At 44.7% G+C, this 56,518-nt stretch overlaps 1 protein-coding gene across 2 annotated transcripts; it reads right to left on the minus strand.

The window, feature by feature from the left end:
- Window positions 1-368: 368 nt before the first annotated feature.
- On the minus strand, window positions 369-40,665 carry PPP2R2A (protein phosphatase 2 regulatory subunit Balpha). 2 transcript variants are annotated; one of them, XM_032712443.1, is made up of 10 exons: window positions 40,557-40,665; window positions 37,939-38,013; window positions 11,870-11,967; window positions 8,767-8,932; window positions 8,167-8,279; window positions 7,193-7,370; window positions 6,404-6,568; window positions 5,208-5,377; window positions 3,901-3,992; window positions 369-1,369 (listed from the first exon to the last, which is right to left on the minus strand). In XM_032712443.1, the coding sequence occupies exons 1-10, from the start codon at window positions 40,561-40,563 to the stop codon at window positions 1,090-1,092; spliced, it is 1,344 nt and encodes a 447-aa protein (XP_032568334.1). In that variant the 5' UTR covers window positions 40,564-40,665; the 3' UTR covers window positions 369-1,089. The 2 variants fall into 2 exon arrangements, with proteins under 2 accessions (XP_032568334.1, XP_032568333.1); XM_032712442.1 differs by lacking the exon at window positions 40,557-40,665 and adding an exon at window positions 38,670-38,754.
- Window positions 40,666-56,518: the final 15,853 nt, after the last annotated feature.

Raw genomic sequence — 56,518 nt, forward strand, 5'->3', positions numbered from 1 at the left:
AAGACATCGGGCCCGTAACACAACGGATTTTGAAACCTGAAGGTTCTATTCCCGTTCTGATTTGAGCAACAGTTTGAAAAAAGAGCCTTCAAGGGACAACTGGAAGAGGAGGTGAGTGCTCAGCTCAAACAGCAGCTGGTGGTGCTGGGATGGAAGTGCTCACACACGGGCTGGTGGTGTCCTGGTCACTCAGGAGTGAATGCAGGTACCTGTGAAATCCCTCCCTCTCTTCATTCCCAGGAAAAAGAATTAATACTGGTTAAAATCATTACAAAAAACATCATTTTATTTTCATGCATCTAAGGTAAAACACAGAGTATTTGTATAAAGAGGTAGATTAAAAAAAAAAAAAAAAAGAAAACAGATTCTCCATTCTTTGTCACTTTTATTCAGTAGTTTTTTTTTTTTTTTTCCTTATTTTCTCTTTTTTTTTTTTTTGGTGCCAGACATGGCAAGGAGTGATTACAGTCAACTGTTTATTAAAACATTTGTTGCAACACAGACCCCCTTTACCACTGACCCCAAACGGACCCATTTTATGTGCTTTATTTTGTTTTTGTTTTTTTTTTTCTATACACCACCACCAAGGCGAGGTGGAGGGGGACGAGGGGGAAGGGGGGAGTCCAGGAGGCCAGAAGGAGGAGGAATGCTACAAGCCACAGCAAGAATGAGCTGTATTTAATAAAAAAAGGGGGCCACGAATGATACAGTAATGAGGTTACACAATTAAATCCCATAGCATGATTGAAGGCTTTCCCTGTGTCTGACGTCATCACAATGGAAGGCATAAAAAGTGGAGTAAACCGATGTTGATACAGTCCAGTCTAGTCCATTAGGCAAGATGGTGCAAGTAGTCATTTAAATTAAAAAGTGCCCTATCCTCACCTAAATGGCTAGCAGGCATGGAGACAACAGAGCCACAGAGCCTTCTCCATGGAGCTATAAAAGTGTGTTGTCATATGGCACGTTTTTAAACACTGGAAAGGGGTGCCATAATGGACCTCACTCGCTTTTCCTTACAGGTACAAATGCTAGAATTCAACTATTTCAACTATGCAGGAAGTGACTCTTCGGTTAGGAATGCCAACCCTAATTCAGCTTGTCTTGAAATATATACAAGTTGTTTGTGGTGGCCACGGCGATGATGTTCTCCTTGGGGTGCCAGGCCGTGTGCAGGATCTTCTTGTTGAAGTCCAAGCTGTCGACGCTGATCTCGTCCTTCTTCCTCTTGCCGCTGGCGCAGACCTTGCGCGGCTTCAGCACCGTGCGGGGCTTGTTGTTCTCCCGGGAGGCCTCCAGGGTGACGTCCCGCTTCGTGTTCCTGTCAAACATCCTGAAGAAGTTGTTGTAGGAGCCTGTCATGACAATGCTGCACGGGGGAGGGAGGGAGGAAGAAGGGAAAAGTCAGTGGGAATTCCTGCTTCCAGCGAGCCCGAGGGGCCCCGCTCGGATCAGGCCTTGGGACACGCGGGGCAGAGGAGGCACAGCCTCACCCACACCTGCTCCAGCCACAGGGGATGTTCATATATCATTTTATACAGATATTTTACAGTTATTTCACATATAATATATTGTTTTAATTTATTATATATCACACTATATATTATATGTTATATATATAAATTCCTGCTTTCATAGAGCCTGAGGGTCCCCACTCAAATCACACCTTGTTACACACGGGCAGAGGAGGCACAGCCTCACCCACACCTGCTCCAGCCACAGGGGATGTTCATATATCATTTTATACAGATATTTTACATTTATTTCACATATAAGATATTGTTTTAATTTATTATATATCACACTATATATTATACTATATATATTATACTATATATATTATATTTTATATATAGAAATTCCTGCTTTCATGGAGCCTGAGGGTCTCCACTCAAATCACACCTTGTTACACACATGGAAAGGAGGCACAGCCTCACCCACACCTGCTCCAGCCACAGGGAATGCTTAATATATAATTTAATATATATATTTTATTTCATTTATTATTTTATTATCCTACGTATCATATAATATATCATATAATTATGTTACATATAATATATAATATATAACATAAGTATATATAAAATTATATATAACTATAGTTATCTTACATTATATACTAATATATTGTTTTAATTTACTACATATTACACTATATATTATATTATATATCAAATATATATAGTATATATATTACACTATATATTATACTGTATATTATAAAATTATAATAAATATTTTATATATTTTATATATAGAAATTCCTGCTTTTATGGAGCCTGAGGGTCTCCACTCAAATCACACCTTGTTACACACGTGCAGAGGAGACACAGCCTCACCCCCACCTGCTCCAGCCACAGGGGATGTTTAATATATCAGTTAATATATATATTTTACATGTATTTCACATATTATTGTATTATTCCACATATCATATAATATACAAAATAAATATATTAAAATTATATATAACTATAATTATCTTACATTATATTTATATATTGTTTTAATTTATTATATATTACACTATATTTTATACTATATATTATATAATTGTAATCATTATTTTATATTATTTTACATTTTATATATAGAAATTCCTGCTTTCATGGAGCCTGAGGGTCCCCACTCAAATCACACCTTGTTACACACGTGCAGAGGAGACACAGCCTCACCCACACCTGCTCCAGCCACAGGGAATGTTTAATATATAATTTAATATATATATTTTATATTTATTTCATATATTATTTTATTATCCTACATATCATATAATATATCATATAATTATGTTATATATAACATATATAACATAAATATATATATAAAATTATATATAACTATAATTATCTTACATTATATACTAATATATTGTTTTAATTTATTATATATTATACTATATATTGTATAATTATAATAATTATTTTATATATTTTATATATAGAAATTCCTGCTTTCATTGAGCTTGAGGATCCCCATTTGGATCACACCTTGTTATACACATGGAAAGGAGGCACAGCCTCACCCACACCTGCTCCAGCCACAGGGAATGTCTTCATATATAATTCTTATATATATAATTTATATATATAAAATATTATTTTACCATTCTATATATTATGTATAATTAAAAATTATATATAACTATAAAATATTTTACATTCTATATATTTATATATTGCTTTAATTTTATTATACATTACACTATACATTATACTATATATTATATTATATATAATTATAATAATTACTTTATATATTTTATATTTTATATATAGAAATGTCTGCTTTTATGGAGCCTGAGGGTCCCCACTCAAATCACACCTTGTTACCCAAGTGGAAAGGAGGCACAGCCCCTCCCACACCTGCTACAGCCACAGGAATGTTTTAATATATAATGTATTACATAGATTTTATATTTTATACTCATTTTCATATATTATTGTGTATATTTTACATGTAATATAGATAATTTTTATTATATAGATTTTATACTTTACATTGATTTTTATATATTATTCTATATATACACTATATTATATATAATTTAAAAATTATATTAAAATCATCTATAACTCTATATAAATTAAAATAGTTTATATTATATATAAATTATATATTATATATAATGTATATATAGATTATAATTATATATAAATACATATTATAGGGTTTTGACAAGGCAGCTTAGAGGGGACACACACACCTGGATTCCCCACCAGGTCTGGGGCAGCTCCTTCCAGAGCTAATGCACTGCTCAAATCCACTGGAGGACTAAAACATTGTCCAGGCCAGTCCATGAATAAAAGCAGCTATTCAGGGTCATGCTTCACGTTGCCTGTTTTCAGAATAACCTGGGAAGAGCTGAAGTGGAAGAGAGAGCAGAACTGCACTTGCCTGTCCAAGCCGTTCCAGCAGCACTCGAACTTGTCGAAGATGCAATCGTTCTCATAGAGCGAGCACAGTTTACTCCTGAGGTATTCGTGCACCTGGGGAGAGCAGGACACAGCTGAGCCACTGCAGAACAAGCCCTGCAGTGCTCCAGGCTGGGCCAGAGGGGCTGGAGAGCAGCCAGGCAGGAAGGGAGCTGGGAGTGGGGATGGACAGGGAGCTGAACAGGAGCCAGAGTGTGCCCAGGGGGACAAGAAGGCCAATGGATCCTGGCCTGGCTCAGGAACAGTGTGGCCAACAGGTCCAAGGAAGTGATTCTTGCCCTGGACTCAGCGCTGGTGAGGCCACCCCTGGAGTGCTGTGTCCAGCTCTGGGCCCTCAGCTCAGGAAGGACATTGAGGGGCTGGAGCAGGTCCAGAGAAGAGCAACGAGGCTGGGGAAGGGACTGGAGCACAAGTGCTGTGAGGAGAGGCTGAGGGAGCTGGGGCTGTTCAGCCTGGAGAAGAGGAGGCTCAGGGGAGACCTCCTCACTCTCTGCAACTCCCTGACAGGAGGGGGGAGCCAGCTGGGGGTTGGTCTCTTTGCCCAGGCAACCATCAGCAAGACAAGAGGGCTCAGGCTTCAGCTGTGCCAGGGGAGGCTTAGGTTGGAGATTGGGAAGAATTTCTTTGCAGAGAGGGTGCTCAGCCCTTGGAATAGGCTGCCCAGGGAAGGGGGGGATTCTCCATCCCTGGAGGTTTTTAAGCAGAGCCTGGATGTGGCATCAGTGCCATGGGCTGGGAACCACAGCGGGGTTGGATCAAGGGTTGGACTTGATGATCTCTGAGGTCCCTTCCAACCCAGCTGATTCTGTGATTCTATGAACACACCAGGAAAACAACTGCCCAGGGACTGTGCCAAGAGCAAGGAAGGGCCTGGGACTGCTCCCGAGAGCTCTTTCTAACAAATGGAACAGCCCAGCACCTCTCAGGGGCAGCTCAAAACATTCTCTGCCAAGGAAATGTTTCACCTCCTGTTTCCTCCAGGAAATAAAGTCAACTGAAGGCCTGTCCTGGCCCCCACATTGCTGGAGATCCCCCTTCCACATTCCCACTGCGTGAGGGGGAGGCTTTCCCAGCCCCAGCCATGGGTTTGGGCTCTGCCATCGCCCTGTGAGAACCCAGATCCTCCAGCAGGAGCGTGGGACCCCCAAATCCCACGGATGCTCTGCCTGCACCTACAGACAAAAATGGAACTTTGCCACCCCAAGACCACCAGCAAGACTCAGCCTCTGAAGGTTTTCATTTCCAGCCTCCATGATCATCACCCAATACCTGGTATGTTTCCACAGGTCTGTTTTCCATATTTAAATCCCAGATCTTCACTGACAGATAATCTCTAGTCATCATATATCGACCACTATGGCTAAATTTGACATCAGATATGGAAGAGATGATTTCAGAGAAGAACGATCTGTTGCTAGGATCTTCTGGCTCTTCAAACACTGTGTAAAAACGAGACAGGCATTTCAAGAGTAAATTTGTGTCTCCTCAATTCAAGATACACCCAAATTAGATTAACGTTTTCTCAACAAGCTTTCCACACTGGGCTACTCCGTGTTATATAAAGTAGCTTTAAGGAGAAACCCCTATAATACAGTTGCCATACTCTGAAATTCATTTCACATATCAAGGTCAGGTTCTAAACAAGTGAATTACTTGCTAATATGTGAAATCTTCACTTATTTGTGCAAGATTTCCAGCATCAAGTGGTATTTGACTCTGAAGTCTGCAGTGTCTACACTGACTCCCCAGCTGAAGCTGCTACTCATCTTATTTGAGTGCTGTGTCCAGCTCTGGGCCCTCAGCTCAGGAAGGACATTGAGGGGCTGGAGCAGGGCCAGAGAAGAGCAACGAGGCTGGGGAAGGGACTGGAGCACAAGTGCTGTGAGGAGAGGCTGAGGGAGCTGGGGCTGTTCAGCCTGGAGAAGAGGAGGCTCAGGGGAGACCTCCTCACTCTCTGCAACTCCCTGACAGGAGGGGGGAGCCAGCTGGGGGTTGGTCTCTTTGCCCACCCAACCATCAGCAAGACAAGAGGGCTCGGGCTTCAGCTGTGCCAGGGGAGGGTTAGGTTGGAGATTAGGAAGAATTTCTTTGCAGAGAGGGTGCTCAGCCCTTGGAATGGGCTGCCCAGGGAAGGGGTGGATTCTCCATCCCTGGAGGTTTTTAAGGTGAGCCTGGATGTGGCATCAGTGCCATGGGCTGGGAACCACGGCGGGGTTGGATCAAGGGTTGGACTGGATGATCTCTGAGGTCCCTTCCAATCCAGCTGGTTCTGTGATTCTGTGATTCACTACTTTGGCCAAATATGAACCTAAATTTCAGATTTATTTAAATTTTGTACAGCACAGAAATCCAGTACGAACACACCCCCACCCTCCAGCGTTTAACATCTCACTGAACGCTAGGTCTGAGCCAACAGCCAGATGTCCCACTGCCCATGAGACACTGCAAAGGGGGGGACAACTCACACTTTGAGTGTCTGTCACAGAGAGCTGACGCCCTCATGTCGCAGAGGCGGATGGTGCCTTTACTGCTGCTGTACACGAAGGTGCTGCAGCTGTTGGGGTGGAACTCGGCGGCCGTGATCACCTCCGTCAGCTCCTCCATGTTGGCAGGCTTGATATCTACAATGTCTGCAGCACCCTGATAAGGAATCTGCTCTGCTCTGCACAGGGGATTTGGGATTTTTCAGCTTGAAATGTATTCAGCAAAGCTCTGCCGGGCCTGAGGAACTTGGTCATAAACCAGGTAAAAGTTAAAATCGATTTGCCTGGAAAGCAAAATGGTGACATCACATTCTCCATCAGTTTGAAGTTAATTCTTCTAACAGCAAAACCTCCTTCGTTTCTGCCCCACTGCAGCAGTAATTAGTTCTGTGCTATGGATTATCACCCAAGTTTTTAATATTTAATATGCTTAAATTCTAAGTACACTATTACATTATAGTTAAAAACATAGCACAGGTTGTCCAAAGAAGCTGTGGCTGCTCCATCCCTGGAAGTGTCCAGGGCCAGGCTGGAGCAACCTGGGCTAGTGGAAGGTGTCCCTGCCCATGGCAGGGGGTGGAACAAGGTGATCCCTAAGCTCCCTTCCAACTCAAACCATTCCATGATTTCCCTGTGCTCTCCAGAAGCCCTTACAATTACTAAGGAGAAATAACACTGACAAAACATGCCACACAAAACATTTCTCATGAAAGCAAATAAAATCCAACAGTTTCCTTGTTCCCATCCCACCAAACAATGGCAAAAGGATACTAAAACTCCTGTCTGTGATTTCTAGGTGCCACAGGTTGATCCGCAGGTCGTCTGCAGACAAATACGTTTCATAATCACTATTGATGGAGATGGAATTGATGTGATACGTGTGAGCATTGGCAAATATCCTCCGGGGACTGGCTTCCACCATGAGGTCCATGGGCCTGAACACTGGCACCTGCAACACACACAGCAAGGCAGGTGGGAGGGGTGAACACACCACCAACACCAGCACCTAAAATCACAGTCCTCTGACACACCGAGCTGGCTGAAATATCTCAAATATCAGCATTAAAATCACAGTCCTCTGACACACCGAGCTGGCTGAAATATCTCAAATATCAGCATTAAAATCACAGTCCTTCGACACACTGAGCTGGCTGAAATATCTCAAATATCAGCATTAAAATCACAGTCCTCTGACACACCGAGCTGGCTGAAATATCTCAAATATCAGCATTAAAATCACAGTCCTTCGACACACCGAGCTGGCTGAAATATCTCAAATATCAGCATTAAAATCACAGTCCTCTGACACACCGAGCTGGCTGAAATATCTCAAATATCAGCATTAAAATCACAGTCCTTCGACACACCGAGCTGGCTGAAATATCTCAAATATCAGCATTAAAATCACAGTCCTCTGACACACCGAGCTGGCTGAAATATCTCAAATATCAGCATTAAAATCACAGTCCTCTGACACACCGAGCTGGCTGAAATATCTCAAATATCAGCATTAAAATCACAGTCCTTCGACACACCGAGCTGGCTGAAATATCTCAAATATCAGCATTAAAATCACAGTCCTCTGACACACCGAGCTGGCTGAAATATCTCAAAAGCACCTCAGACTTAAATATTTCTGTGGTATCACAGAAAAATTAAGGATCTGATGGGGCAGTTACTCCCTGGTCTGTGCTGAGGGAGGGAGAGAGGAATGACCTGAATGTGGTCCTGAGTGAGCTACTCACCCGTAGTGTTGTAACTGTAGTAGGATCCCTATACCGTCCATCTTCCTCCTTTAAATTATAACCCTCTGGTCTTTTGTCCCTTTCACTGATTTTCCATAACTTTATTGTTTTATCTGAAATGAAAACAGCCACAGTTTCAAAATGGGAGCTGTGGCAGAGACACCAGTTGTCAGCGCTGATGCCTTCGAACAAGACAAGGCCGCCCACGAGCACCAAAAAAGACAAAAATGCTGCTTGGGGAAAACAAGGCAAGAGAAAAAGCATTAAAAAACCTCCTCCACGGTTTGTTCTTTTTATAAAAGAAGTTGGAGCCAAGTTTCAGTTAGGACAGGGATTGTCATGAATAATGTAAGCTCTGGCACAGGGACTCACACCCATGAAGGTGCTGAGCGCTGCTGGGTGAAGGCCCTGGGCTATAAAGCAACCAAATCCCAAATCCCCCACCCCGTGCCCAGGGAAGCCAGAAGAGCCACAACTCCAGATACTTGCATTTAAACCCAGCTTGATTCCAGCCTTTGGGCAGTGGAGAGGGTTAGACCCAATCCTAACAGCAAACCTATGTAATAACACACGACCACGACAAATGAAGTCACAACTTACCATTTGTAGACAATAAAAACTGAGCAGCATTTTTCTGGGGTAACCACCTAATTTTGTTGATCTTCTCTTCAATTTCTAAACTTTTCAAGTAGTCAAACTCTGGTTCATGGCTTTGAAAGGTACTGTAAACATTGTATTCTCCCCTACTGTGAGACTGGGTTTTGTTCTAAAAAGAGAATTAAATGATCAAGTTACATATGCAATGGACAGAATATGCTTTGCAAGGCTGGTTTATTTTAACAAGTCTGTAGAATAGACAAATACAGGATTATCTCTCTTGCAAGAACGTGGTTAGAGTTTCTACTATTTTGACTAAGAAAACATCAGAGAAGAAACAGTTATTGCAGCAACTTGTGATTCCTAAAGTTCCCAGAAATTCCCCTGGGCCATGTGAATATCCAGCAAGTTCTCATATTAATTCCAAGAAGCTGAATATAAAAACTGCTTTGCCTAAACATTTTCTTTAAAAAACAAACAAACAAAAATCCTCATCATTCTCTCACCTTTAATTTTTCCACCTTTGGTTTTTTAGGGAGAATATTCCTTCCCCTACTACCCAGACACACATATGGCAGATCTACTCAGTGAGTACGTTCCAGCTCTCCAGGCACATTATGGAAATCCCACATGTCACCTCTAAATTTGTACCAGCAGCTCCACTATCCTGGTTTATAATCCCCACGTTCCCTGAGAGCTTCTAAACTGCTTAAGAAGCTTTTTTTCTTCCTCATTCTAGAAGGGGAAAAAAAACCAACCTTAACACCTCTGCTGAATACATCTCTGACACTGGAGTCACCCCTGGAAGGTGGAAATGCTTGGAAAACTGAAACCCACCCGGATTTGCATGATCCCCTCTCCAAAAGCTGTGGTTTAGGTTGCACTGCATGGACTGAACCTTCAAGTCCCTGCCATGGATGATGGAAAACTGGAGCCATTTGTGCCCCAGCGCTCCCCAGGGACACCTGAGCTGGGCTCAAGATGAATTCAGTGATTTATTCCTGTCCCACCCACTGCAGGGATTGCACCATCAGATGCCTTTGCTGTGATATCTCCTCTTGACTGGGGACTTTGCTCCTTCCTCCTCCTGTGTCTCACGTCCTCTGCTCCTTTCATCCCTCAGGACCTCCCCCAAACACACATCTGTCACATTCCTCCCATCGTTTTCTGCTGCTTCATCCCCTCACACTGAGAGCTGTCAGGAATTCTGACACTTCAAAATAAGCTGAGGGGGGAAGGGAAAAAGTGGACAAAATGCTTCGAAATCAAATTTGGCACTGGAATTCTGTACCACACCTCTCCCTTCCAGGCTTTCCCACCCTGGAGAACGGAAGGGACTTTGTTCCAAGTCTCAGTTAGAACTAACAAGTGGAGCTGGGTCGCTGCAGGGAAAGGAAATCCATTGTGCTGTAGGAAATGCCTTAGGAAATTCAGGCAACTTTCCTTCAATTCCATGCTTACCATAATGATGGAGGCTTAAACAGTCTGTGTGTGTATGCTAGTAAAACTCCACAGGAGCAGAGTAATACCTAAAGCCAATAATATATGAAATCCATCCTGGGGAGAAAAGCAAAATCTAAAAACTATCTCATGGGGCTCAAAGCAAAAAAAAAAAAATCAATCAAACCAAGGAGAGGTGCTGGCCCCAGTGCCTGATGTTAAAATGCAGTTGAGGTAATTACAGGCTGCCCACACAAATTCCTGCCCAGTTTCTGTGAGATCCACACTCATTTCCTGCCTGGTGCTGCTCTGATGTCACTGCCTGCCACATTCCAGCCCGGAGGTGGCACCACTTTTGGCAGTGGGTAAAGTCCCACAGGTTTGTACAGCTCTGTGCTCTGTTAAGTGTTGCAGGTGTGGCCTGCAAAGCTCTGGAATGCAGCAGCACAGAAGGGGGCACAGAAATCCAAGTTAAATACTCGTATTTTAGGTACTTTCACACATAAAACCTGCTCCAGACAGCTGTGTGTATGGCAGAACTAACTACCAAGTCCTCGCTGTCCGTTCCCTAAAAGTCCAGCAGTCAAATTATGCCAAAAATAATCCTGTGCAACTTAATGTGCCAGCCCAGGGGGTTCTTCCCACAGCTGGATCCCAGATCAGAAGGATTTACACACCAAAAAACAAGGAGTGCCTCAAGCACAGCTCACGGGAACAGGCAATGAGCTCTGAGTTACATTAAAGCACCCTTACAGGAATCAAGGTAAAACCCAAAAGAGTTGAAAAATAATTAAAAAACAATAGAAAGAAAACAACAAAAAGCCACCAAACACCTCAGGAATTGGTGCCAGAGGAGCTGGGCAGGGCAGGGCAGCCCCCACTAGATGTCAGCACTGACCGAGGGGATTTACCGGGACAGGGAAGGTGCCATTCCCACGTGCCGGCACAGAGCAACTTGGGCTGGGAATTCCTGCGGTTTGGGATTTTTGGGATTGAATTTGAATGAAACACTAAGGAAAAAGCAACAGCCTGACGTTTCTGGGCAGGGAGGTGACATCTCCCTGGAATATCCTGGATTATCCTCTCCCTGGAATACATTCTAAGCAAAACAACTTCCAACCTCAGCCTTAGTTTAAAAAAAAATCAGGCACTCCAGCTCATAGCTTCCCACCTCCAACATGGGATTAGAGCCCAAAGACCAAAGGAACAAGGGTTAAATGAGAAGATCCCTTTGCTGTTATGGTTGTGTGATTTTACCTGACTGATATCAGAATGGAAAAGGACATCTGAGGTCACAGGCACACATTTGCTTAAGGGTTACTTTTAATTTCCCCAGCTCCAGGGAAATCTGAAATCATCATCCCAGCCAGGCAGAGTCATTGGAAGAACCAACTTCAGCTCCCTCAAGGCCTTTCCTGTCCTACCCCCACTTTCTGCTTTTCACTTCAAACATTCTTTAGACCACATTAAGAGTGCATAAAATAATTCCTATCGGTGTCACAAAGTTCTCATTAATTTCTTTACTCTTAAATGGCATTATTTTTATCACTCCTAACACAGACATTCACTTTGTCTTACAGTTTTTTTATAAAAGCATGCTCCCTTTCCTTAAAAAGGGAATGGATAAGAACAGAACATTTAATATGGTGTAATTAGACAGACTCACCTCCTGCTCCTGCTGAAAGATGACAACTCTCCCTCCCTTGTCTCCTGTTGCTAACAACTCTCCAGAATGGTTAAATTCTACTGTAGAAATTATATCAGCTGCAGAAAAACAGAAATAACCCCCCCCAGTTCATAATTGTTCTCATTACCAAGTGACCAAGAAAACTATGATAAGTGTAAAAGAAAATCCATACTTTGATTTAAGGATATTTGTATCATAAAATGCAAATAATTTCTTTTAAAATACAGCAGTCATTTTTTAAACTTCACATTTGAAAAGCAGTTAAGAGTTCACCATGCCAGAGTTAAAGGCTCACTGTTCTGCATTGCTTGGTTTTTAAAGGTTTTATATCTTGTTATATTTTCTGCTATGACTCTACTTCAGCTGTACCAGCACAGAAAAATTGTGTACATAAATATTCCTACCTTTATCTTCCCAGTTATTCCTGATAGAGGATTTAAATACAATCATTACCCACATGAGCTTAAAGCATCTTTTTTTTTTTTTAAGGATTCTGTACACATTTGACAACTTAAGGGCAAAAGGTATCAGGGTAGAGAAGTTCAGACATCAGTGCCCAAGGAATGCAAGGAACAAACAGGTACAGAAAATCAGGAAATAAACTCATCAGTCTCTGAAAAATTTAAGTATTTCTTCTGGATGAGGAAGGTTTGCATGACCACGAGTATTTTTATCAGTGCTAAAATTAAATAGTGATATACACAGACAAGAAGAGCAATCCCTAGTATCAAAGTGAGCTGCTCACACAGCAAAAAGGACAAGTTACAACCACAATTCCCATTTCCAGGTGCACACCTTGCCCCTCGTACTCTCCAATACAGAATCAGAAGCCAAACCATTTTTCAAACACTAGAATTGCAACACAACGACATAAACCTCATTTCCTGCAGGAGAAAGTACCTGAGAGTTTTTCCACACACAAAAGTCTTCAGGGGACTTTACTCCCACAGCAGTCAAACGGGGATAAACAGTATTTCCTACAGGGTGGTTTCCTTATTCTCCATCTCAGAACATTTCATTCACAGCATTTTAGAGTTACAAAAGGTTGGTATCTGCTCGACTTGGAGCTAAAGCACAGCTCCTCTGTGCCCTGTTATGTCCCATTAAAGCTTAAACTGCCCCATCCACCCCCTGCCGTGGTTATCTGCTCAAAAACACGGATTTAAACTCCCCAAGAACACGGAGTTAAGGATAAAAACATGCTGTCACCTTGCACACAGATAAACCAGGGTCAAGATCTCACACAGAAAAACTGGGATTTGGGGGCACATCCTTTCCCCCCTGGAAGGCAGTGGTTACCTCAGCCAGCCCTTCCTTTTTGTCATGTATTTGTGCCCCAGATGAAGTGATTTCCCTCCCATCTGTGAGGCTGCAAAGCACTCAGCTGAAGAGCTGCCATTAAATATGGACCTTTCACAGGTGAAAGGGGCATAAAGAATTAATCAAAGCCAGCAAAAAGAGTGAAGTGCAAACCAAAAAATCTCATTTAGACTATGCCCCACAATGCAAACCACATCACTGATGGGAAGAGACCTTAAGGAAGTTATCAATTAATTGGAGAAGAACAAGGCAACTGAGCTGTCAGCAGTGAGAAGTACACAGAATAATTACCACTGTGAAAAACACAGACACTGAACAGGCTATGACAGTCTTGGTAAGATGATACAGCAAGTTATCAACAGATCCAATGTGTCCATGGGAGAAAAGAGCAAAGGGAAAATTGCCTTAAAAATCTTATATATCTATCTAGGAATAGATGGATAAATTCATCCTTGCACTTATTTGGTGAAAGTTTCACAAAGTCAAAAGTCTTATAATTGGAACAGGCAGGAACAACAGCCACAAAAGCCTTAAATTAAGGATGAAATCTCCATTTTCTTAGGTCTAGTCATATATGTTCTGTATTTACTAATAATACAAGTCTCATATATAGCAGTTATTTGTAGTTATCCCAGCCATTAATGCCTTTTACATTTATTTTAACTTTCAGGATCATCCAAGCTTTCCCCCAGTGACCTCCAAGTTACAGGTCCTGCTCTGTCACAGACTCAACTGCACAAATGAATTTTCAGCATCTCCAAAGAGTCCAACAGGTTCAGTCAGTGGTGCCAAGGTCCTGGAAAACTCTCCAGTGCCTGATGGACACCCTGCAGATCATTCCAAGTACTTGGATCAGTTTTAAATTAAAGACAAAACACATTCCTTAGCAGCAATTGCAATGGAAAAATATTAATTAGTTTTTAAACTCAAATCAATAAATCCCATGTGAGCAATCCTGGATTGTTCCCTTTCCAAAACGTCCTAAGGAAGTGACAGAAAACATGTTGGAGCATTCCCAGAGCAGGGCTGAGATGCTGATTTCACACAGGAATCAGCACTGGAGAGCAAAACAACCAGTGGTACCTCCAAACCCAGTAACTCCCCCTTTGGAATACCACATTCCCATACCTTGGCCAGAGACAGAGCTGGACATCAGGGCACTGGTGATGAGCTGGGAGGGTTTAATGGTGTTGGAGAACTGACAGGGGAAGCATTTCATGTTCCACAGGGCACTGATTCGCCTGGGGAGTCTCATCTCTGTTAACATTCTCCTTGCCAAAAGAAAAAATCAGTCTTATCCTTCTCTTTTCCAGTGGTAATTGTAATTCCTGTAGGATTATTTCAGTCCTGCAGCACCACGACAGCAAAGAAGCATCCCCAGCCTTGCTGCTGCCTCCTCCCTGTGTCCATCCCCAGCCTTGCTGCTGCCTCCTCCCTGTGTCCATCCCCAGCCTTGCTGCTGCCTCCTCCCTGTGTCCATCCCCAGCCCTGCTGCCTCCTCCCTGTGTCCATCCCCAGCCTTGCTGCTGCCTCCTCCCTGTGTCCATCCCCAGCCCTGCTGCCTCCTCCCTGTGTCCATCCCCAGCCCTGCTGCCTCCTCCCTGTGTCCATCCCCAGCCCTGCTGCCTCCTCCCTGTGTCCATCCCCAGCCCTGCTGCCTCCTCCCTGTGTCCATGCTGTTTGTGTTCCAGCCTCCAAGTGGGAGCTGCAAACACAGAGCTGCTGAGTGATCCTAACCCACCCCTTCTCCTAACCCATCCCTTCTCCTAACCCATCCCTTCTCCTAACCCATCCCTTCTCCTAACCCATCCCTTCTCCTAACCCATCCCTTCTCCTAACCCATCCCTTCTCCTAACCCATCCCTTCCCAACACTGCTGAGTGCTCCCAACCCATCCCTTCCTAACCCATCCCTTCCCAATGCTGCAAAGTGATCCTAACCCATCCCTTCCCATGCTGAGTGCTCCTAATCCATCCCTTCCCAATACTGCTGAGTGCTCCTAACCCATCCCTTCCCAACTAAGTGATCCTAACCCATCCCTTCCCAACTAAGTGATCCTAACCCATCCCTTCCCAACTAAGTGATCCTAACCAACCCCTTCCCAAACAAGTGCTCCTAAACCACCCCTTCCCAAACAAGTGCTCCTAACCCATCCCTTCCCAACTAAGTGATCCTAACCCACCCCTTCCTAACTAAGTGATCCTAACCCATCCCTTCCCAACTAAGTGCTCCTAACCCATCCCTTCCCAACTAAGTGATCTTAACCCATCCCTTCCCAACTAAGTGATCTTAACCCACCCCTTCCCAACTAAGTGATCCTAACCCATCCCTTCCCAACTAAGTGCTCCTAACCCATCCCTTCCCAACTAAGTGCTCCTAACCCATCCCTTCCCAACTAAGTGATCCTAACCCATCCCTTCCCAGCTAAGTGCTCCCAACCCATCCCTTCCCAACTAAGTGATCCTAACCCATCCCTTCCCAAACAAGTGATCCTAACCCATCCCTTCCCAAACAAGTGATCCTAACCCATCCCTTCCCAAACAAGTGATCCTAACCCACCCCTTCCCAGCTAAGTGCTCCCAACCCATCCCTTCCCACTGCCCAGAGTGCAGGGGATGGATATCTAAGGGAGAAGCAGATCTCCAGTGCCCACTGTCACCACCCCGTGGCCCCTGCAAACGTGGGGCATTCATTTCAGTGCCCTTTTTCCCCAGCAGCAGCACGGGAGATAAAGAGCCATTAACAAGCCCTTCTCTGATGCCACCCCCCTCCTGGGACACGGTGACACAGCCCCATGTGCTGTCACACTGCCACAGCTCCCCCTGCCCTGCACTGGCTCTCTGCTCCCCTCCAGCACCTCCAGACACTTTGCACACCAAGATGTCCCCGTGACACTGTGAGTGCAGAGGTTTTAAAGCACCACGGGGCAGCAGCAAACAGACAAAATTAAGGTTATGATTGTGGCAGAAACAAAAACCAGGACAGAAATGGGTATCTCCATTCCTGCAGTGCACCTGCACCAAATTTCTCCCTCTTGCATCACTTGGGGGTTACTACAGCACTTACAAATTCTTCTTTGCACAGATCTATACATTTGGCCTTTAGTCCCACATAAATATCCCTTTATAGCACTTATTGTTGTAGAAACACTTCTGAGACTACTAAATACTTCCAAATGGCTTTCAGTGACCTGAAAGCAAATGGGTGGCGGGGTGGGAATCACCTGCACAACCTGAAATCCATTTATGAGGGAAAATGTTTTGCAGCAGGATGAGCAGAACACTATGAAAACACAGAGCTACCACACAGCTGTACCCTGAGCTCAAAGAAATGAAACTCTACAGCCAAATCAAGCCTCTGATCCCCAAAATCTCAAACTGCCAAGAGAGGCTTTGGTGCCTGAGCCATCAGCACATGGAGACAGGGCAGAATCTGATTTCCCTGGAGTCATCCAAAGCTCCTGACAGCCCTCCCAGGCACAGCAGCTACAACCCAGTGAAGGTTTCTTTTCCTTCTGCACATCATCTGTATTTTCCCAACCTGCTCTAAGCTTTTTATGTATCCTTTCAACGAGACATCTTCACTTTTGAAGTGCTCCAACAAAAATCAGACCCACCAGCAAGGATCAGACACTTCACTGGATTCAAGCACGACTGGATTTGTCCATGGCAGACCCAGAGGCAGGAATCTGAGGAACCAAAGGAACTAAAACAAGGGGACAGGGAAAGGGAAGGGGGAAAGACACTTCTCTCAAAGCTTAAGTAAGGCCCTGAGGCCACTGAGCCAGTACAGTGGGAAGGTGACCAGTTCAAATGAAGAAAAAGTAGATTATACTGTTCAAAGACAGAGGAATAAAGGAATCCAACAGGAATAAAGGAATCCAACAGGAATAAAGGAATCCAACAGGAATAAAGGAATCCAACAGGAATAAAGGAATCCAACAGGAATAAAGGAACCCAACAGGAATAAAGGAATCCAACAGGAATAAAGGAATCCAACAGGAATAAAGGAATCCAACAGGAATAAAGGAATCCAACAGGAATAAAGGAATCCAACAGGAATAAAGGAATCCAACAGGAATAAAGGAATCCAACAGGAATAAAGGAATCCAACAGGAATAAAGGAATCCAACAGGAATAAAGGAACCCAACAGGAATAAAGGAATCCAACAGGAATAAAGGAACCCAACAGATCTCCAATGCCTTTTCCCCTGTTAAAAACCATGTTTGAAACAAGAAGAGCTCAGGGACAGGTATTCAGTGACCTCCCCCACTCCCCAGTGAGTGCAGAACCAGAACCACACATGCACTGGTACCAGCAAGATCCCTAAATATCACAGCAAGGGTTGGGCTGAAGTTTTATTCCATGGAAGAAGGGAATAAAACAGCTCCATCAATCCAAACAATACTGTAATCCAATGACTTGGTTCCAGAAGGCCCATCACAAACCTGAAAAGCAATTCTGTATTAAATTTGTTTCCAATAATAGAATAAAAGGGATTTTATTAGTAGAGAAGAGGCTATCTATTTTAATGTACCATGAACTTTATATAAACTCTGCTTATAAAACATGCTTGGTAGGCAAAACATGTCACCTACTCTCCAGCAGAGAGTCAATCATGGCAGGAACAAAGAGAGTCTTTATTCCACCAGACCTAAAAGGTTTCTGTGCAAGTTTTGGGACTCATGTTGATCTGCTGCCTAAGCAGAGAGCAAGTAAATCAGTGTTTACACAAGTGGAGCAAACTCCTGATGTTTCCAAGGATTGAACAAAGAATTGTAGTATTTAAAAAGCATTTTAGGACTTCTTTCATTGTTTATACACCTTCCCAGTGGCTCAAAATACCATTTCTGGAATTTTCCAAAGGAGCAACTCCAATCTCATCCATAATGTAGAAGTTACTTAGTTGGGATGGTAATTCTGTCCTGAAAACACAATTTACTGAGATGCAGAGCCCACTTCCTCAGTTTGCCAGCTTTAAGGGTAGAAGAAGCTATTTTGATCCAACTAAACATGGACTGATCATTCCAAGGATACTTCAGAAACTGTATCCAACGGGAAACACTAAGAAACCCACTTTTAGGATTACTGTTAAAATCTAAGGCAGCTCAAAAAGCCTCAGAGTGAGGAAGCAGCACAGGAATGGATGAATTCAAAGCACAATAGCTGAGCATAGCTGAGCCATTCCTCCTAGATTGTCTCCAAAGAGAACAAGAGATCTCTCCAGGAGAATTTGCACACCTTAAGTGCCTGGAAATCACTTGTGGATTGTTCCTTTCCAATCCAGGGTGAAGCAAAACCTCCCTGCTTCAGGCTACTGAACAGATGCAGTTTCCAAAAACTCCAGGTCAAGTCACAGCTAATGACAGAAAATTGTGACTTTTGGTTGGACTTTCTTGTTTCCAGTAGTGATTTTGTTGTGGAGCTACATGCTTCATTGTTGGGGAAAAAAAAATACAACGAAAAACACTGGAGAGAAAACAAAAGCTCTTCCAAGGCTTCAAATATTTGAAGCAGCTACACAATGCACTGAGTCATCCCACCAGCACCCCATTGTTTGGGATTTGCATTTACTACATTTATCAGGAGCCCTGATATATTGTGTATTAATCTCTGAAGGTAGATAGTGAAGTGTTAATCTCCAAGTGAACAGGAAGGCTGTTTAAATAAGATAAAGGAAGAGTGACCACAAGTGTGATGCAGAGAAGAGCTGCCAGCCCAGGGTACCACAAGTGCACACTCCTGGGGAGGAGCAGGACAGCCAAAGGGCAGCCACTGCTCAGTGCTGATGGCATAGAAGAAAGCACCCTCTGCATTCCAGCCTCATCCCTAATTTATGTATGTGGAGAGGGGGAAGGGAACACCAGGACTGTGTGCTTCAAAGTTGCCATGACTGGTTTTACTATTGAGTTCATTTCCCTTCTCTTCATTCACTTGCAAGAGCGATTCCCTGCATTCATTCCCATTCCCTGCATTCATTCCAGCTCCCTGAAGTGACCAGGCAACAAATCCAAAGGCAGCTGGGAGAAGGCATTCCTACTGTTCAATCTACTGCTCAAGAGTCCTTCCAGAAGGCCTTTAAATAGATCTCTTCTCTACCAGGCACGGCATTAAAAATATATGAATTTCTTACAAATATGGGGACGGGAAGAAACACACAGAAATACAGAAGAAAGAAAGAGGTTCTTACCCTTGGGGCAAAAATCCTCCCTCCTGTGCTGGGAGGCTTTGCCAGAGCCAGCTGGCTGCTTGTTCTCTCCCAGGTCCCAGCCCTGGAATTGTGCTGCAGAGCTGCCCTCCTTAGCAGGGAGGGGAATTTGTGTGCTGGCCAAGGCTGTGCTCAGAGCTGCTGGCCCTGCCAGGGGCAGAGCACAAACACAGGGGAGTCCAGGCTGCAGCTCCAGCACACAGGAATTAGGCTGGGTCTGTTGGGGAGCCCAGGCTGCAGCTCCAGCAGACAGGAATTAGGCTGGGCCTGTTGAGGAGCCCAGGCTGCAGCTCCAGCAGGCAGGAATTAGGCTGGGCCTGTTGGGGAGCCCAGGCTGCAGCTCCAGCAGGCAGGAATTAGGCTGGGCCTGTTGGGGAGCCCAGGCTGCAGCTCCAGCAGACAGGAATTAGGCTGGGCCTGTTGGGGAGCCCAGGCTGCAGCTTCAGCAGACAGGAATTAGGCTGGGTTTGTGGGGGAGCCCAGGCTGCAGCTGCAGCACACAGGAATTAGGCTGGGCCTGTTGGTCTCTGCGAATCCAGGAGCTCTACAGAGAGGGAGGAAGGTTTACAGACATTCCCTGGCCTGCTCGTTCATTCCAAGAGCTCCAGGCCCTGGGATGCTGGAAGTGAAAAACACTCAGTCATGATACACTGTCACTGAGCTGGAAGCAGCTGCTGCTGTTTGGTGAAGATGCTCTTCAGGGTTGGGACTCTCCCAGCCCTGTTTCATCCCTGTCTCTGTGTGACATACAGACAGCACTCTCCAAACACATAGACCTTCACACCTCAAATTCACTGCATCAGTTCCTCACCCAAATAACCAAACAGAAACACTGCCAAGCAGGTCTAACCCCCCCTGCTTTCCCTCTACTTCCTGCACTTCTCTATATTCCCATTTCTGTTCTTTTATTTAATTTCTTCTCCTTGCTCCAACTTTGCCAACCTTTGAGAAAAGATATCGCTGGGCAAGTTCTAGTTCAACTTTGGACTTGGAAGCCAGAGTGATTTACTTATCATTATTATTATTTTATTTTTAACTTTTTATTTAGCTCCCTAAAATGAAAGTTGGACAATTCTTAATTAAGCTTTTCCTGTCACTTCCTAGGCCACATTAACATGCCTCCCTTGCTCCCAGGTAAGCAAGGAGGGAACTCCTCCATGGCCAAGCAAGGCTCAGAGTATCCTCAAGTGCCACATCCTTCTGAGATCACTCTTTGTGCTGTCACATCCATGCATTAGCAATGACAGCAAGACCACTCTGTTATCAACAGCCTTCAGAAGCAGGAGCTGGAATTCAGTCACTTTTTTGTAGTGGAAGGAGGAACTGGAGCCAAGGGAAAGAACCAGCGCTCCAAGACAACTATTCCATAGGATTTACAAGTATTAGGATGGCTTAGAACTTACAGATGCATTTATAACACGTTCTTAGATGGTTTAGAGATAATGCAACTTAATACTAAAGTTCAAAACAATGTTATTTAGTGGGTTTGCAAATTCACCCAAATCACTTTTTGTTAAAGCCTCCTGACTTCCTAGAAAACAAGAGCAAACTTCCATCCCCTCCCACTGCAATAACAGCCACACCAGCCTGAAATCCTGTTGCCATCAGTTTTATGCAATAAGGCTGGTAATGCTCCTAAATAGCTTTACTGGGCTCAATGCTCAGAGCAGGATCCAACTCCAAATCCACCTGCCCTACGCAGCAAAGCTGCTCCTGCCTGCAAAGCCCCAGGGAGAAGGTGGAACTGCAGAGAACAGGATTAGCACAGAAGTGACTCTCAAAACCTTTGGAGGTTGGGATAGTAACAAATCCAAAGTATTTTACAAGGTGATAGTAAAGAAGAGAACGGAATCCCCATCTGTGAAAAGCTCTCATCTGGAACAGCAGCTCCTCCAGCATCCAGAAATCTTTACGGGATCTCAAGTTAACTGTGTTATCAAAGCAACTTCCTCATTTAAACAAAGAACGTATAAACATATAAAATAGAAACCCAGAACATATATTAAACATATAAACAATTCATAGAAAGCACAATCTAGGTTCAGTATTACTATCTAAATTGTACAGGGAGTAGCACACTGTGACTCCTGTTTGGCAAACAACTGCTGGACATCGCTGGGCAGCTGCTTCAACATCTCCACTCAGGTCATGTTCCCATCACCAAATTCATCATTATTTCCCTCCATGGTCCCTTTCTGGACCAATAAACAAGTGTGCAAGAACAGCAATTCTCAGAAGTAGCAGAAATCAGTGGAGGGAACACTCTTTTGACACATTTGACACTGCCACCACCTCAAACTCCTGGGAGTGATCCCCAGCACATCTCAGTTCTGTTAAGCAACTTGTGTTTTGCTACCAGAGTTCACCAGGGCTGAACTGAGGGCATTAGATGCACACATCTGCTGGGGGAAGCAAGGAATATGCTCAGGAGCAACCCCATCTCCACCAGCACAGTTGTATTTGCACAAAGCTGCCGAGCCCACAACCAAAAAGCCAAATAACTGCATTTCTGTCTGTATGCACAGGCTCCACCAGCTCCCACTTACAACAGCTCCCTAAACAAGGCCAGGACTGGGCTCTGTGGAACAGAAAGGAAATGGATTTAAACCACAGACCACTGGCTTCCTGCCTCCTCTATAGTAGGAAGCTCAGTCTCCAGCACACAGGCCTGGGAGCCACCTGTGGTGGCCGAGGGAAGCAGAGATGACAAAGAGAAGCAGGCAGAGCCCTCTGCAAACAGATGTCAGACACTGAACTGGGCTGTGCTTCCCCCAGCAAACTGCCCTCAAGTTTGAGCTTTGTGTAAAGAAAGCATTCACACTGACAGACAGTGTGAGCTTGGAGAAGGAACTTGCACATCTTACACTGCTTTGACCCTGATCCACCCTGCAATACCTGTTACCACAATTATTGGACCCCACTGCAGGTTTTATTCCCGCTCACCAAGCCTGGCACTGCATCCTGTAACTCTTTTTATGCCAACTTCATTGTAAACCTACAGAAAAACCCCACGGGGCCAGGATGAGTTAGATGGGAACACTCCTGAACTGGCCCCTTGAAACCACTTCATCTGACGAGACAATGACACAGTTCTGGGGGTTTTAACCCTGAATAACTTATTTATAAGTGTTTCCAAAACTACTGTGAAAAATCCCCTCATGTTAAACTCATAACAACAGCAGACAGAAGAATGTTCTCTCTATACAAACAAATGCAAAGCTGTTTGGTTTCTGGATAGAAACCATTAACCCTCCTCACCCTGATTAATTACTTTCTATTTTTAAACCTTAAGACAAGACATTACTGCGGTTCCTTTCGGAACACATGCACAGGAAACCAGCAGGCAAATTCCCTTCTTCTACCAGGTGAAAGAGAATAAATGGAATGAATTTAGTTCACAAGAAGCTGCAAACCAGAGTTCCCAGTACCTGCCCTGCCCTTAAGCTGGACATGATCTAGTTGGGAGAACAGAGGACGGTGCAGGGGTGCAGGAAGTCTGAGCACATTCCGAGAAGCAGGAGAATAAACACAAAGAGCAGGTACAAACAGCCCAAGAAACTCCTGCTGACTGGGCTGCCCACACCCAGGCACTGCATATTTAACTAGCAAAGCTTAACTTGGCTCCAGCATCAGGTGATGTAAAAAATGGAACACACTGGAACCAGCTGTGGCCTTTGGTGCAGCTTCCAAACCCTCAGGATCTGCCTCCACCTCGTACTACACCAGGACCTGGGAGGGTGTATTTTACACAAACACCTCAGCTCATCCATCCTATGATCCTTCCCATCCTGGAATTGAAAGAGGTGGGGGGTGTCTGTGTGTCTGAAGCTCCTTCCAGCCCTCCCCAGCTCCAGGAGGCTGCCACTATCCCAGGAATTCCACGTGCAAATACCCCAAACTCAGCCTGCAAATACCTCAAACTCAATAACAGGGGATCATTTAATCCCTGACAAGAGTTCCCTCGAGTCTCCAGAGGCATCCTCTGCCTCCAAACCACAAACAGCACTGTCACAGTGCTTGGAGACACCACTCAGTTATTTTATTTTATCCAAACAGTTTCTGGGCTTTGCAACAGGCCTTGAAGTTTTCACTTGAGGAACAAACCGGATTAGGAAAGCAACAACTAAGTCAAATCCCCCTTTTTAAAATCTTCATTACCCAGGGTTAGAGAGTTTTCCCCCTGAAGAATACTGGAAATAATCTATTCAAACAAATGGGATTCCACCTGGCTTTATTAGTACTGCAAACATGTTTATAAAGACTAATAGAGATGCACAAATACACAGGGGGCGTTTTACCAGGGACAAAAAGCAAATGATGAGCATTTAGTTCCCATCTCTTAATACACGTGCTTCCCAAACCCAAATATTCCTTAAAATATGACAGGAAGTGCCTATTTGCTTTTCCTGGTCACACTAATTCAGGTCTATTGTTGGCTGAAACAAAGGTCTTTCAACCTGCATCACCCGTTCCCAGGACATTTGACACCAGTTTATTAATATCATAAACACAAGAGGCCTGAGTGGCAGAAATCCAGCCCCAGCCCTGGTGCCCAGCTTGAATAACCTCAGAGAGGAGGGTGAATCTCTCACAGTTGTGGAACCACAACATTTATCCACAATTAGGAAGGAGCAGTTAAAGTCACAACTTCTCCCTGAGCCTGTTCTCTGCAGCTACTGCAATATTATGGAACAATAATAAGTTTTTCTAAAATAAGTTTAATCTGTCCCCAGGCCTTTCCTCCTCCTCCCTCCAACCAGAATTGTTCTGCTTTTAAAAAAGAAAAGCAATCAACAGCAAATCCAGCATTTTTCAGTGCTGGCCAGCTGCTGGATGTCAAAGCCACCAGAGGGGTTTTTTTTCTGAACATCACAAAATTCAGCTGCTGAGAGATTCCAGCCTCTGAAGCTTAAATCTATTTTCAGGTGGGGAAGAGGAAAAGAAGAGTGGCCTCCTACTGAGGATGTGTCACACTCGGTGTTGCATCAATTCCCTTTCAATCACAGTGAAAACTCCTCTTCACTCAGGGTTTAGGGTTACCAAAAAAAGCCTGGGAGCAGTGGTTACCCAGGATAACATCACCTGCAGAGGCAATGCAATCCCTGAGGAAGGATGGTTTGGATGTAAAACAGAAACAAAAAGGACAGAAACATGAAGTACATAAAACACCCAAGCAATCTGTGTGTAATTCTTCAATTATTTGCTTTCAAGGCATCAGGTATCAGATAAAAAGCCATCTGACATTCTGGATACCTGGCCTAGGTTTGCTTGTGTCCCATTCCCATCCCACACTACAGCAATTCCACTTCACCTGGAAAATTAAGTGTTCAGATGCAAACAAAGCAGCCCAGAACCTCAGGCTTCCCTGAATTCTGGATACCAACAAAGTTTTTAACAGTCACAGAACCAAACCTTCCTTAAATCCACTGCAAAAGATGAAAACACACACAGTGTTCTTCGGTGCTGCAGCAATAAAACTCTCCCTAAAAGCAAATTTCTTGTATCCCCAAGTGAAATCTCAGCTAAAAGGTAAGAATATGAAGCCTGTGGTTTGTTTGAAGGGGGACTGGCAGGGTCAGGGTTCTGAAGGTTGTAATACAGAGTATTAAGTGTTACTGCAGACACAGAGATAATTTGAGTAAATGACACAAGACAAAGAGCTTCCTCCCCTTGGAATTTTCCCATTTCAACCACACATTATCCCTTTAAACCAAGTTATTCCCCCAAGCAGTAGGTACACAATCCACACCAGCTCTGTTTCTTTCAGAGAGATCCATCCTATGATCCTGCTTTTCCTTTCTTTCAGCCAGCAAAACCTACACTGCTTTCTGAGACAAAGATGACAGAATGGTTCAGTTATATTTGTATTGTGCAGAATTTAGTTTGGGAGTTACTCATCATTTCTGTCCTTTGTACAACTGCATACAGATCATACATATCTAATTATAGGGGAACAAAATCAACTCCAGCAGGAACTTCATGCCCACAATGGCTTCATCTGAGATCCCCTCAGGTATCTGAACATTCTGTCACCAGCACTCACAAAACTGAGGGACCTGTTGAGCAACATGAGGAGAATTCAGGCAAAAAGGCTTATAAATAACAGATTTGATTATCTCTCCTCAAACACAGCATTTGTCTGGTTTTTAATACTCTGGTACATGACTTGTTCCAATATATTTTCTGCTTGCAGAGCTTTAATTTACAGTCTATCATTAATAAAGCTACAGGAAAACTGATTTTGCATATCTAGTTTCCAAGAGAGTAACAACTCAATTTTAGCACTGCTGAGGGGAAAAATTCAGGTTTACTGATTTTCCAGAATGAACTTGATGTTGGAACAAGAGAAATTAAATGTCTGTTTGGGGAGAACAGCACTGCCATGTTGTAGCTCTTGAAAATGTTCCTGCTTACCTGGAGATAAAGGACATCCTATAAACCCATAAAGATTCAGGAGACCACAAACTCCATCTCAAGCCACTGCTCCCTGGAAAACCTGTATTCCCAGAGCTGTCACAGCACATCCTCACCAGGCTCCTCAAGGTTTATCCACAATGCTACACATGTGCTCCATAATTCTCCTAAACCAGGCTTTGAAATGCAGGTTATACAGAGGAATGAGGGTTTCCCAAAACACATTAAAAGAATTTGACTCAAGTTTTATTCAAGCTTTAAAGCTTGAGTTCTTCTCCCTGTGATAAATATGTGAGCAATGGATCTGTTTTCCAAACCCAGGCTCATTACCCCTTGGTAGCAGAAGTGCTTTGCTGGATTGCTTTGGCTGCTTTATTTATACTTCCATTTTCTTAGGGAGCTGCTCTCAATGTGCCTACGAGGAATGAAAAAGAATGTTCTGGAAATAAAAAAAAAAATCTCAACAAGCTCAAAACACCACTGGCCTTAAAAAGGAGAAGGCTCAGCAGTTAAGCTGTTCCACCAAAAAAGATGGAGAGGGACTTTGGACAAGGAGATGGAGTGCCAGGATAAGGGGGAATGGTTCCTGCTGCCAGAGGGCAGGGATAGGTGGGATACTGGGGAGGAATTGTTCCCTGGGAGGGTGGGGAGAGGCTGGGATGGAATTCCCACAGAAGCTGTGGCTGCTCCATCCCTGGAAGAGTCCAAGGCCAGGTTGGAGCATCCTGGGCTAGTGGAAGGTGTCCCTGCCCGTGGCAGGGGATGGCACTGGATTATCCTTAGTGTCCCTTCCAACCCAAATCCGTGATTCTGTGATTCCAAGCTCCATCCAGCTCCCAGCACAGTCAGTGCCTCACACAGGGATCAGAGCTGATTTCCATGTGTGCATCCCACACACACACATTCCAGGGGCTCCTTCCCCAAAGGTGACTTCAGACATTCTGGCTGTGGGGAGTGAAGCTCCCAGAGATCCCTCAGAGACTGCACCAAGGTTTGGAACAAACATCCCAGAGGAGCAAGAGCTGGAGCTGAGAGATCTGCACTGGGAGAACACAGGATGGAGCTCCCCAGGCCCTGGGGGCCTCTCTCAGTGCAGATAAACACCCTGGTGTGATAACCAGGGGCTGAGGACACTCAAGAGTCTCCACTCAGAGCAGGGATTTCACAAGTGCCAAAGTTATTTTTGTGCTCTTTGATTGCCTTTAAAAGGGGATTTCTGCTCTGTTAAAAAATGGTTCTGAGCGACAGGACGAGCAGAAAAGCAGCCCTGTGACACAGGCAAAGCACAGAAGGATTTATTCAACTCTTTCTTAATTCACAGAATGTTGCTCCTCAAGACTATGGAGTAATTTCTAATATATTCTGGCCTGTTAAATTAACTTGCCTCTTAAAATTACTCAGGACAGCTTACACCAATTACAACTGAATATACTACAAAAAAAAAAAAGATGCCCCTGAATTACTTACTCCAGAGGGTGTTCACCTACACAGCATTGAAAAACTTGCACAACAGAACAGGCTGTGAATTAATTCACATAACAAACATCCAATCAGCACAAATCTTAAAAGGGTGCTTAATTTGGATATCTGTTCATTCAAAGAATAATTCCTTTTTACTTCAAGTTGTACTTATTTGAACCATAACCTAATGCTTCAAGTCTTTATTTAAAAAAAAAATTCAATACTAAAAAGCAAACCTACCTGCTTCTGCTTCTATTTATTCATTTTTATTACTCTTTTTGTCCTGTGCTCAACACAGGTGAGATTCTTGAGTCCTTGCTTGGTAATTATTTATTTCCCAGTTCCTGCTGGCAGCCCCCCAGGTCACCCCACAGAAACATTCCTCACATCCAGAATGTACCCACCCCAGGTCCACACTAACAACAGGCTGCACAGCCCCTCAGCAGACCCCACCTCAGATCTGCCCAGGGTTTGTTTGTGTTCCCAAGTAGTACAGAGCTATTTATGGAAAAATCTCAGCTGGAATCACAGCCAGAATTTCAATAGGCTGCTCGGCACAGAGCAGCCAGGGGTTGGTGTTCTGTTTGCAAATAACAATATATTTGGAAATAACATACTGGGCCATTGTTTGGCAGGGAGAGAACAGAAGCCTTCAGGCAATGCCTTTCTTGTCACTGAGAGAGCTGCAGAGCACTGGAATAGCTGCATTTTCTTGCTGAAGCCATTCCAAAACATACCCAGCAAGTTAAAAATTAGTAGGTGTATTAGAGAAAAACATAATGCTTTTTGGAATTAGAATTCTGTGACTTGGAGTGCATTTGTGTTGTAGATTTAAAGAAAAAAAACCTCACACCAGCTCCTAGAAACCACCCTGCTGTTTGAGCCTCTTCTCACACATTCTCTGAGCAAAGCTTTTATTTTGGGCTTAAAAAGCTCAGGCCAAACATTTGCAGGCTTTTAATCTCGGGGTGCAGAAGGCAGGAGGCTGTTGTGCCTCGGCCAAGGTGTGAAGTGGCTCCTCCCAAGCGAGGCAAAGGCACCGAGAAATCCCTCTGCCCTGCCCTGCAGGCGGGCAGGGAGGGCAGCAGGGAGGGCAGGGCACTCCCCAGCCGAATTTCGGGCAGCTTGCCGGGAGCACAGAGCCTGTGAAGGTCACAAGTACAACTGAAGTTTCCAGCAGAGATAAATACCCAGTTCTATTAAGTGACTGTAGAAGAAAAATCTCTGATTACTCCCCTCGCTATGGTCACTCACTCATCAGTTCATTTTAATACTTAATGCATCTTTAGTGGCTCTTGGAGCCTTAAAGAACTGTCTTCCCTTTACCAATTGCCTTTTCTTCTTTTTTTTTTCTTCTGGCCCAAGCATACATGCCTCAGCTTCTTAAAAAAAAAATCATTATTAAACAGAGGCCAATTTTAATTTCTGGCCTGGACTTTGAGATTCCTGACACTCACTTCTCTGAATGATGCAAAATGGAATCTTGACAACTCTAAGGCAGACACCTCTTAAAATTATATATATAGCCTACTAATCTAAGCAAAATACCAACTTTTATTTTTAAGTGACTTATTTTAAATCTCTCACCACCTCTATTTAAAGATTAGGGCCTTTTCTTTGGATTTTGGAAGAGTTGTATAACAGCTGAAAACAAGACAGAGTATTAAGTAGTATTACTGCCCTACAAGGATCTCAAAGATCCTTAAAAACCATCAAAAGCTTTGGAATTACATCTTAGGAAACAGGCACACTAGTCCTAGACAGGGAAAATAAAGCAGGGAGAGGTTAAAATGTTATTCCCAGGCTTGGGATGAGTTTCCTGGGGTCACAGGGAGGAAAAGCATCCACAGGCTCCAGGGAGCCGAGGAGCTCATGTGCAGAATATCCCAGGGATTTTGTTTTGTTTCAAATGCTCTTTGTCTTCCCACTGCCCTTCCCTCTGAGGCATCTGAGACGTGTGTCCTGCTGCAGGAACACAGGCCTGCTGCCAGCCCCTGCTGCTTCCAGGAGTGGGCTGCCACTTCCAGAGGGGGCTGCAGGAGAATGGAAGACCCTGGATATTTCTTTAACACATACACGCAGAAGGAAGGTAAAATTCAGCTTTCCAAACAAACAAACAAAAATCAAATCAAAACAGTGACATGGAGCTGTGAGAACAGACTGAGAAAAGGCAGCAAGATGACAGAGAAAGTCTTAAACCTTTGGGCAAAAAGCCATTCCTGCCAGTTCCACGTTCCTTTAAAGCAGATTATTAATGTGCCACTGTTACCTCTGCACACAGTGCCACTTTCTCACTGCTGGGCTGTGTCATGAACTAGTCTGGGGGCTCCAACTTCCACTGCTGTTTGTTCACCTGGATCTATGAGGACAAATGTCCTCAGACGTGGATCTGACCCCACTGGCAGCAGAGTCTCCCTTGGGCAAGGCAGCCCATGAACAAGCACAACTCAGCTGAGCCATGGAAAGGTTCACAACTGGTCACAGTTCCACAGCTTCCCCCGTTGCCTTCAAACCCCCACCCTCTCCCCAAGAGCAGAGATCCCTCCATTCACCCCTCAGCCCATTCCCAGGGCTTCACCACCTATCCCACCACAAACACTTGTTACACAGGGACAAATTAAGGCTGGGGAAGCTGACTCAGGATAAAAATCAATCTGAGAGCAAATAACCCAAGCCCTGCAATTTTCTTTTGGGTCAGTCCTCCAACATTTCTCTATATTATTCCCTACACAGCACACCAAGAACAGTACATGAGAAGTTAGGGGTTTGATATGTAATTTCACTGGAAAATAGTCCAGGAACTCTCAAACAAGTGTCTTTGAGAATCATTATATATTTATGAGAGCCAGAGCTAAAGCTTTATTTCAGGCTGTGGTTCTTTTCTGCTGGACCAATTTACTTTACAGTTCTAAGTTATTTGAAAATAAAATAAGACCTTCAAATTACATTTATAAGCCCTGTACTCAAATTCACACAGGTCACAGCTTCTCAAAACATCATTTAACAATAGCACCAAGACCAGCTGAAATCACTGCTTTTAGGAATCAAAGAATGGTCACTGAAGTACTTTTTATATTCATCAGGGGAAAAAAGAGGAAAACACAGTTACTGGCATTCAACAGGCAAGAATATATTAGAAATTACTCTGTATTTAAATAAGCAACTATAATATGAAGTCTCAATTACCTTCACTGTTCCTGAATATATGCAATTATCTTTTCTCAGGTTCTCAGAACCACAGTGCCAAGTGTGTGTGTGTTTGGAGATCACATAATTCCCAAAGCATTAATTTAAGGACTGCAATTGGAAAAAAAAAATGCAAAGAGAAACATTTCCACACCAAATACATTTTATATACCCGGGAAACCAATCTTCCTCACAATACAACTCTTTTAAACCCTCTTTTCCTGACCCTAAAAATCTTCCTCCCAAATTAGATGCAAGCAGAGCTGCCTCGGGGCTTTAACATGTGACCTAAATATGCTGCTTTTCTTCATGGTGTTCTCACTGAGAGGAAAATACACTGGGAGAAAGAATGGCTGACCAAAGGAATAACTTCTCCTCCAGTGCTCAACAAAAGAGTGAGAACTCAGGAGAGGGAAGGGAGCAGCTTCCAGCCACTTCTGTTCCTGGCACTGGATTAGTTGTGCACAGAAATAATTGTGTTCAGGAATATCAGCTCACCCCACAGCAGTACCTGATGGGGGTACCTCGTTTTAAAGGCAAATTAATGACCCCAAAGCTTCCAGTCACTCCAGAGAATGAGGCAAGAGCACCCTCCTGTACCACCACACTGCCCAGAGCAATGGCCCAACACAGGACAGGCTGGGAAGCACCAAAGTGAGAACCAGGACATGCAACCAAGGAAATCCTGCTACAAAAATCATTAACATGTAAACACACACAAGGCATCAAATCATTTACAAGGTATCAATATTTTAACTCTGAAGGTAAGGCTCATTTTTAGGTTTCCCCCATTTTCCAAGGCATAAAAGAATGACCATGTCCTTTCTATTCCCAGTTTACTGACACACTGACCCTACAAAAGCAGTATTTAGCTGGTTGGGAGAGCATAACTGAGCTACAGCAATGGAACAAAGCTGTAATTAAATATGTTCCATTCAAGTTTAAAACCTAGAAAAGTGACCTGACATAGTTATTTTGACTGCGAGGCCTTCTTGAAAGAGATTATTCTAAATTGGTTTGGATCAATAAATACTTCCTGCATTTATCTGCTTTCAGTCTCATTGGAACACGGCAACTTGTTGTCTCTGTTCACATTCACAACCTAAACATGCACCTAAGCCAAGGCTTTTCATTCCTTTCAACCACCTCTTTAAAAAAGTGCAAACCTCAGTTTCACGTGATGACTGAGCACTGAACTTGTCCTGCTAAACTTTTCACTCCCCACTAAAAGTGCTGCAGACTCAGTTATGGCACTGCATGGCAATGCTACAGAGCACTGAAAACAGGCCAAAATGCCTGAAAAAACAGCCCTGAGGCAGATATTAAAACATCTTATATAATGCAGTTACTCTGGGAGCACAGTGGTGCCCACAGATGAAAGAACAAACCGGAGCTTTAAGGTGGTACCACCAGTAATTGGTGTTTTTGCAGCAAGAGGCACAGCTCACAGCAGATTTAATTGCAGGCACACTTAAACAGCAGCTCAAACAAAGGCAGCCTAATTCTACAGCGTTTTAATGCAAGACAACACACATTAGTTTAGGTGAAGACGAAACCCCAAACAAGGGATCCATTTTTCAAATCATATTAAGGCTGATAAGACACGATAAGAGAAGATTATCATTTGTCAGATTAGCTTTTAAAGTGCTTTGCAGTAAAGCAATCAGTAATAATCCATCTCCCATTTAAGTGGTATTATTTTCTACAACGACTTCAAAGAAACTCCACTGTGTTGATATTAACAGGCTGGTTTTACTAACAGAGCTGCTGAACACTAAGCAAACCTCACTTCTGCCTGTGTGGACACAGCAGAAAAACCTCTCCACGAGCACTAAAAAAATCTGTCACTTCGAATAATACTGTCACCATAACAGTATTTTATTGCTGGCCTTCAGATACATACTTTGAACATGCACTACCTCCAACAGCAAAGGTTTAAAGTCCTTTTCAGCAGCTGATTTTACCATTTGTAGCAGCACAGCACGCAGAGATCAGGGGCTTGTACAGAAAGTCCTACAAAGACACCAACCCTCTTCCAGAGCTCCCTGTGTCCCTTGGAGCCATTTGCTCACCCTCCACACTCTGCTGGCTTAGAGGATCACACCAGGGTTCGATTCGGCCAAGAAATAATCCGGTCAAAAAAGCACAATATTGGGAATTTTTCAGCCGGCTCAGCTCCCCAAACAAGTTCATCGTGCAGTGACGTGAACGCCCCGTGCCAGCAGAGTGGGAAGGAGTGCCTCTTTAAGCAGAAATGCTGCCAAACATGTAGCTGTGGCCTAAATAGGCAAGTCAGGAGAGAAGAGAAAGAAGGAGGAAAAAAAAGGCAGGCAGACAGTGGAGGCAGGAAGAGCCAGCTCTTCACTCTCCCCCAGCACTGCAGCCACTGCGAGTTCGGGCTTCAGTTCAGCTCTTCCAACACACACTTGGTGAAGCTGCAGCTCCCACAGAAAGTCATTCCTGGGGCAGAAATGCCCCCCCCGGCACCATTTAGGTTGCACCTTTAAAATGAAAAGCCAGGAAGGGCCCCCCAAAGCTGCTCCAGAGCTGTAACCCCCCAGCACTGCTCCTGAGAGAGAGCTGCACTCCTTTGGGCAGCACTTGAGCACTGGGACACCAGATTTTCAACAGAGCCCTCACTCCTCTTTCCAACTCATTTTACATTTCAGACAGAGATTCCAAGAACAGCAAAGCCTCACAGAATAACCAGAGCAACACTGGGCAGCTTGACTGACAAGCTGAAGTGCCCCAACTACCAAAGCCATTCCAGAGAGAGGACTGAATTACTTCTGGGGAGCTGAACAGCCCCGGACTATTTCTCTGTTTGCTAAATGCTCTTTGTTTTGGGGCACTTCACACTGCAGTCAATCCAGAGCAGCAGTTCCTAGAACACAGTAGCCTATTTCTCTCTCTAGATACAGACAGTCATTCTACAAACAGCTGAAGATAAAAGAGCTGAAAAACAGAAGCAGACTCAGGAATACAGAACAGGACTAAAACCAGGGGTCTTTTTATTCATCACCATTTCAAACTACCTCTTAAAACCAGACTTATTACTAGTCCTTGCTCCTTGTACCTGATGTTACAGAACATTACCACAGCCCTCAAAACCCCAAATTAGCTTCCCTCCCACAACTGTATCCCAATCTTTCCTCAGCAATATTATCACAACCTCACGCTGTCACTCCTTCTCTGAGAATTTTTCATCCTCTCCCATTCCATCAATCCCCATTAAAAAAAAGCCCAGATTGTGGTAAATTGCCTTTTTTTTGCAGCACTCCTCATTCCTGGCTTCAGTTTTCCTTACTCAGAGATAACACTTTTCATGCACTGAGGACAAACTACCATTGCTGAAGCAACAAGTGCTCTGCAATTTTTGAAGTCTGTCAAATATAAAATCAATAAATATCAAGAAATATCAAACTGCACTTGACAAATGTAACACACTGAGAACCAAACACTGAAAGCATTCCTGAACAAGGGATTTGGCCTGTTTTGGCTCAAAAACAGGGAACATGAAGCAAGTCAAAGGTTATTAACAAAGCAGCACAGAATGGTTAAGCATCAGACTTCAAAATTAAGGCAGCAACCAGCACCCACAGCAAATATTCAGGTTCTTCTTTCAGAGATATTTTGGGCATGAAATAGTTAAACAACTTGTGAAAGATGACCAGTGATTACTCAGGTTTAAAGCTGACAACTTAAGTTCTTGGCTGCCAGCCTTGGACCTGGACTATCAAACTTTTACATATCTTTGAATTACACCTGAAAGAACGTTTAGATACAGCAGCTTGACTTTCCTCCTTCTGCCAAGCAATTAAGCAAATGTGACTTAATTTGTTCTGAAGTACAAACTCACTCCATTAAGCAAGTGTCTAGTTTAGAGACAGTTTAAACTCACAATCCTTAGTTGTTCCCCACTGCAGTTGCTACTGTGCCACATCCTGGAGAGCAGCACAAGAGCAAAACCAACAGAACTGCTGCTGAAAATCTTTGTAATCCTTTGCTGTAATCATTCCCATAAAGGCAACTTGGACTAAGAAAACAGTGAAGGACTTCTGGACAATTAAGTCCTCCTTGCACTGAAACTGTGATGGCACAAAAGAAAGAAATCTGTGTATTAAAGACAATTCTGATAAATTGAACTTATCACCAACAATCCCTCCGTGTTCTCCACTGGAGAAGTCCTGTCTGATCCTGTGTCCTGGCTCTGGATTCTCCAGAGCACATGGAACAAGCTGAACACAGATACATTGCAGGACTGGGCTTCAGCAAGACAAATATGAAATTAAAAAGGGAGGAAAACGATTTCAGAAACAGAGGCAGCACAAACTCCAACCTTTGCCCTCCTACAATGGGCTGTTAAATCACAAAAAGGCAAACTCCTGCCACCAGTCAAAATTAAGGACCCCGGTTAGAACGAAGCTGGCACTGAGATTTCAATTTATAACCTGATTTCTGTGCTTAACTGTGACCTGAGAGGGCCAGGCCACAGCTAAGAGCTGAGGATGAATTCCACACATACCAAGGGAAGAGAGGCTGGTTCTGCTCCTCACATTCACACTCCTCATTAGAAAAGCTGTGCCACAGCACTGACCCAGGCAGGCCCCAGCCACGGCTCCATTGCCATCTTTCCCCGAGCTTTAGTTACAATTTTTCCTCCTTTCCCTTACCTGTCACATCCATCCATCACAAAGGAAAGCCAGAAAATTAAAAACTCTGTATCAGAGTTCATGTTTCAGCCACCAAAGCCATCAAATATTGACTTTGTAACAGCCAGCCACTCCGGCCTAAGTACCCCCAGAATTCCAGGTTATCCATGTGATGTGAAGGCTGCAGGTCAGAGCTGACCTTAAATACACCAGGAGTTACACAGCAGCATTCCTGACAAGCTTTTACAGTTGCTGCCACTCTCACTGGATTAAAAGTGTTACTCTCCAAAATATTAACTCCCCATTGGCCTGTTTGACAGACAACACCATGGAGAAACCACTGGTTGTGCACCCTACTGACTAATGCCATGAAATATTGCAGTTTTCCTGCTTAACTCTGCCTTTAGCTTAGTTTAAGCCACCCTCCAGTGTAAAATATTGCAACACTGCTTTCCCGAGGGGAAGAGAACAGAAAGTGAAACCCTCATTTCTTTTGGGTTTGTTTTCAGTGAAGTTGCAGCTCAGGTTTGTTTTCAGTGAAGTTGCAGCATCCTGGGGTTTAAAATTTGAGCTCCAAAGCCATTCCAAACCCCAGAACTCCACACCCTGGTGCTCCCGTACCCAAATTGGTACCGCCCTCACCACAGACACGACTGGAGTGCAGACCTGCTCAGTGGCACACCACAGTGGTTAAACAGTCATTAGAGTTTGAGACAGACAGATTTCCTTCAGCTTTCACCCCGGGGATGCCACAAGAAAGCAGATGGAAAGGCAGGGAGGGAAAAGAGGTCCTCAGTCTGCCCTTGGATCCACCATCAACTCGGGTATTCCAAAGGAGCAGAAGCTGCTGCTCCAATTTGTGCAAGAACACACACGGCTCTGTGTCATAAAAGTGAACCCTAAAGCCAGAAATACAGCCAATAAAAGGAAAAATGCAACCAGCTTGATGCACTGTGGACCCTTCCAACAGACACTATGAAGCATAACAACTCAAAAGGGCTGCTTTCAACAACTTCCAGGGTGGATTGTGGGAGCCAAATCCACAGGAAGAGGAGAGAATGTCAACAAATTAATCACAACCAACTATAACACCAATAATACAATAATACTTGGGACCTCTCTCCAGGCCAGTTTGAGAAGGTCTTGCAGTTTATTAAGGTTTGTATCTTAAGGCTCATCTTAAGTCAGGTATGATGACAACAAAACAAAACTGCTCTTTGGGTCACAAACTCACAAGGCTACGTGGGCACAAAATCAAAAGTGGACCTTCTCCCCAGGGTTTGGAAACCAAGCTGCCTGCCTGCCACTGAAGCTCCTTAATTCCTTCCAAGGCCTCCCTGAACCCCACCCCTGTGACTCCAGCAGTCCCAGAGCAGCTCCCAACCTGCCAGGAGGCACAAGGCAGGCGAGGCACCTTTCGTAAGAGCGAGTGCAACCCTCCAGAACAGTTCAGGAAGTTCAGGACAGGCTGTTTCCTCACTTCTGCATTCCCTGGGAAAGCCACTTCTCTGTACACAACTTCATTGCTGTTACATGCATGTCAACATGTCCATTTTAACAAAGAATTACGTGCAAGCTCCTGCCACGCAACCACAACTTCTTCAGTATTTTTATTTAATTAAGGATTTAGTTTGATAGGCAAATAAAAACAAAGGTTACAGAATTTAAAGTCTGACAAGAAAAAACTACACCGCATTTCAAGAGTAGTTTTGAGTTCAAGCTTTAAAAAACTACTTCCTGAAGGATTTAAAATTAAATTTGGAGTTGTTTCCAAAAAACCATCTTTCATCTTGCAAATGACAGCAGCCTTTGACAGTGCATTGTTTGCCACATGCTGCAACTAATAAATAAAAACAAGGCACTCATGTTTATACTGGTCTTTTTTTTTGGCCTTTGGAAGCTAATTTGAACCACATGTCAAATGGGGAAATAATGGAAACTGTAGTTACTGCTTTTCTAAATATAACATTAATCTCACTTGTAAGTCAGAGCATCCAAGATATGTAAAAAAAAAAAAAAAAAAACAAACAGGAATTACATAAGTGACAAGGCCAACTGCTTGCAAAAGAAACATTTTAACTCATGATCTTACAGGCTGCCTTGTGCAAACAAGACTTTGTGGCCACAGTAATTCCGAAGTCAGAGGGACTTCCCTCAAAAAGAAAAAAAAAAAAAACCACAGAGGAGATTTTGCTCTCCAGGACCATTCCTCTGACACTCCCAAATCCAAGGAAAAGCAAATAACCAGCACAGTTTTTGCAGGGACAATCAGAGGCAGCCATCTTAGTGGAAGATGACACTTGTCACTGCCAGCTCCAAAAAGTTTTAGACAATCCCCAGTATCATTTCAGACTCAAACCCGCTCTTTCTGCAATAGGTAAGCACACAAGAATGTTCAGATTTATTCCTCTTCTGGTTAAGAGAGGCTGGAAAGATTGGGAAAATTACTTTATCTAGTACTTAGATCTTCAAAGAGAACAATTATTAATTAATTCTCACAACACCTCCCTGTGGAATGCCAGTATCACATTCCCCATTTTGCAGATTAGGAAAAAACACAAACCAAGAGCTGAGTGGCAGAAAAATCTTAACAATCTTGGAAAAGAATTCCAGCAAAAATAGTTAGGAAGCCTGAACTTTTTTTACAAGTGTGCAGACTCTCAAAGCACAGTTTAATCCTGACTGGGGGTATGGGAATGCAGATTAAGTGTCTGTTTGCTTTGCTCGAGCCGAATACAGCAGCACCGGGGTATTTTACTGATCAAGTAGTTAAAAAGCCAAAAAAACAGCAGAAAACATGGCTCTTACCTTCTGCTACATCATCATCTACAGCGCCTTTCACCTGAGAAAAACACCACTGAATGTCATTTCCTCCTCCAGCTCCTGAAAAATAAAAAAAAAGAAAGGAACAATTGGAGAGCTGAGCCCCCCCAGCGCAGCCCCGGCGCACACAATGGTTGCAGAGCACATTTGGGAGCCTGAGCACGCCCACTTCCTCAGCAGAGCCCAGGCACAATCACCACCACCCTCCCCACCTTCTTCCTTTGGATATTGTTTTTGTCAGCCTTCGATGCAAGGTTTTGTGGAAAACAGGGAAGCACAAGCAGTGTGAAAGCTCCTCTCACCAAAAGCCAACCATCAACTCTGAATTTAAAACGCACGGATTTCACAGGAGCCCTCTCTTCCTACTTCAGCAGAACCCTCTAAACACACACACACACAACTTTAAATACAAACCAAACAACTTCAAATATGAATTATCAGAGCTGCACATTTTCGGAAAATTCCAACCTCCCCTCCAACACAGAACCGAGCACACGACTCATTTCCTCCTCTCACTGAACCTGCACCAGCTAAAGGCTAAAGAAAAAGAATTTTACCACAATTTTAGAGTCTCTTCGCAGAGGTAACGAAAGCAATTAGCAGCCTGGGAAAAATAATAATTAAAAAATAAAATAAAATAAAATAAAAAAATAAAAAGGCAGCAAATCCGAGCAGAAAAAGCAAACAAGCAATCGGGTGGGAACAAGTTCTACTACCATAGAAAACGGATCGGAGAGAAAACTTCAGGAACATTACTGCCTCGGCGGAAGGCAGTGATTCATTTGAACCCTGCCACCAAAACACACACCAGAATCACCACCCATTTCTTTTGCATTTCGTTCTGAGCAAATCACTGCAGGGCTGAGGACATACAGGAAGAGACAGAAATGGGCTTGTCTCGCTCGGCTGTTTTTTTTTTTTTTTTCTCCTGCCCTTTTTTTTTTTTGCTTCCCCCACCCGAAAGCCACTGTCAAAATGGAACTTTTCCTGCACACAACTCGAACCGGCTGAGCAACAGATGGCATTTCCACATTAATCCAGAGCTCTGGGAGGGCTTTGGGGATAACAAAGAATACAGGAGAGACTTCTTCCTAAGTTCAGAGGGGGGGGAGTGGAAAGAAGTAAACGAGAAGGAAATCAGAAGCCCAAAAATAATCTTTCCAGAAAAGACCAAGTCTTTCAGAATGAGAAGTGCTGGAACAGAGGGTGCAGTTTGCATTTTTTTGCTTGCCTTAAATTCTTCCCTGAAGGATTACAGGTGCATAACCCGAGAAGGTGAAGGCAAGTAACAGCACCCATTTATGCAGGAAATGGCAAAACGCCTTTTTTTTTTTTCTTTTAGCTCTACAATTCCAAAAAAAAAAAAAATCCTACAGCCCATTTCCTTTCCTCCCCCCCAACCTCTTCATTTGTCATTCAGCAGCTGGCACCATGGAACCACTTAAAGGGGACAGCTTGGAAGGAAAAAAAAAAAAATCACTGCTCCTGCTACTTCAGGCTGAAATTCTCTTTTCCATACAATTTACTTGAACCAAGTTGGCACTTCCCCCCCTCCCCGCGACTAAATCGGCAAGAGGAGGGTGGAGCATGTGCATATGGTGTAGGGGGGAAAGGCAAAGCACAAACCTCACAGAGCCTCCCATGCTCTGCTCCTCCACATGCCAAGCGCTGAAAAGACAATTCATGTGCAGAGGAGGGGGATGAATATATCTCCAAATGAAGGAAATCGCGAGGAAAAGTAAGAGGGAAGAAATACCTTCTGCATCCACGCTTCTAGCTACCAACAGCACTTTCGGGATGCAAAATGGGGAGCGAGCACGGGAAGGAATGAGGGAAAAAAAAAAACAACACCACGGGAGACCTGTGTTACTTAATTACACCCTGTACCCAATTTTAGTCGCGTTTGCAGATGCTCAGAGGGCGCGACTGTCCCTGGAAGCTCCCCGTGCACAGCAGCACAGCCCTGAAAACTGGGGAATAAACCCCAACACCAGCCCCAAAGCCCGGAGGGGGAAACTACTTACAGGAGCATGTAGTGACAGGGCACGGGGGAACGGGTTCGAATGGAAAGGGGGCAGGGTTAGATGGGATATGGGGGAGGAATTCCGCCCTGGGAGGGCGGGCAGGCCCTGGCACAGGTTGCCCAGGGAAGCTGTGGCTGCCCCTGGATCCCTGGAAGTGTCCAAGGCCGGGTTGGAGCGACCTGGGCTGGTGGAAGGTGTCCCTGCCCATGGCACTGGAGGTGCTCTCGGGTCCCTTCCAACCCAAACCATTCCAGCGACTCCGCGCACAGACCCACCCTGCCCGCGAGCTCCTCAACTCCAAAAAACACACACCGCTTCCCCCTCCCACCTTGCTCCTTCCATGCCTTTTTTTTTTTTTTTTTTTTGCCCCCCTCTCCGCCAGACGGGAGGGGTGGGTGGGAGCAAAAGGCACGAATTCCCAGAAGGGAGCATTATTTAAAAAAAAAAAAAAAAAAGAAAAAAAAGGGGAAAAAAAAAAAAAAGAAGAAGAATCCAGCAGGAAGGCGCAGGCAGGAACGGGAGAGGAGGGAGGCAGCGGGGCGAGCCCCCCCGAGCCATGGGGGGCCGGGCTGCCCTTACCTGCCATGTTGTGCTGGCGATAGCGGCGGCGGCGGGGCCGGGCGGCGCGGGCGGTGCCGGCGGGGCGGGCGGCGCGGGGCGGGCGGCGGCGGCGGGCGGCGATGGCGGCGGATGGAGGAGGAGGAGGAGGAGGCGGAGGAGGAGGAGGAGGAGGCGGCGGCGGCGGCGCGGCCGCGGCGGGGCTGGGGCGGCCCCGCTCCGGCCCCCCCGGCGAGGAGCGTCCAAAATGGCGCCGGCCGAGCTCCGGGTGACGTCAGCGCAGGGCGGGAACCGGGCCGCCCTCATGAGGGAGGGCGGCGCCGCCATGGCCCCCCGACCGCCCCCTCCCGACCGCCCCTCATGGCGGCGAGGCCGCCCCTCGTAGCGCCGGCGCCCGCCCGCCGCCCCTCCGCGCTCACGTGTCCGGGAGCCGCTGCCCCGCGGAGCCGCTGTCCTCCGGGGAGGACTGTTTCCCCGCCCCGGGCGCACCACCCCTCACGGAGTGCCCCGACCTGGAAGGGACCCATCGGGATCACGGAACATTCCGACTTGGGGCTGGATGATCCCTGTGGGTCCCTCTCAACTCCTGGCCCTGTACAGGACAACGCAAAGAGTCCCCCCCCCAGTCTCCAAATCTCAGCACCTGAGAACACTGTCCAGCACTCCTTGACCTCTAGGATTATGGAATATCTTGATCTGGAAGGGACCCACAAGGATCATCCAGTCCCTACTCCCGGCCCTACATGGGATGATGCCCAAAGTCTCCCCTGGTCCCAGCCTCTGAGGATACCATCCAAGCACTCCCTGACCTCCAGAATCATGGAATATCCTAAACTGGAAGGGACCCATCAGGATCACAGAACATTCTCGCCTGGGAGAGACACACAAGGATCATCCAGTCCCAACTCCTGACCCTGCACGGAACAACTCCAAAAGTCCCTCCAGTTCCCAAATCTCAACACCTGAGAACACTGTCCGAGCACTCCCTGACCTCTAGGATTACGGAATATCCTGATCTGGAAGGGACCCACAGGGATCATCCACATCATCTGGCCCTGCACAGACACCCCAACAATCCCACCCCGTCCCTGACAGCGTTGTCCAAATGCTCCTTGAGCTCTGGCAGCTTTGGGGCCATGACCAGTTCCCTTGGGAACCTGTTCCATCATCAAAGGATGAAACACCTTTTCCCGACACATCGAATCACTCAAGTATCTCCCCTTCATGTCCTTCAGGGCATCTCCCCCTCGCTCGTCCTTTGCTTTCGGGATTTTTCCCCCCCTTCCTCGCTCCCTCCTCCTGCCGTTCCCTCGTGCAGCAGCAGCCACAGAACCTGTTTGCTGCACATTTTCCACCCCCTTGGATGCTTTCCACGGCGTCCGAGGCTCGGGCTCTGATTTCACTCTGTTCTCATTGCTATTCCCTGCATACACCAGCCGTGCTCCTGAGCCATTTTTAGCCTCCATCCACCTTTCACACTGACAGCCAGCAAGATCCACAAAGAAAGGCTTCCAGCCGAGCCCAGCTTGGCACAGCTCCCGCTGGCTCGGGAAGGATGGAGGCTCCTTTTTAGCTCGCCGGGTCCCAGTTACAGTCTCAGCTGTACTTAAACTACAGGACTCGGATAATTGATTCAGTACAATCTATTTAAGATCTTGTGAAAGTCATCAGTTTTCCCGCACAGATGTTTGTGCAAACGTTTTCTTTCTTCTCGGGCTGGGTAGAGCTTGCTAATCCAGATTTCACTTGGAGATTCATGAGCTCATCCTGCAAACCCAGCACTGCCGCAAACTCCTTGGAACGAGCCTCCCAAGCCCTCACGTACGCCAGTTTTGCATTTCCAGCTCAAAACACCTAAGAGGCTGCTTTTATAAATGAGAGACCATTGAATTGCTGGTCAAGTCCGGCACAAAACACAGAGCTGTGGGAACTGGGCACCGCTAAAAACACAAACACACTGCCAGGCTCCCACCAGAAACCCACAACTGGCCCGAATTACAGGCTGCTTTGGAAAAACGCTGATTTGTCACTACATCCCTGATAAAAAAAATGGCACACACAAATGAAATCAAGCTTGGAAACAGCAATGACGTTTGAAAGAGCGCTCAAAATACACGGGGTGTTCTTAAGGGCTGTAACTCACCTAAGTTTGGGAATCTCTGGAACCAAGGGTTTTGTTTAGTCTGTTTTGAGAGCGAGCCAAAAATCTGAAAAACAAACATACTGCAAGTTTGAAAACAGTCACGATGAAAACAAACTGGTTTTGAATCACTGCAGCACTAAGGGCCTTGACACCCAGGGCCGTGTTCCCCAGAGCTCAAAACCAAATTCACTCAATTCGATGAATTTGTGGCCGTGTTTAGTTGATACCAAATTCAGAATGGAAGCTGGCATTGTTCCTTTTAGAATTCCTTAAAAACATTCTTTTCAACCTAAACAGAATTCTTCTGCAATCGTTTCGCAGGAAATTTTGCATGTTTAGTCCAATTCATCCATTGCCTTCTGTATAATTCCTGCAGAATTTGCCCTCATAGGAGAATGAGCATTGGTTCAAGAACTTTTCTTGCTAGAAAAAAAAAAAAAGGCAGAGACCTGCAATTAGCTCTGTAATATAAATTAATGAAGCTTTAGCACATACCTTATAATTAAAATAAAATCCCTCTTAAAAAAGATTTAATATCATGGTGCCAGAACGATGGATCATGACTACAACATTTCAGGTTTTTGTTGTGAACTAACTGAGCTGCAGAATATAATGGAGTCTAATAAATAAATAACATTAAATCACAGCCCTGGTAATTAGTAAAACATCTCAGGAACCACAACCTTCGCTTGGGTGTTCACTCGCTTGTTAATTCAGACAACACAGGTATTCACACCAGTATGAATGGTTGGTGTGAATTAGGCAGAGGGTGTTTTGCAGCTCTGATTCAAAGTTTGTCAGCACATACTTGGATTTCACTGGAGTCTGAGCATTTGCTCAGGTGCTCTGGGGGGGATAGTAACTGTATTATGTTAAATTTATACACAACCACCCACAGCACGAAGCTTTAATGAGCATTTATCCACTCCAATCATGCTGCAATTGCTAATTCTTACTCTACACACAAACCCCTTCAGCTCAGACTAAAGACCTCCAGGAAATGGGAGGGACTTACAGGAACAAGGACCCACAAAAAAGCATTTCTGGTTGTATTTGTTGTGAAATTTGTCAGTGGACTACACACAGAGGGGTTAGTTAGTTCACGGCAGCCTAAATCGTGAGCTGTGGAATTTAGAAAAGCCTAAAAATCAAAATGTAAAACGTGACTGGCAGCCAATAAAAATATACATTAATGTCAAAGGACTGATCAAACAACTAAGGCTCCAAAGAAGAACTTTATCAGCAACTCATTTTGTGTCTGCTTTAGTTTCCCAGTAATTTGACCTGTTAGACAAGACTATAATGAATTATAACAATTCGGTTTAGAAATAAAGGGAGCAATTATCACCAAAATTATCGCTGGAATTTAGTAATAGCTGAGCCATCTGAGGTCACGTGCAGGTTAACACCAGGGCAATGTAATTCCCTGCAGCAGTCCCTTCATTCTATCCAGCTTCAAGTGTCTCAGTAGGAGCTAGCCACTGCATTTTGGCACAGAATTTCACAAGTAACAGCCTTAACTCCTGGGAAGTGTTTGTTAATATTCACCCCCTGTTCCCCCCCCTCTTAATTTCACATAAACAGCCATTGTCCAACCAGGTTCCACCTGCAAAGCCCCAGCTGCCAGTGGCCAGAGATGTTCAGCTAAAGCCAAGGTTTAAACAAAGGTTTAAACATCTCCAGTTCCTGCCTCAGTATCCTAAACTTGAACACTATAAAGATATTTATTGTGCCCTATTCCACTAGGGCAGTTCCAAAGTCACTGGGGTTTATTTTTTTGGAAAGGCAAAAATTAAAGTTTCTTGCAGTTCCCAGCATCTGCACTGTTGGGGAAATCGTGGAGTGGTTTGGGTTGGAAGAGACCTTAAAAATCATTGAATTCCTCTACCATGGGCAGGGACACAGAGCAATGAAAAATCACCCTCCCTGATCAATCACTGGGCAGTTTAATCGAAGTATTATCAGTGATAAAAAGCAGAAGAGGATGACATACAACTTTCAGTTCGCTTTACAGGTGCCAGTAATTTCCAGAGAGCCATTTCCCAAAGAAAACAACCTAAAAAAGTTACCATCCAATGGTTCTGGAACTGAGTGCCCCAAACTACCCATCGTTGAGCAAACCTGGGCAATGGAAGTTCACTAATCCTGGTAAACAAGCAGCTTGTGTCATCCCAAAAGTGTAAAGTTCATTGCATTAAAGCTCTGCTGTTACAAGGGGAAGCCTCAGCATTTTTTATTTTTTTTTTTCAGAAATTATTAAGGCTTTTTTTCTTAAATTTAGCCTTGTGCAAGCAAACAGAAGAGCTAATTAGGCTTGGAAAGAATTTTGTGTGTTCATTAAAGCAGTAGTTTGCAAGACAGATTTAAAACCAGCTTCAAATTTGATTTGTTTAGAGCAGGTCTAAATTACAGTGATTGAAGCCACAGTTTGCAATGTGTTGGTTTAATGGATTATTTAGGTGCAATTTGTAGAGGGTTCATGCACCTGAGTTTTATTTTAAAGCAAGTGCAAAAATGCAGGGAAAGACAAAGGGAAAATGAGGCTTCTGGAAAAGAAGAAGCAATGTCTTGTAGGTTGTCAGGAAGCACCTGTTTGGAGAGAGGAAAACAAGTGTTTTTCAGCTAAAAGGGGTTGTTCAGGAGGGCAGGAGTGTCCCAGTATTCTGGGATTAAAAACTAAGAGGAGAGGAATAGCTTGAGACTCATAGAAAAATCACATTCTTATTATTTTGCTGTCTTTTACTACTTTTTTTTTTTTTTTTTTTTTTTTACAAACTGTAGTTGCTTCTATGAAAGGATGAGCCCAAGGAAAAAATAAGAGGACTGTTATGGGAAATTTAATAATCCCATTGAAACTAAAACTGCAGCTATAGGAGAAGACAGGAGGTTCACAAAGCAGAGGTTTAACCCTTCCTGAAACATAGCTACAATTAAACAAAGTGCATAGTTCAGGATAACCTGGCACTGTGAATCTTCCACCTCAGGATAATTTGGACATAACTCTGAAATCTGGAAGGTACTTGCAGCAGGAAAAACAAACCAACAAAAAAAGAAATGAAAGGAGAGGAGCCATCCCAGGTTAAACACCGTGAAGACAACACGAGGCACTCAGGAAGTGGTTTTATTGTAACAAAAACCATTAAACACTGAACTGAAAAATCTGCAGCACATCCACTACGAGGCACTTTCAGGCACAGATTAGACACCCACCTCCTGGGAATAGTCTAAGTGGAGCTGCTCCCTGCCTAAGGGGGAGAGATGCTGCAGTCCTCTCCAGCCCCAGTTTTCACCAGTCTACAGAGGAACAGATTCCTCAGCTTGAAAGCACCAATTCTTTGCACCAGTGACAAAACCAAGCTGCACCAAACCCAATAAACCCAATAAACCCATGCTCCCAAAATACTTTTAAAGCTGTTCAGTTCTCCTTTTCCTGTTAGTCTTCAAAAAGGGGATCATTAACACTGCTCAGGCTCTTTGAAGGCATTGAGATCAGTGAAGGGAACAGAAGTGCCAAAAATGAAAAGTTACCTTGGGGGGGAAAATCCCCCAATTCATGCACAGACTTAACTGCTGACATGGTGCATGTCTGAGGAGCACAGGGAACCAACTTCCAGGGAGCTTTAACCATCCCCACCTTTATGAGGCACCTGGCAGGAAGGGGAGGAGCTGGGAGCCACAACCCCAAAGGGCCTTGAGGAGTTTTCATTTGGGTTTGGTCACTTTTGCCTTTTAAACCTCCAGACTCTCATGGAAGGGTTGCAGGGTGATGAGGAACAGATTCCTCAGCTTGAAAGCACCAATTCTTTGCACCAGTGACAAAACCAAGCTGCACCAAACCCAATAAACCCATGCTCCCAGAATACTTTTAAAGCTGTTCAGTTCTCCTTTTCCTATTAGTCTTCAGAAAGGGGATAATTAGCACCACTCAGACTCTTTGAATGTGAGCAATGAAGGGAACAGAACAGAAGTACCAACAATGAGAAGGAAAAGTTACCTTGGGGGGAAAAAACCCCCAATTCATGCACAGACTTAACTGCTGACATGGTGCATGTCTGAGGAGCACAGGGAACCAACCCCTAGGTGAGGGGAGCTTTAACCATCCCCACCTTTATGAGGCACCTGGCAGGAAGGGGAGGAGTTGGGATCCACAACCCAGAAGGGCCTTGAGGAGTTTTCATTTGGGTTTGGTCACTTTTGCCTTTTAAACCTCCAGACTCTCACGGAAGGGTTGCAGGGTGATGAAGAAAACAGAAATATTAGTTCTTCTTTCATAACAAACCTGCCTAGGTGATCTAAATAAGTGAAACAGAAGCCTCAGAGACTTTTATGAAACATTTTTGCTTAACAAAAGCAGGAAGCTGAGAGCAAGTGTGTTAAAAACACCGCCGTCTATGGGATTTCCCTGTTATTTTTAACAGTGGGGTTTAGCATCTTCTATTTTAGATTCTTACTGAGGCAAAGTTCTTTTATGCATTAATTAAGTTAACAAGCTATTATCCTTCACTGGGAGCTGGAAGAATTATGCCTGCACAGGTGTATTTCAAAAGGGAGCCATAAATATAAGTTTAGCTCGAGCCCTGTAGTTATCTTGGTGTATCACTGGAGCTGTTGTTACTAAAACACACACAAAAAGCCAACTGATCTGAAAGGAGCAGGATCAGCTCTTTGGAATCCTGGTTTTGTTCTTTGAAGAAGCCTGTAATTTTAGCAGCATTTTGCAGCAAGGACTTAATTGGTAGCTCTGTGTGGTGCCAGCAGGGAGTATGAACTTATCACATCACTCCTTGCCAGGAGAAATGCTCCTTAAAAAACAGGGATTGTGATTAAATATATAATTTGGAATAAAATGCCACTGGAGCCTTTGAACTTGGGCATTCCTGCTCTTGGACTTAAGGTTTAGACAAGCCTGGCATGTTCAATCAGCCTCTCAGGGGGTTTAAAGGGTGTGAACACACTGATGTCCTGAGCCCTGGAATCACAGAAAGGCAGGAGAAATTCAGCTGATATTTTTTCCAGGAGTTTTTAGCTTTGGATTTCAGAGGGAAAGGTGAAAATGTGACTTCTAAAATAAAAACATAACCAAAAAAAAAAAAAAAAAAAGGAGAGTAAATGCACAGAGCCTGAAGATATTATCTCTTTAAAACTCTTGATTCTTAAGCTGAACTAGTAATTTACTCTGAGTAGTAACACTGTCACTGTAGTATTGCTCAAGTCATGCAGAAAATGCCATGTGCAGGTAAGTAGCATGATTGCCTTTAGTCATTCATTAACTTACTCCTTGATGTAGGAGTTCATTTACCTTTTGGTTTCATTTTTCATTAACAAGAGCACGTTATTTTGAGGGTATTTTTAAAGTGGTTTGAATTTGATTTAGCAAACATTATTGGAGTATTTGCACCCGAAATGTTTGTTCTGCAAGGCTCTTTGCCTGCTTTGCTTTGTCCCCCAGTTCTTCTGGTACCAGGTTTGTAAGGACCTGGAGGTAATGCCAGGAATGAACTGAGAAGGGAAGGAAGGGAGGCCGAAACAGCAGAATGAATTGTTCCATTCACATGGCTTTTCTGCTTGGGAATAAGTTCACATTGTAAACAGAAGAGAGGTGTGGTTTGCAGATCAGACAGGAAATCCTTAGTTCTAATCCTTGCTGTGTTGTTGATTCCCTTGGAGACCTTGGACAGATGGATTCTGTCCCTAGTTTTTTAATTGGAAATAAATTGGGGGTGGGAGCCCCTAACCAGCTCATCAGACTGGGCTCTCAGTTGAAACGTTTGTAACAGGTTTAAAAACAGCTCGTGGTGCACAGGCTTGAAATCAGCTTGTCTCCTGGTCTGAGGGAGTTCCTCACCCTGCTCTGAGCATCTCTGGGGCCGAGTCACCAGCACACACGCTGGGCTTTGTTTTTCTCACTCCCAACAAAGCCAAGCAGATGCTTCACCAGGGATAGAAGGAAATGTAACCACAGTCAGGTGGGAGCTGTGGCCAGGCAGTCTGCTCTGCCACCCTCAGTGCACACCACGGCTGCATTTAGCCCTGCTGGAACCACATTTCTTACCCTTTTTTCCCTCGGGGTGCAGGGAGCACACCTGTGGGTGAAGGTGTGTGAGATCAAGGACTCTGTAACAGGCCCTTGTTAGAACCCACACGCTCCAGTTGTCGAACAGTGTCCCCTGTCACCTGGGACCCCCCACACCAGAGGCAGCCAGAGGCAAGTGTTCAGCCCTGTGTGATGTGGAGGGTCCTGGAAGCAGCAGATGGTGCTGGGAGTGCTGCAGGAGCATTCCTGGGGGTGTGACAGCCCTGCAGGGAGCCAGGGCACAGATCCTCATTTTTCTGGTGTGGATTCTCTGCACGGAGGTAAACGACTGTGTGTGAGGGATGAATCAGACTCGCAGGCTTGTGGTGCTGCTTTAATCAGGGAGAACCTGCAGTGATGTGCTCTGCTGGCAGCAGCCTGAAGAGGCAAAGTCCCGACTCCCAGGAAGTGTTTCCACATGCAGGTTCCTCACTTTTCCTTCACTGGTGCTCCCAGACAGTGTCAGAGCTGCTGAGCACACACAGCTCACGTGGAGAGAGCCCCAGAGAAACAGGAAAAGGGCAGGTTGTTTAACAGAGATACTTCACTGGCCAACTAGAGACTGTTTAAAAATCCTAGACAACCCTGAATTACTCTCCTTATTGATCTTCCCTCCTTTCCCTTTCTGTGCCTTTATCATCTTTGCACTGCACTGCCTGGAATAGAACAAATTTCCCTTGGAGGTTCCCTGTGCATACTGGTTTTGACATGATCCTGTTTCTTGCTTTCTCTGCCCATCAATAAAGGGACCTGAGTATTTCTATCCTGGGAGGAAAAGGCAAAAAGCCTTTATTTTTTAAACCCAAAGGTACTTTATAGAGACTCCGAGAGGGATGGAGGAATAGAAAAGTAAACAATTCCTTTACTGATACTTGAATATGAATTCATTTAAACTACACAAACCTGCTCTTGGGCAAACACAAGTCTGCAGAATTCCAGAACTAAACATCCAGGGATCTTTGAAAGGAGCCACCAGCACAAACCAGGTGGAATCCAGAGCGTGGTCACACAAGGACACAAACTCCAGCTGACAGTGTCTGACAGGCACTGCAATAATTAGTCACATCACATCTGCCCAGCGTGCTGCATGCAAAGAGAAATGAGTCCATCTGAGCCACCAGAGCAAGGTTTAATTATTAAAAAGTGCTTCATTTGACTCCTTTCACTTTGCTTAACAGCAGATGGAGAGTTTGCACGGAGCTCCACGCGTTATTCCCAGCGCTGAGCCAGCCCCCGGGATAAAGCTGCATTTCTGCAGTTTCATTGTGTCTCCTTTTTGGTTACTGAAATAAAAAGTAATCTTCTCTCCTCCCCATTGCTTAAAGGTGAGGCTGACATGTTCATGCTCTATCTGTCCACTTCCTCAGAGGAGCTTTCAGCTCAGTTCCAATTAGGGTTTGTAGTAATGGATGTTCCGAGGGCATTCAACAGCTTCGAGAAAATGGGATTGAATTTTTGCCTGCTCTGGCAGAGGCTGCACAGAGAGTTTGGGCTTGTTAAACTCCAGAGAATCCCCACTGGAAAAGTGGTGTTCAAGTGATTTATCTGGGGGAAACATCTTAATCAAAGTTTGCATCCTACTAGGCAGTGGAGAATCCAGCTGTGAGGCAAATGTGTTTTGGAGACCAGACTTTCCAAGTTTTCCTGCTTACCAGGCTCCTTGTTCCTGCTTTTTGTACAGACTTGGTGACACTGAATCCAAGGCTGAACAGCCCTGATGGCCAAACCCACAAGGTTAGAATAACCCAGTTTGTCACATTCCTTATTTTATCCCAACTGCAAGAAGTGATAAGAATTTGGGTGGCAAATGAGAGCTGCTCTTTGAAAATACAGAGCTGCTCTCCAGGCAAATCTGAGCCACAAAAGGATGCACAGAAATATTCAGTGCCAGAAGATTACCCTCTGCCCAAAAAGTAAAAGTATTTCTGGTTCATCTCTCCAGAACTTGGTTTCAGTCCAAACTGGACAGCAACTGGAAATATTTCCCACCAACTGGAAGTTCCCTGGAACTCTACAGGGGCTCTGGGAACCCGACAAGTTTATCAGTTGTGATTCCAAGAAGACACAAGAAGAAAGGCTGCAGGAACAACGAATCAGTCCCAGGCAAAAGGGGGAAGTTCATGGAGCCTGCAGGGCTTCAAATGAAACATTTGGGGCTCAGCAAAGCAGTGTTTGGTTTCTCAGAGCGTGTTTGAGCAGCTCTTATCAATATTGTGAGCACAGTAATAAGTTTTAATCAAACACGTTGATGGCAGTTATATTGTACCATACCTGGAGACGAAGCTAATTATAACATTTTATGTAAAGAAAGGCTGTGATCACCAGGAAATGATCTAAGATGAGAAGGCAAGGTACAGTGTTTTAATTTGATTTTTTTCCTAGCGAGTGTTTCCCACAAGAGGCTCAATTTAAGTTCTTGTTCTGCTTGATTCTGCCCAAGATCTTGAACTTAGCCTGTCACATTGCAAACCAGTGCCCTAATTAAATTTGTTGCTGGCCATCATCAGCAAAAACTGAGTCTCTTTCTCTGTACTTTGCCAAGCAACAACAGAAGGGTTTTGAAAGGCCTCAGTTTTTCACTACACTGTAGAAAAAAAGTGCATTTCAAAGCTTGGAAAAGTTCCCTTAGCAGCATAAAAATAAAATGTAATGCAGAATCTTCTCTGCCTGCTCTTACCCAGCACTGGAGACAGGCAGGTTCTTTAGGGATCCTCAGCAAAATAATGGCACAACAAAGCACTTGTTGCAATCAGAACTTTGTTTTACCTGGACCCTCCACAAATCAGGTCTTTTTAAAAACCTGTCACCTGATACCCCCTGCACACCAGGTTATTTTAGCACATTCATCACAACTTCAGTTTAAAGCACTCATAAAAACCTCTCTCTGCCCTCAGAGGAAGCAGCAAACCATGAGGTGCCACAGCCCTAACACCTTGTCTCTGCTCTCTTGCTCAAAAAGAGCCTTTCATTCCTCAAGTCACCCACCTACTCATCCTCATTTTCCTGTTTCCTCTCTTTTTTTGGCCCTGTTTTTGCTGAGAGTTCTCCATGCATCAGCTGGAACGTTGCATAAGGAGGCAATTGTTTGCTTAAAGCACTGTATCTCTATTGTCCCTTCAGAGCAGGAACGAGACAACTGGACTTTGGCTCTGCCACGAGAAACCAGACCAGCCAGCACAGAAAATCAAGCTGCAGTGCTCCTTTTGCAGCAGCTTCAAATCGATCCTTGCTCTGCTGCTGTTCCCCCTGGTTTCCCTGGGCAGTGCCAGCACCAGCAGAGCTGTTGCAGCAGCCTTGGGTGTGTAGCACCAGTTTCACCCAGTGCTGCCAAATGTGCAGCTCCCAGAGCCTGCCCACTCCTTCCTCCCGAGCCAGAGGGAGCTGCTGGGGCTGGTGGCATGTTTGGATTGTGTGATGCACAGAGCTCCAAACAAAATGGGACCTCTGTGGAATAAGCCCCTTGCTTTTGCTGTCGCTGGGATGGGGGGTTTATTCACCCCGTGGCCACGAGTGAATCCCAAAATGCATTGATTCTGGATTCCTCACCAAATTCCTCTGGAACTGATGTGCCACTCTCTTGAGGGGGAGGCTGGGGGAGCAATAAACAGTGGATTGGAAAACACCATCCACAGGGCCCAGCCTGACATCCCTAACTCTGCCTGAACCAGGATGATGTTTATCCAGTGCTACTCCCTGCATTTAGAAATGTGGTTTTGGCCAGGAGACAACTCAAACCAAGAGCTCCACGAGGAGCATTCCAACCCACCTAGGACTTGTGTTGACAGCAGTAATAAACCATCAGACCTTTGTTTTCCCAGCCTCTGATGTCTCTAGGACTCCTAGAGAGGGTCCAGCTACGTGCACTGCTCAGTGTTGTTGTTCCTCACTTTGTCCTGATCCACGTCCTTGGAACAATCCAGGTGGGTGTTTTCACTTGCATCGTGTCAGAGATCATCCCAGAGTCGAATGGGAAGTTAAAAACAGTTAACTGCTCTTGGAAACAAGCTTTATTCCCTGGTCATCTGCAATCCTAATGATTTTATAATGCTTTTAAGCTGGAACTGCCCTTTTTCCTTTGCAAGTTCTATTAATTGCAGGATCTGCTTCACGTAGCACTGAAGTGCAGCCATTTCTGGGCTAGATTTCTGTTTAGTGAAAATCTTCCAGCATGGATCAAACTATAGACTGATTCTATAGTTCTTCCTTATAAAAAACAAGGGTGAGTTCTTCACTAGAAGGCTGACAAGGAACTGAAGGGATCTGGATTTTGTTCCCTGTTCCGTTTCACATTTGTTGTGTGAGCTAAGCAAGTCATCTCATTTCTTCCTTCCTTTTTTAATAAAAATAGTAACAATAATGGCTTCTCTAGGCAAGTTTATGCATTATGGTCATCTTACTGCACCCAACTTTTAAGAAACCTAATTTATTTTTTTTTTGCTGCATGGATGACTGAAATTGTTATTTACTGATTAAGACCTGAAAGTCTTTTGGCTCCAGGGATAAGTTTTTACAGGTAAGTCTTTTGGCTCTGTGGGTGACTTTTCATGTGATGTCAGAAAAATTGTAAAAGAAAACAAAATGGAAAACATCATAAGTTGAAGGAGGGCAGGGTTAGATGGGATATTGGGAAGAAATTCCTCCCTGTGAGGGTGGTGAGAGGCTGGGATGGAATCCCAGAGAAGTTGGGGCTGCCCCATCCCTGGAAGTGCCCAAGGCCAGGTTGGAGCAACCTGGGCTAGTGGGAGGTGTCCCTGGCCATGGCAGGGGATGGCACTGGATGAGGTCCCTTCCAACCCAAACCATTCCACCATTCCATGATTCTCTATAAAACTGGGAGATTCAAGGCAGGGAGCAATTCCCCTTCGTGGAATTTGGCCGAGAACAGTAAAAATAACTCTCTGAAAAATACACAGCCTATAAAAAACCCTTTAAAAACACTCAGCACGTGGAGGAAAACCAAGTCATTGCCCCTTTAAAATGTACACAAGGCTCTTGGGTTCTCTCTCCCAGCTGAGGAGGTGTAGGGTTTCCAGGGCCGTGCCAAGCACGAGGACAGGGATGGCTCTGCACAGAAGGGACACTTGCTCCGTTATTTTTGGCCACATGAGCCCTTCAGTCAATGCCACCAGTGTTTGCAGCTGCAACAAAGAGAGGCCTCTGTGCTGCTGAGGGGACAAAACCCGAGGGGATGCTGGGAGGAGGGGAGGAGAAGAGGAATCAGAGAATCAACTGGGTTGGAAGGGACCTCTGAGATCATCAAGTCCAACCCTTGATCCAACCCCGCCGTGGTTCCCAGCCCATGGCACTGATGCCACATCCAGGCTCACCTTAAAAACCTCCAGGGATGGAGAATCCACCCCTTCCCTGGGCAGCCCATTCCAGTGGCTGAGCACCCTCTCTGCAAAGAAATTCTTCCTAATCTCCAACCTAACCCTCCCCTGGCACAGCTGAAGCCCGAGCCCTCTTGTCTTGCTGATGGTTGGGTGGGCAAAGAGACCAACCCCCAGCTGGCTCCCCCCTCCTGGCAGGGAGCTGCAGAGAGTGAGGAGGTCTCCCCTGAGCCTCCTCTTCTCCAGGCTGAACAGCCCCAGCTCCCTCAGCCTCTCCTCACAGCACTTGTGCTCCAGTCCCTTCCCCAGCCTCGTTGCTCTTCTCTGCACCTGCTCCAGCCCCTCAATGTCCTTCCTGAGCTGAGGGCCCAGAGCTGGACACAGCACTCCAGGGGTGGCCTCACCAGCGCTGAGTCCAGGGCAGGAATCACTTCCTTGGACCTGTTGGCCACACTGTTCCTGAGCCAGGCCAGGATCCATTGGCCTTCTTGTCCCCCTGGGCACACTCTGGCTCCTGTTCAGCTCCCTGTCCATCCCCACTCCCAGCTCCCTTCCTGCCTGGCTGCTCTCCAGGAGGAAGAGCTCATGGCATGACTCCCACCACGTTCTGCTCACAGAGTTCATTCCTTCTTTAATTAAATAGTTAATTACGTTCGGGCCGTGGATCAGACAGAACAATTAACTGTGGGCTCGTTGCGTTTTTCAGTTGGCTTTAAGGAAACAAAAATCAATTCCTGGTCATTCCCTGGATTTTGGGGAGCTCACAGAGCACTGATCTGATCCTTTCTAGCAAGGATGGGTCGGGGCACAAGAGATCCCTGTGCTTTAGGGAGAGTGTTTAGAAAATTCTGGGTAAATGTACCAAAATAAGAGTGGCTGTTTGTTTGGGCTCAGTTTTTTTAAAGAGGGAATCTCAGTGTAATAAGCAGGGAGGAGATTGAGGAGAAGAGCTGCACTGGAAGATGGAGAGTCACGAAAACAACAACAACAAAAATCAGATTTTTAAAATGTTTTATGAATATCTAAAGGAAAAATACAAATTTCCCCTATTTTTAGTAGGAATGGCAGCTGTTTGTTAAAATGCTGTGAAACAGGAGGGAAGCCTAGAGAAGTTATAACTAACTTTCATACCTGTATAGTCAAAAATATAAAGTATTCATTGCCAAAATGAGAATTTATTTCAGATTTCCAGTTAATGTTAAAGTTTTGGTGTGATTTTTTTGAGGTAGGAGCCTGTCAAAATTCTCAAAATGCTTCAAATGAGAATCGAATTGGGAAAAAAAAATCGACTTGGAGATTTGTTTTGAGTCCTTTCAAAAAGAAATCCTGGACAGGCTCGATCAGGTCTGTCCCATTTGTGTGTTCACAGAGGTGGCATTTTGGTGAATGCTGAATCCAGGAACACTTCCAGGTTTTCCAAAGGAACTCAGAGTGTTTGCCCTTGACAGACCTGAGGGTGGCACTTGGTGTGGGGACACTCAGCTGGATCAGGAGGGAGGTTTGAGGAGAAGTTCTGTTCACAATTTCTATCCCAAATCTCAGTTTTCAACTGATGATCCAGCACAGCTTGTAAAACAGGGAATCTCTCCACCCTTCTCTGAAATTATTGGTTTATACTTCACCATTTTTCCTTATTTTTTAGGGTGAAATCAGCCAGGAGAGGGAAGCAAAGGCATGAGGGGCTCAGGCAGCTGTGGAACAGCAGCACTGAGATAACAGGCAGCTTCCTTTGGGACATTTATTTAGGTCCTAAAATAAAGATGAGAAAGGGGAAGCAGGAATTCTGAATCACATGAAGCTGATGAAGCAGTTGGATAGCTGAGGAAAATCAGCTTTTAGAGGTTTCTGCTGCTCTGTGGATTGTGGGGGGACACTGGCTTTAAATGTTATATTATGAGTGAGACTCTGTTGGGGGGCAACCCCCCTAATTCTGCCTCTAGAATTAAAGCCTGACTTTATTGGTAATTAATTACAGGCCTATTAATATCTATACATTAGCAATCCAGCCTCGTTTGGATGGAGTTCCAGCCTTTCTCCTGGATTTTCAAATCCTCCCTCCAGGTTCGTGTGGCAGCCTGGGCTGAGCGACTGCAGAATAAAGTGATTATTTCCTAGAAGGTTTTTCCCATAAGGGACATTCCCTTCGATGCTGGAGCACCGTCCTGCTCCTCTGGATTTCTCCCTAAAAATCCTGCAGTAATGCTGCCACCTATGGAAGCTTCCCAAAGCCCAACCTTTGCAGCCTTTCTGCTGCATTTGCAGCTGTGAAAACAGGATTTAAACGCCCACCTCTGATCTGCTGATAAAACCCCGTATTTTTTTTATTTTTTTTTTTTTGCCGGACCTTTGTTAATCTCGACCCGAGGAGGCTCAAATTCGCCTCCTTCCAAATAAATTAGTTTTGAAATTGAAATTGCTGCCGGAAATTCGTCCTTAA

Source organism: Chiroxiphia lanceolata, chromosome 28, assembly GCF_009829145.1.
Source record: "Chiroxiphia lanceolata isolate bChiLan1 chromosome 28, bChiLan1.pri, whole genome shotgun sequence".
In the NCBI taxonomy this organism is placed as follows: domain Eukaryota; kingdom Metazoa; phylum Chordata; class Aves; order Passeriformes; family Pipridae; genus Chiroxiphia; species Chiroxiphia lanceolata.

What these genes read in the sequence shown, in the direction of transcription:
- PPP2R2A (XM_032712442.1), bottom strand. Translation starts at nt 38,706, where the DNA reads ATGTTCCTGAAGTTTTCTCTCCGATCCGTTTTCTATG. An exon ending in TCTTTCAGCAGGAGCAGGAG is followed by an intron (nt 8,933 to 11,869) that starts GTGAGTCTGTCT and finishes TTCTCTTTTTAG; the next exon opens with AACAAAACCCAGTCTCACAG. An exon ending in TGCTGGAACGGCTTGGACAG is followed by an intron (nt 1,370 to 3,900) that starts GCAAGTGCAGTT and finishes TCCCCCGTGCAG; the next exon opens with CATTGTCATGACAGGCTCCT.